At 43.5% G+C, this 72,089-nt stretch overlaps 1 protein-coding gene across 1 annotated transcript; it reads left to right on the forward strand.

The window, feature by feature from the left end:
• Positions 1 to 20,560: 20,560 nt before the first annotated feature.
• Positions 20,561 to 47,410, forward strand: LOC144683308 (protocadherin-20-like). Its single transcript, XM_078546247.1, has 2 exons — positions 20,561 to 20,676; positions 44,774 to 47,410. Exons 1-2 carry the CDS (start codon positions 20,626 to 20,628, stop codon positions 47,354 to 47,356), a joined length of 2,634 nt encoding a protein of 877 aa, XP_078402373.1. The 5' UTR covers positions 20,561 to 20,625; the 3' UTR covers positions 47,357 to 47,410.
• The last annotated feature ends 24,679 nt before the right edge of the window (positions 47,411 to 72,089 follow it).

A 72,089-nucleotide genomic window follows, 5' to 3' on the forward strand; every position in this document is an offset into this window, starting at 1 on the left:
TCCACTAGCATTGGACATGCACCATCAAACTTTGCTACCATTATTTCCTGTGCTGGGAATGCTCTATCTCAGCATGCAGCCTGTGACAGCAGCATGCTTTGAAAAATCTTCTAGATAAATGCTATTCTCTAATGCTGCAATAAATAAATAATGTCCGAAGTTTGTGCAATTCTAAAATCTTTTGGCTGTCTTCTAGTAAAGTAATCTAAACAGGCTGTGTTTCATCGACCAGCAGCCATTGTTCAGCCTATTAATTTGCTTCATGCCTAGGAGCTGTTTTCAAGTGTTCTTAGTTGTAACCCTAGTCAAGATACATCGGATCTATGACTGCACTTGATATATTAATTTTTAATGCGCTGATGGATTATTTGACTTTATATTAGAATTAATAGCTGCCAAAAAAAAAACTGCAACATGCACCAACCTCCGACTTCATTTCACCTAAGACCTTGCTGCCCTTTGGACATAACTTCCTGGCTTCTAGCCTTATATTCCATCTGGTTTTCCAACTACACTCACTCCCCTATCCAACACGCCAAATGTGATTTTTCTTTCTGGTCAGCGGGTTGCCTGACACATACAGATGCCCAACGCTGCTGTAATTATAATGAAGAAAAGGCAATGGGGGAATCTCAGCTGGAAATTCCCTTCAATCAATTAATCTTCCAACCACTCAACGCATTTTACATTGGTGGTATTAAGTATTCCATGTGAATATTCAAGTAATTGCCTGGAACTTTTCATACCAGAAATACAGTTGCCATAAATAGCAAAAGGAGGGATCAGTCTTTACATTTTTACTCTATATTTCCTGAGGTTCTGCATCACCAGTAATTGAAATAAGCTGACTTCAAGTTCCCGATGACTTAGAGTGCACACTTTCCTTCACATTATCTAGCTAAATAATCACATGACCCATAAGTCATGATGGACAATCTTTATTCTGTACACTGGCTATTGTTGTATATCACACACAAATTCTCTCTCTTCATGGATATCAGATAGGATTAACACTTGTTGGTGACTTGGCACATAGGCTACAAAGCAACAAATGATATTATTTACATGAAATAGATAAATGCACATTACACAGTTTGCACGATGGAATAGATTTTCCCCTTCACATTTTTACTTGCAATAACCTCATCCTAAACTAACTTTATTTATTAAGCTGGAACGTAATCTTAAAGCCACTTGACATTACAGCTGGTGACTGAATTATAAAGATGCTATCCTCTCCTCTTACAGAAACATAGAAAATAGGAGCAGCTGAAGGCCATTCAGCCCTTCGAGCCTCCTCCGTTATTGAATATGATCATGGCTGATGTGCTATCTCAATGCCATACTCACGCTCACTCCCCATGCCCCTTGACACCTTTAGAGTCTAGAAATCTATCTATTTCCTACTTAAATATATTCAGTGACTTGGCCTCCACAGCCTTCTGTGGAAGAGAATTGCACAGGCTCATCACCCTCTGAATGAAGAAATTTCACTTCACCTCTGTGCTAAATGGTCTACCCCGTATCCTCAGGCTGTGACCCTTTGTTCCAGACCTCCGAGCCAGAGGAAGCATCACCTCTGCATCTAGTCTGTCCAGTCCTGTCAGAATTTTATATGTTTTAATGATATCCCCTCTCATTCTTCTAAACCCCAGTGAGTATAGGCCAAGTCGAACCCGATCTCTCCTCATAAGACAATCCTGGCATTGTATTTCTATGTGAGAGCTACCACCTTAAATCTAAGAGATCAAGTTGCTACTCACTGAACATTTACTCAGAGGGGTTTCAAGGACCTTCCCACTTTTCAAAAAAATAGATTTCAATCAAGTTCACTCACCCTGGGGTGAGGACATAGCCTTTGATATGTGAACTTTGGAAGTCAGCCTGGCGACACCATCTCCTGACTGGACTTAATAGGATGGCCTTTGACAAATTGTGAATGGTGTTGAATGTACTGTATAAACATCAGCAAACTGTCCAATTTCTGACTTTGTGAGGAGGGAAGTTCATTAATAAAGCAGCTGAACATTATTGGGCCTAAGGTGCGGCACAGAGGAACTCCTGCAACCGTGTCCCGGGTCTCCAACAACCACAACTATATTCCTTTGTTCCACCTGTGAATTCAGCTACTGGGCAGTTTTTCTCTTGGTCCCTATTAGCTTCAGTTTAACCGGGGCTCATTGGTGCCACACTCAGTCGAATGCTACCTTGATGTCAAGCAATGTCATTCACTTTTGAAATTCTGCTCTTCTGTGCACAGTTTGAACAATGAGGTTTGTAAAAGGTTGAATCCAAAGCAGCCCTGGCAAAATCCAAATTGAGCTTTAGTGATAAGGACCAAAGGAAGACTTGCATTGATGCAGCACCTTTCATGAAAACAGGACATTCCCAAGCATTTTAGAGCCAATGAGCTATTTTGAATTGTAGTTGCTATTGTAATCTAGCTAACGTAGCAGCCAATTTGCACACTGCAAGTTCCCACAAACAGCAAGGTGATGGGAACCAAGTAATCTGCTTTTGTGATGTTGAGGACAAATATTGGCCAAGACAATGGGGATGACTTAACAACCCTTTAAAATAATGGAATCTTTTAGGTTCACCTGAGAAAGACGACAGGGCCTCTGTAGGAGGTCATTGACCAGGGGACAATTTAGCTGACCTCAGCAAACTGCAGAAGGAACTTTGACCCTAGAACAAAAAGGCATTACGAAACCATTTAGCACTATCAAATACTAATATTCATACTGTTTCACCCATGACTGTGCCCTATTATAATAAATAATCAACAAAGGCCAGGGCATAAGTTAATCACCGTGACTTGTGGCTACAATGGAAGGAGTCACCTACCAATTGAAATCCTTTCTACATGAAGAAAGGAACCCAGCAGCAAAGAGGGGTATAAAACCTGTCAGCTTTAAGCCAAAGAAGGGGAAAGACAGGAGAGAGAGAGAGAGAGAGAGAACGGGAGAAGAAAGGAAGGAGAAAGAAGACAGCTAATCTGCAGACAGGTGCAGGAAGAGGAGTTTGACTGGTCACCGGCTCCACAGAATCCACTTCACCAATGGAAGACTGACCGGGTGGGTGATGGTGAGCATACCTGAACACTGCCAGTAAATTTTGTCTGTTACAGTTTTACTCAATAAAGAACATTGAGAACGGGTTTTCAACCAAATTCTGATGTTGGCATCTCATTTTTTAATTCTAGTGCTTAAGAACTAAAAAGAGAGAATTGAACATCCACACATCAGTGACGTGTAACCCAGGGGATTTGGCCACATCAGGGGCGTGTTACCCATGGAGGGGTATGGGAATTCTCCCCACACCTTGGTTTAATGTTTCATCCAAAAGACAATACCTCCAACACTCACTCATGATATAGGACATTAAAATGCTACACACAGAATATATTCTGTCCCCTTATTACTCTCAGTTTCCTCCAACTGATATTCAACATGGAAGAGTTCATCTGCTTGAGGGAGAGTGGTAGGTGGCAATCAGCAGGAGGGTTGCACATGCTTAACCTTGAAGCAATGAGATGTCATGGTATTGAAAGTAAATAATAGGACTTCCAGAACAACTCCTTCCTGACTGTATATGATTCTGCACCCACACCCCACCCCAACAACACCTCCACCACTACTGGTGGTTCTGTCCTGCCAATGGGACCTATCTAGAGATGGAGTCTGGGGCATTGTCTGATAAATATGATTCAGTGAGTATAATTATTTCAGACTGCTTCACTAGTCTGTGGGGCAGCTCAGATCATTAGTAATTGGTCCCAGTTTAGTGAGGAGGACTTTGTAGGGTCAACTGCGATAGCTGTCTCTTTAAACACTAAGATAAAAGCAAAAAACTGAAGATGCTGGAAATCCAAAACAAAAATAAAAATACCTGGAAAAACTCCGCAGGTCTGGCAGCATCTACGGAGAGGAACACAGTTAACATTTCAAGTCCGTTTGACTCTTCAACAGAACTAAGTAAAAATAGAAAAGAGGTGAAATATAAGCTGGTTTAAGGAGGGTGTGGGACAGGTAGTGCTGGAGAGAGGGCCAGTGATAGGTGGAAATAGCCAAAAGATGTCATAGGCAAAAGGACAAAGAGGTGTTGAAGGTGGTGATATTATCTAAGGAATGTGCTAATTAAGGGTAGAAAGCAGGGCAAGCAAGGTACAGATGGCCCTCGTGGAGGTGGGGTGGGGTGAAGGGAAGGGATCGAAATAGGTTAAAAGGTAGAGATAAAACAATGGATGGAAATACATTTAAAAATAATGGAAATAGGTGGAAAAAGAAAAATCTATATAAATTATTGGAAAAAAAGGGGGGATCGGAAAGGGGGTGGGGATGGAGGAGAGAGTTCATGATCTAAAATTGTTGAACTCAATATTCAGTCTGGAAGGCCAAGCACTCCTTTCAAGTGAAGCAGTATTTCACTTGCACTTCCCTCAATTTAGTCTACTGCATTCGTTGCTCTCAATGCGGTTTCCTCCACATTGGAGAGACCAAATGCAGACTGGGTGACCGTTTTGCAGAACACCTTCGGTCTGTCCGCAAGCCTGACCCAGACCTCCCTGATGCTTGCCATTTCAACACTCCACCCTGCATGTCCGTCCTTGGCCTGCTGCATTGTTCCAGTGAAGCTCAACGCAAACTGGAGGAACAGCACCTCATCTTCCGGCTAGGCACTTTACAGCCTTCCGGACAGAATATTGAGTTCAACAATTTTAGATCATGAACTCTCTCCTCCATCCCCACCTCCTTTCCGATCCCCCTTTTTTTCCAATAATTTTTACTAATACCAGGCTTTGTATTTCTACATTAAAAAAAAGAATTCAAACTCTTAAATGGAATTGAAGTTCACAAACTGCCTTGTGCTCTGGAATATTAGTCCAGGCCTCTGGATTACTGGTGTAGTGGTAATCGGTGAGGAGGGGGCATTTAATCAGGTAGAAGGATTTTAAACATGGAGTACGTGAGGATGAGAAGGTTAATCTTGGGTTCAGGTATGGTTGTGTATTGCTTATGGCAGCTGGGGACCCTGCTGTCTTCCTACCTCTGCCTTGATTAAGCTCTGGGCGGGAAGGCCCATGGAGGGCCTTCCTGCCCCGCCACCAATTGAGGTGCTCATGGGCAATTAATGCCCACTTAAGGGCCTCACCCTGCCACCACTGGTATTTACCCAGCAGTGGGGCAGGGGGTCTTGCCATGCAGGCAGCCCAAAAAGCAAACCCTGTTGGGCTTCCAGGGATGGGCAGGAACAGCGGGCATACCTTGATGTCAGACGCGCAGTGCCTGACTGAAGCACCCAGCATTGGGAAGCGGCTGGGCCGCAGAGAGCCATCCCTGCCCTTGGTGATGATCGGCCAGCAGCTGATTGGCCAGCAGCTCTCAGGGGAAGGATTCCCGCCCCCGGGGTCCTTGATCCCGGGGAAGGCCCACCGCTGTCCATCTAAATTCCTGGTTGCCATTCAATTTCATGAGCCTTTCCAAAAGCAGGCGACGTGGGGCTCTCGCCAGCTCTCCAACCGACAGGTAAGAACCCTGCCACCTACATTAAATTCCGCCCATAACCCAAGATTAACCTTATCAACGTCACATACTCTATGTTTAAAATGCTGAGTTGAATGAATAATGCAGATGTATGTTATTTAACTTACACAATCGGCATTGAAGTAAATGATGATCAGTTGACTCTTGATTGACTTTTTCAAAATAAATGGCATGTTACTAGATTATAAAGACACAAGGGGGGGTAATCAAATAACTCACAGAACACAATAGATCTTCTCCTGCTGTGACCAGCAGGATCATCTGTTAAGATAGCCCCCAGGTTTGACTAATGAAAATATGTGGACAGATGATATTCTAGAGTTTTCCTTGATCACTTTTGGAAGCAAGGTGCTATTTTGGAGAATGCCTCTCTGAAGATTGATTAATGTAGGATAGCTGCTGAGTTGGGTAAATTGAGCATAGTCTGGGTAATACATGATGGGTTTAATGCCATTTTGTCGTTCCCATGATTCTTATGCTGTTTAGTTCCTAACTTTGCTCACCTTCAGTCAGAGCTGCTTCCCCATTTTTCAACACCAGCTGCTATTTCTTTCTTGCTCAGCCTGTTTTCAGACTAGTTAATTTACCATTCATTTCATGGACCTTAATCATCTTGAAAAGTCCTCGTATGCAGAATATTATGCAATGCCTGCCGAAAATTCAAGTAAATTATATCCACTGCATAGCTCTCATCTGCTGATTTAGTGCTCTGTTGGATAAACTGCAGTAGAGTTGTGAGGCAGAACCCATTCCTGTAAACCTATCCTCTAAAAGTGAACATTGATAGCATCCCATAAAATGTTATGAAGCATTTCTTCTGCTGCCTACGTTAGACTAACTGGTGTCTACAATTCGATTTTCATTCCTTTTGAATATCAGAATCATGCCAACTAATAGTTAGGTACATCTTCTGTATTTAAGAAGATCCTTAAAATGTGAGCCAGAGCCTCACTTTTCTCTTCACTCATTTCTTTGAAGGCTCTGTGATATATCCAATCTGGTTTAGAAGCCCTCTTTGCATCTGACTCTTCAAGAACTGCTGATCATTTAAGTATCTTCAGGAGCACTTATCTTCCATCAATTGGTTCACTGGCCAGTCAGGTTGCTGTGAGCTGTCAAATTTCAGCCCAATTATCATGTCATAATTTGATCTTATTGCTGCAATGGCACAACTGAGGCTGGAAGAGAGGTGGGCATGCAAAACATGGCACCAGGGCTGGGAGCAAGGGAGTTAGAAGTCTAATTTTAAATGTTGCAAAGATGGACCGACTCATTACTCTCTGAGCTAATCTCACATGAGACAATTTGTTTTATCCTACATCACAGAATGGCTTTTGAGTTGGCTTCAGAAAAGAGAACCTTATGATCTTGTGGAATTGGTATGGTGCACGGAAGGGATATTCGATCCCCACCTTCTTGGGAACCTCAACAGTGAGCCAGTAAGCTGGTTCTTGTGCTCGAAGGAGGAATCAGCATGAATCCAGCATTTCAGGATGATGCGGATCGGAGAGCAGCTACAGCTCCCATTGGTGCTGCCAGTACTGGAAAGCTGCTGGCCTTTGACTAGTCGGCAGCTCTTGGAGATGGGGCATATGCCCTGCAGGGGAAATTGCTGCGGGACACTCTCCCTGCAGAAGCTGAGAACACTGACGGCAAACTGCCTGATTGGGATTTAATCCTGATGAGCCTCCCAGAAATGGCTGCGATGGGGTTACCACTGCCTCTCCAGCTAGGGGGCAGGCCCACTGCTGTGGCCGTTAATTTCCACACCACTGGGTGTGAAATTCCTCTTTTGTTGGGTGGCGGGAGAAGCACAAATGGATGATAGTGAATCAGTAATCCCCATTTTACAGATTGACCAATGTTCTTTTCCTTTGGAGTGCAAAACAAGCTGCTGATTTTGCCTTGCCTGTTTTTCATTATCATCCAGAACAAATTTCACCATCTCTGTTTTTATCTCTGAATGTATCTGGTTTTTATCATTATACTTACTTAAAAATTATTTCTTAGCTATTGCTGTTATCAACAATCAAATTTTCTGTTTCCCCCCTGAGTGAATATATGTTTTGATTCCAGTCAGGAGACTTATGTACAACATCCAGCCCACATTACAATTCCTTGTGATTTTGTGCTTTTCTCTTGCCTAACATAACCTAAAGAAATGCACAGAAGAAACTGATTTACATTACCAGAATGGACAGGACAGTGGCAGATGGAATTTTTTACAGAGAAGTATGAGGTAATGCTGTAGTAATTATCACAGAATCACAGTGTAGAAGAGACCCTTCGGCCCATCGAGTCTGCACTGACACATGAGAAACACCTGACCTATCTACCTAATCCCATTTACCAGCACTTGGCCCATAGCCTTGAATGCTATGACATGCCAAGTGCTCATCCAGGTACTTTTTAAAGGATGTGAGGCAACCCACCTCCACCACCCTCCCAGTCAGTGCATTCCAGACTGTCACCACCCTCTGGGTATTATGGTTTTATTTCGTATGTAATGTACCTTTAAGAATAATACTTGTTCGGCAAGATCGCATGATCTATAGTAACCAATAGGAGAGTAGCATGGGCTACGTCAACAGTCAGTGTAGAGTTAGAGTTGGAGTTGAAAACAGACATGTAGTTGCTGCTGAGTATATTGTAAATAAACTTAATGTTTCCGCCCAGAACAAATCAAGTTAGAAAGAAATCGGCACTGTACCTCGCCCAGTAATTGTAAGTAGCAAGCTCCATTAGAATTGAAGAAGTTATCCCCTCTCAAAATGCCACAATTTGGGAGGACTGATCCTTTTAAACCAGACACAGACAATTGGTCTCAATACATAGAACACCTCAGGTTCTTTTTTCAAGCAAACAAGATTATGGGGGAAGAGAAGAGGCGAGCAATCCTCTTGAGTACTTGTGAGAGCAAAACCTACAGTCTGTTTCAAAGTTTGATGGCACCCAGTGCCCCAGATTCAAAGAATTTCAATGAATCGGTGGACCTCATGAGGGGTCACTTTCAACTCAAGCCATCGGTTCATATTTAAGTCGTGAAATAGAGCCCCGGGCGAGACAATTACATGCTGCATGGCACATTTGAAGCAGTTAATGGAACATTGTGAGCTCGGTATGACTCTGAATTACATGCTCTGAGATCATTTGCTGTGTAGTGTGAAAGAGAATTCTATTCAGAAAAGATTATTGTCTGAAGTGAATCTGGATTTCAAGAAGGTACTAGAGATAGCGCTGGACATTGAAAGCGCAGTAAGAGATTCAAAAGCAATACAGGGTGCGCAAAATGGCGTCATCCTCCACATCGAGGAGGAAATCTCAGCCGAAAGTGGCGCAAAAAAGTGAGACTCTGCCAAGAAACGGGAAACAGTCCCGCCGAAGGATAAAGAAAAATAACTCAGCAGCAAAATTGAAGAATAGTTTTAATAGAGATGGAAATAATCAGTCTTTTAGTGATCAGCAGTTTAAAAAAACAAATGCTACTATTGGCACAGAAATGGACATGTGATGAGGCAGTGCAAGGAAAGATTCAAGCAGGCTTGTAAACAAAAGAAGAAGCCCATTGAAATCTACAATGTTCAAGAGCCTAAAGCAACAAATTCAGACTTACTCGTTGTTTAATCTGAAAGTTGGAAAGACAGAGCCAATATTTGTCACAGGGAAAGTAATTGGCAAATCTGTTAGAATGGAAGTGGACACGGGAGCTTTCATTACAATTGGGGAACTTCAGATAGTTGAATAATGGTGAACATCAATTAAGTTTAAAAGAAACAGCCGCCAAGCTAAAAATATATATGGGTGAAGACATTCAAGTAAAAGACAAACAGAGTAACTGTCCCTTATGGAAGCCAATTGGCAAAGCTACCAGTGTTAGTATTGAGAGGCAGAGGACCAAGCCTTCTAAGGTGAAATTGGCTAAGGAAAATCAACTTTGATTGGCCACTGGGATTCCAAAAAGAAGCTGGAAGTGTTCCTGTCCTGAAAAAGGAGTGTGTAAGGACTCAACAACCTGAAGAAATGCCAAATGTCTTAAGCCAAACCCTGGAAGGACAGCAGAAAAAACTCGAAGAGACCCTGCTTGATGACAGAGTTCGAGATGAGGTGAGCAACCTTTGAAGGGAAAAAGAAAACCTGTTGAAAGACCTTCAGACACTGCAAGATTCCCTCACGTCAAAGTTTGTACCTCTGGAAAAGTATGAAGAAAAACAGAATTCAGAACAGAAAAGAATTCAGCGCTTCTCTGTACAAACTGAAGAATGAGTTGACAGAGAAGGAACAACAATGCTTAATTTTCCAGGAGGCAGCAAACGAATACAAAAAAGAGATGGAAGAGTTGAAGAATCAGCTAAATGAAGCCAAAAAGGCTTTGGAAGCAAAAGTCGCAGAATTTTCCAAGAAGCAGACAGATAATGAAATTTTGGGAGACTCACCGACTGAGCTCAGACAAGTTGAGCTTGTATCTGAGAGAATTCTGGCCAACAGTGAAGTCAAAAAGAAGACCGAGATTAAAGTCTATGCTAGAAAGAAGAAGGCACGTAGAAAGAAGATACAGAAATACTAATAGGGCTTTAATTCTGGCAGTATACGAATACAGTTTCGTCCATAGGTCTGGCAATCAAATCGCAAACGCCGATGCCCTTAGTCATTTGCCATTAAAAGAAAATGATGAGCATGTCCCAATTCCACAGGAACTTGTTTTACTGTTAAATTTCTTCGATTCCTCGCCAGTATGTGCTCAACAGGTCAGAGACTGGACAAGTCGAGCCCCAGTCCTATCTCAAGTACGAGAACAAGTGCTACATGGTTGGTCACAGGAGCCCATATCTGATTAAATGAAACCATACTTCAACGGAAGACATGAAATAACCAGCCAGGGTGGCATCTTACTTTGGGGAGCACAAAGTGATAGTTCCTCCAAAGGAAAGGGAATCACTTATAATTGAATCATACATTGCCCATCCAGGAATTTTCTGAATGAAGACCATAGCATGCACCTGTCTATGGTGGCCTGGGATGGATGGCAAAATAGAGAGTTTAGTAAAGCACTGTGCGTAATGTCAACAACTGCAAAAGTTGCCAGTGACACCTCCGTTACACCCATGGGAGATGCCAGGTAGACCCTGAGTGCAGTTACACATTGACTATGTTGGACCTTTCCTGGGAAAAATGTTTCTGCTCCCCAGGGAGTTAGCCTAGGCTTCTGGATTACTAGTCCAGGGACAGCACCACTACACCACCACCTCCTCCAGTCTCAGTGGTGCAATTCTAAAACGTGTGCAGGAACAGAGGGGCCTGGAGTTCATGTGCATTCATCTTTAAAGGTGGCAGAACATATTGTGAGATGGCTGACAAAGTATATGGGATCTTGAGATTCATAAATAGAGGTACTGAGTACAAAAGCAAGGACATTATGCTGAACCTTTATAAAGTTCTGGTTAGGCCCCAACTAGAGTACTATGTGCAGTTCTGATCACATTTTTCAGAAAAAATATGAAAGCCCTTGAGAGGGTACAGGGGAGATTTACCAGAACGGTTCCAGTGATGGGGGCTTTTAGCTACAAGTGGAAGAATTTAATCAGTGATGCACTGTTCTCAACGGTAGAACCGGAAAAGGGTGCCACTTCTGCTTTCGTGTTGGGAGTTAATGGCGCCCATGTTATTCATACGAAAATTTAAAGGGCCGGAAATGGGCATGTGTAATACGTGCAAGTGCATGGCATGGAAGGTATCCATTGGAGGATCCTGTCATCAGGTGACAGATCAGAGCTGCCTGTTCAAGAAGGAAGGCTCTGCGTCAAGGCATACGTTCCACATCCACCTCCGTTCATTCTGCAGTTTGGTCAGTTTGTTTCTGCAACTGTACATAACCCTCAGCCGCCCTCAAAGTTATTCACCCGTCACTATCCCCTCTCATTAAAATCTATTGTCCTGGGACCCCCAACTTCCAACCCCTGTTCCATCACAACCAAGCCCTCTATAATTCAAGATGGCAGAGCAAGGACATAGACTGGCCCCAAGGCTCAGCGACTCCTCCCTGCAGATTCTCCTCCAGGCCATCAGGGAATGGCGGGAGGTGATCTTCCTGAGTGATGGCAACTGAAGATCCTCCCACCTGATGAAGGCAGTCTGGATGGAGATCACCGAGGAAGTTGGCAACCATGGGGTTCACCCAAGATCATGGCTGCAGCAGGATCAATGACCTCCTTCAAACTGTCCGGTTATGCACCGTGGCATGGAACTGTCACTTATGTGGGCATCAGGCTACGAATTTGTGTGTGTGCAGTTAGGCAAGGTGGGTGAATGCGTGATCGGCCTCAGGACCATGTGGCACTTGGGGCCATAGCATGTGACAGTTTGGCTTGACTGACTAATTGGATACAAACTAACACATTTTATTTTTTAGTAATTCATTCACAGGATGTGGGCGCCGCTGACTAGACCAGCATTTATTGCCTATCCCTAATTGCCCTTGAGAAGGTGGTGGTGAGCCACCTTCTTGAACTGCTGCAGTCCGTGTGTTTTAAGAACACCCACAGTGTTGTTAGGAAGAGAGTTTCCAGATTTTTACCCAGCGACATTGAAAGAATGGCAATATAGTTTGAAGTAAGGATGGTGTGTGTCTTGGAGGGGAACATCCAGGTGATGACGGTGGTCCCATGTATCTGCTGCCATTGCCCTCCTAAAGGGTAGAGGTCACGGGTTTGGAAGGTACTGTAGAAGGAGCTTTGGGAAGTTGCTGGTCCATATACGTGATGGAGATGCATGCAGACAAGGGGGTCAGTTGGCATTTGACAAATCACTACATCTCCGCTTTCTTCTGCAGGACAAGTAGGCCTATAATTAAAAGGAAAAAATGAGGATGGGCTGAGGGTTGCCCAATCTCAAGGTCCTCACCCCTGCAGAGGAAGAAGCCCTCCAGGTTGCTGGGAAACAGGGAAGCCAACCCATTGTTGACGGCAAGGCAGCAGAGTGAGAATGCAAAAACCAGGTGCTGCCATAATGGGTGTTCAGGACCACAGGAGAAATTGTGCTGTGCTCATAGACTCTGGAACCTTAATGTGTTTCTTTTTGTTCTCCTTTACAGGTGCCCACAATCCAGACCCCAGGCCTCAGCCACTGGAGACCGATGTCTCTATGGCACGATGACACCTGTGACCTAGAGGATGCACCATTACCTGCCTCTCTCACATCTTTCACCAGCACAGACCGTTACACCCGGGTCATGAAGGGATTGAATTTAGAATCAGGAACACGTTGTGGTGACCACAGCACCGATACGTCCCAGCACCCGAGGGAGGCTGTAACATTCATGCCCCAGGCTCTCAGTGAACTGGTGATTAGGCCCCACACTGATGATAAGCCTCTGGTTGAGACCACAAAAAACCTGCTAAAAATGCTGCAGAAGTTAGGAGAATATTGGTGGAAATGCAAAGGGTTATGCACAGCTTTGTGCGGAGTCCATATGCATGCCATGACTCCTGCCATGTCTCAGGCATATGAGCTCATAGCTTCTTCCAAGGAGACGTTGGAGACTGCCATGGAGAGCTCGGTCAAGCAATTGATCCATCTGTGCTCTGACCTGCACTCCATCTCTCTAGCCATTGGCTCCGCACAGCATTGGTTAGGTGAGAGGGGGATGAGGCACCCTGACCTCCCTCCAGGTGCCCCTTCTCCTTAGAGAGACAGGGCAGCGCAATTGCGCACCCAGCTGGAGGAGGAACGCTGGCCAGCTGCTCCAGAGGCTTCCTCTCAGGACATTCGCAGGGTGAGCGGCCTCTCATCTTGCCCTTTGCCTTTCGACCCCATTGCCTCTAGCAGGTGTGGCCAAGGAGATTGTTTTTGTACATGTTCAGGGCACCCCCAGTTGGGACAGAGCTCCCGAGGCCCCAGACCTGCAAAGAACATCTGTCAAATTCAGCGCAGGCAACAGGGCATCACAGTCTGCCCCTGTCTCCACCTCAGCTGTTGATGTTGGGTTCACACCAAGATGTAGTGGTGGGAAACTGAAACTTAAGAGTTTATGAGAGCATAAACGTGGCGCAGGTATTTTTATAAAATTCACGTTATCACATGTAAATATTGCACAAGATATTGTTTCCACCTTATTCATGAATTCATTGTTATCCTTTTTAGCCAGGGACCTAACTATACTGGCATGCCTCATGGTTGGCATTCATTGATGGCTACAGGGGGATGTCAGGCATCTCCTTTATTGTGTAGGAGACCATGGTGTTGTATGTTTGCGATCAGTCCATATTTAATGTTCATGTGAGTGTCCATTTCGATGGGCACCAGTCTGTGGGACAGAGAGGAAGATGCAGGGTCAGCAGACATTCTATTATATGCAGTGTCAAGGACATTTTCTGAGGTTATGTTGCACAGGGCCAATTGGACTGCCTTATGTAAAGTCAATGACCTGTAACAATGCAGCAGGTTCTGGGATTTTGGTCATTATCGGCTGCTTGACGTATTCCCACTAATTCATCTGTTCTTTCGTAGTGAGTGTGTATGCCAGACATCTACTCCCCTTTCGATTCTAGGTGGTAGAGGGTTCAAAGATAGCTCCTGGGGTGGAGGCTGGCAGGGGTTGGTAGACACCCCGAGCAGGCAAATCTGTCCTGGCGATCAGATAATAAGTCCCTCAATCTTGGGTGAAACTCGTATATATGAAATTGCCGCTGGTATCCTTGGCAGGTCTCGCCACGGCCCTGGCATCCATTAGAGGCTCATTAACGTTCACGTCCTCTACCTGAGGCTCATACAATTTATCCTCATCTGAGGAGGAGTGTTGCTTCTCCCTGTCGTCCTGAAGCAAGTGTTCATCGCTTTGCAGGGCCACGATGTGCAGAGCACATGTACAATGACTATCCGTGAAACACTGTGCGTTGTATATTGCAGAGCCACTCTGGACCTGCCAAGGCAGTGGAAGAGCATTTTTAACATGTGTTCAGGAAACTCAAATACATACCTTCTTTAGTTTGTCGGTCGGGAACTTCGGTTCCTGATGAACCTTAGGCCTTTTGCGCATGCGCCGGCTGTGAAACAGCCGCACGTGCACAGTTAGGTTTTTTTTTTACATTCTTCAGGCTGGGGACTGGCCCAGTGTGCCTGCGCAGAAGGGAAAAAAGAAAACGGCGTGAAGAGGCAGGTCAGATGACCTTATTGGGAGTGCCATCATAGTGAGTGTGTCCCAGGGAGCAGGACATGGGAGGGGGCACAGGGAGAGATCCAAAAAGGAAGTCCTGGATAAGGAATGAAGACAGGGGACAGGAATAGGTCCCATTAAGTAAAGTTATAAGAAAGGAGCAGGACAATAGACTCTGAATTCAAGAAAGAACTGCAGAGAACAGGTTTTAAGCAAAGTGGGCCGTTGGGGCAAAGCTACCCTTTTGGAACAATGGTATTCTGCTTAGCACAACCAGAAATCTGAGATTGTGCGAGGAAGGTGAAGCTTGAGTTTACTCGGAGATCAGGAGGAAAGAATCTTGGAAGGTGAGATTGAAACTGCGAGGTGGGTCATTTTGAAGACATCCGAGTGGGAGCAACTTTTGAAGAGAATTGCAAGGCAAGATCTTCGGATGTGGAGATTGGAAACCCTCGTGAGAAAGGTAAAGTTTCAGTGAGATTGGACGACTCACAATGTGACAAACCTCTAGGTGGGTTGTTGGGAAATTCATGCCATCTGTTTTGGTCGCATCTGTCATCTATTGTGTAGTGTGGTATGTCCGACCATAATTTGCCTGTTAATTCACATATACCTCATATTTACCCTGAATGTTAGAGCATAAGACCTCGTACAGTAAATTTTTTTTTTGTTTGTTCCAAACTCATGGAATCTTGTGGCTTTATTCATTTAGTAAGCGTCATGACTCTCAAACATTATCTACTGTAAACAAAACATTATTGGTCCCTAACCAGGTCTCCACCCCATATCCCGGGATCTGGCCAAAGATCAGAACACAGGCCAATGGTCTAATCGATGATGGCTCTGGTGGAAGTGTGGGCTGCATTCTATTGCTCTTCCACTGTGCGGTGGGGATGTTGCACTGGAGTCATCAACCAGGTCTGGAGGGGCTAGCCCTTGAACCCATATCCAGCCGTCAGTCTAGGCAGTGGCCTTGAAAAGCTCAGGAAGCTGCGAGTTCCGCAAGATATTGGAGTCATAGGCGCTGCCTGGGAAACAAGCATAGACTTGCATGGTTCTTCACCTGTGCTCGCAAACGAATTGGATGCTTAGAGAGTTGAATCCCTTGCGGTTCATATATACCACTGGCTGTTCCCAGGGAGCTCTAATGGCAACAGGAGTGCAGTTAATTACCCCTTTCACCCTAGGGAAAAAAATGAGTGATGGCCGCGAGGTCCATTGTTCAGTCCGCCTGGCTGTCATCATCTGTGGTGAACCTGATGAACTCATTAGCATGATGGAAGAGGACCCTACACAGGGAGCCAGCATTCACCCAATGGACCAAATGGCCTCCTCCTGTGCCGTAAATGACTCTATGACTATGACTCTATGACTAATGTCCTGAAATTACAATGCGGGATGGTCATGTTTGAACACTTAACCCTTGAACTGAGCAAAATCTGTGACTGCCTCCATTAAAATAGCACTGAGATAAACTTCAGGGAAAGGCATTTCTGTATGCTGGTATTTCACAACATAGGGCAGAATTTTCTGGATGGTGGGGGGTGCGGAGCGGGAGCGGGCATGGACCCGATCGCCACTCGCGATTGGGTCCACGCCGCCATTTTATGCGGGCGGGCCAATTAAAGCCCACCCAGCGTACTTCACGACTCCCGTGCATAGCGGGAGTGGGCAGGCGGCAGCGGGCGCACTCAGCCCGTTGGGTCCTATGGCGACCTGGCGGCCTGTATAAAGGAAGGCCTGGCAGCCTTGGAAAGGCTGCTCACGATGGCTTGGGGAAGGGCTCTGCAGAGGAGCAATGGAGGTGACGCAAGTCCGGAGAGTAGGCCATTGGCGCAGGCCAGGCCGAAGGGGACGCCTGGGGAGCCAGTGTGACCCTCATTTTTCCAATTACTGCCTTGCTGCCCTCCTCGATGAGGTGGCAGCACGGCGGGAGGTGTTGGTTCCCTAGGACGGGAGGGGAAGGCCCCCCCACATGATGAACCGTGCCTGGGAGGAGGCGACGGAGGTGGTGAGCTCACGGGACAAAGGCCTAGCACCTTTGTGTGAGTGTTCAGCAGCAGCGGGGTGAGGAGACACGGGAGCCCTGGTATGTCCCACTCTGGTTGAGGTGGGCCGTGAGCGAAGAGAGTCCATGTACAATTTGCACAAATCAATGCTCTTCTCTCACTTTCAGGAGACGAATGCTCATAATGCTGCAGAGCTCGTGAGGACTGGCAGCGGCCAGGTGCAGTTAGCCATTCTCAGCCAGTTTGAGCAGGAGGCGCTGGATTTGGAGTGGTGCCATGCGCCCAGGTCCACTGATGTCGGTGAGGCTGGGGTGCCACGGGCAGGTATGTTTGCTCAGCAGTGAGGTCAGCATTGTTCTCGCAACAGCAGTGCTGAATGGTAAGTGATTTAATTTTGCAACTTGGCTTGACCATTGCTTATGGAAGGATGAGCACATAATGATCCAGGGGACAGGGATGCACATTTACATTGTCTCCACGTTAACTGATTCAATGTCCTCGTTCTTCCTTTCAGCATCTGCCAAGCAGGGCCGGGAGGAGGAGCAGCAGAGGACCCCTCTCACACCTGAGGGCCCTGAAGTCTCACCAGCATCACACCAACCCTGCCAGGCAGGCACCAGCGCAGACACTAGCACCTCAGTGGGAGTTAGAACATTGGCTAGTGTCCCAGGGCACAGCGGTGAGGGCACTTCACAGTCGCTGCAGGAGCTGGCAGAGACAGAGAGATCCCATGGCGCCAGCAGTCGGAGGACTGCAGGGGACCAGACACATGCTCAGTCGGTGGCTGATGATGTGCCTCTGGAGTTGTCCGTGATGCAGCAGGGGCAGGAAATGCGGCCGGGTGTGTGGGAGCATCTGGGGGAGATACATGAGGCTATGCTTGGTTTGGTCTCCGTGGAGGAGGAGTCTACGCGTACGATCACCGAAGCAATGATCCACATGTCCGAGCGCCATGCGTCCTCTATGGAGAGAGTGGCGACTCTCATGGAGAGGTTCCTCCTGGATACCCATCAGGGCTTCCTGGGGATGCGGTCTGAACAGCAAGCCCTCACACCGGCATTGACCTCAGCTGGTCAGTGCCAGTGTAAGAGATGGTGTGGGCACCAAGTTTCCCAGCTCAGTGCCCATCCATCCACGATGAGCAGCGAGGTCCAAAGTGACCTCACGTTGGCGCAGCAGCTGCCTGTCATCTCTACGGGAACCTCTCAGGACGCTCTGGATGAGGGCAGCAGCTCCTTCGCCCCTCTCCTAGTGACCATAGCATCCGGCAAGGCTGCGACAACTGGGGAGATGCCAGCTGTGGAACTGGCAGATCCCTCCCAGGTGGGGCCAGCACAGGCTCCATGGGCCAGAGGACGACAGCCAAGGTCATCGAGGCCAACAGGACAGCAGAGTCAGCAGGCGGTCTCAGATGCCTCAGATGGGGCAGCACCAAGACATAGCACCCAGAAACGAAAACATAAGGCACCTTAGGCATACCATTGGTTTATCACTGGTGCTTTTGTGTTGGCCTGAGGTGAGGTCTTTATGATTTGCTTTGAATTGGAACACCCTTGTCATTTTTTTTGTCTTAAGTTTCTTTGCTTGTGATATTAAATTCAGACATGTGACCATGGCTGAGGGTGCCTCTTTAGTTCTGTATGTGTCTGGTTTCCAAAAATGTTAGGAGTGCTTTGTGGGACATTCAGCTTTATTAACAAGGCCCTTAGTTACTGTTCCTAACCTGGCAGATTTGGCACTTAGGTATCGAGTATGGAGCCTACAGCCCAGGCTTGTCCTGGAGGTCCATCTGTGGTGTGCTAGCTGAAAGTTCATTGGATTAAAGCCTCCCGGGTGTCCCTGCCTCCCTGCAGTATGCCCAGGTCAGCATCTACCCCCTCATCATTTCCCTGTGCGTGCTGATCCTCGGACTCACTGCTGGACTCATCATGTGCAGCCACAGCCACTGCGTCGACATCTGCATCGTCCACTGTGTCCCCCCATTTCCAGTGCAAGATTGTGGAGAGAGCAGCATGCAACTACTATCAGCGACACATGATCTGGGGGGTACTGGAATGCGCCCCCTGAGCAGTCCAGGCATCGGAGGACCGATGGTTCTCTCCACCACAGCCCTTGTGGAGGCATGGCTCCTATTGTTGCTCAGCTTCTGTTCTTGGATGGCGGGGAGGTGTCATGAGCCACCTTCTGAGAGGACAGCCCTTGTCACACAGCAGCCATCCATCAAACCGGGCTGGAGCACTGAAGAGCCCCGGCACCTGGGAGTGTCTAAGGATGTAAGCATCGTGAGATCTGCCTGGGTACCTTGCACAGACTTGAAAAATCAGCATCTGGTGAACACACACTATCTGCACGTTCATGGAGTGGAAGCCCTTCCTGTTGACGAAGGCACCGGGCTCACCTGCTGGCGCCTTGATGGCCACATGTGTGCAGTCTATAGCACCCTGGACACAGGGGAAGCCAGCAATGTCCGCGAAGCCTCTGGCTCGCTGTGTCTGGCTTGCCTGGTTGCAGCAGAAGTGGATGCAGGTCAATGCCCGTCTGAACAAAGCGTCTGTAACCTGCTTGACACAAGTGTGCACAGCTGATTGGGAGACACCACAAAGAACACCCACCAACTCCTGGAAGGAGCCAGAGACAAATAAGTTGAGGGCAGCTGTGACCTTTAGAACCACTGGCATGGGGTATCCACCGACACAATTAGCGGGGATCACACAGGCCCAATCGTCTGACAGATATAGTTGACTGTCTCCTTTGACAGTCGGAGCCTCCTTTGGCACTGCACCTGAGACATATTGAGGTAGCTGCTTCACCGCCTGTATACCCTGGCAGCAGGATAGTGGCGTCTTCTGTGGCCCCTTCCTCCTTGGTCTCCCTCTTGGCCCTGCACCCCTTGTACCTGCGCCTGTCCTCCCAAAAGTGGCTCCCCTGGAGGCTGAATGTGTACTCCTGGCCTCCTCCCCCTTCTAGCCTTCCCTTCCTCCTCAGAGGAGGTGCCTCCAGTGGAGAATTCAGCTCCCATTCCCAGGCTATGGGAAGGCTTCCTGAAATCTGCAGGTCCGAAAAAGATTCCTCACTGCAGAGTGCTGACCTGAAGGTTAAGAGTCCAGACAAAGCAGCTGGTATGCATTTTGAAGTATTGCAGATCATACAGGCAAGTTTCAATAACTTTGAAAAATCAATACTTCACAGAGTGCACTCACGACCCCAGTGAGCCCTCTTATCCCGCCCGTGGATGAGGTTTATACAAATGTGCCCTACCCGCCTGCCCGTTGCGCCCATGTGCCGACCCGAAGATTGCATGGGCACCGAAAAATTGGTGTCGATTGGTGAGTCAAGGGCCTTAAGTGACCCATGAATTAATGGCAGGTGCGCAGTGGATATCATCATGCGCCCGCCCAGCGAAATATCACAATGGCGCACAGTGTCATCGGGACACTTGCCCGACGTCACCGTGCGACATTTTACGCGCGGACATGCGGGGCCCGCCCCCGCATGCCAACGGGAAAATTCTGCCGATAATTACAGGGCCCAAATTATTTTTAGACAAAAATTATTTGGTGAACTAAAACTTTTCTGAAATGTTGTAGTAATACCCAAAGGTTTAAGTGATTTGCTGCACCACATTGGTTTCCACACAAACCTCTCATGCTCAAATGATGTTCGACACATCAGTGAAGTTGACAAAGTTTGTGTATGAATAATAAAATTGCAGGCAAACTGGAAAAAGGAGCTATACCTGCTAGTTTCCTGGATTATGTGGCTTACATTAAAAACAAAAATGCTAAAAAGCTCGTAGCCCCACCTACAGCTGCTGGCATTAAAAGCATGAATTTCTGCTACACTGCAGCATTGACACTTTCAGGGACTGCTGAAGCAAGCACACTGTTCCTTATGTTCAGAGTAAATTCTATTACTTGAAACTATGGATCTTAAAAGTATCTTCTGTGTGGATTGCACAGGATCAGTGCTTCAGGTAATTGTTTCTGTTTTTCTTTTTATTTGTCTGCTGATATCTCTTTCTGTCCACTTTGAGAAGTGTGAGAACAGTGCGTTCAGAAAGCCTGTTACAAGGAGACACCAATTTTTTACTTAAGATTATCACTACTTAAGATGTTTGTTTCACTGTATTTCTTCCACAACATATTCAACATTATTTATTTCATTTATGTTTACACAATGTGTTTCACAATGAAAAATGGGCACTATAGATGTTGTGTAAAACTGAGCTATTGTCACCTTGCTATTTTACATCTCAAATGCCTGCAGGGGGTACTTTAGAAAAGCATTAAGAATAAATGTACGCATACTATATCTGTTATTTACAACATTAATGTCTGCAGTCTGCTTGTTACCCATCATAAAACTGTGAACCAATGTTGCTGAAGTACTTGTCTATGTAGAATTTGGTGAAGTCCAGAATGATTAGCCCTCTCATTGGATTAGTCAACTCAGAATGAAATAAAATCTGCATATATTTTGTGTAAAGTGGCTGTTAATTTTTCCTAACTGCATCACTAGTATGGAGTTCTAAGCTTTTGCAAAGGGCAGCATCCTTAATACAACAAAATGTGTGAGAATAAAAGAGGTACAAAATTGGTGACTGAATCAAAACAGTTAGCTAACACTATATAAACGAACACTCTTATCTGGCAACATAGGGTCCATACGACCAGCTGGCAGTCAGAGTAAGTGCTCAGTGTCTATAGACATTTCTCCACAGACTTATTATTTGTTTCCTGCCTCTTAACTGCTAGATTATATCCATTGTTAATTTTGTCCCATAAAGAATTTTCAATGTTTTATTTTATTTCACATTTTTTCATGTTGAATTGTTATTTGTTTCATTGAGAGTTCTATACTGTAAATATTTAATTCACATTATTAATATACAATGAAACCGGGTTATAAAACACTCCTTTGCCAAAAAAACATTTACCTGCAAGCTTTCCTGTGATGTAGCTTTGCTATTTATAATATATAAAGAAATTATATACAAGAAATACAGGAAACACTCAGCAGGTCAGGCATCAGCAGTATTTTGCTTTTGCTGCACCATATATAAAGTTAATTCACAGCTATTATGTCTTTGAAAATTATTTCCTACTGCCATTTAAAATAAACCACGATTAATCATGAAAATGAATTATGACCAAAGTTTCCCATCTTATCTCATGATAGCTGTAAAAAATGTGGTAGGAATAGGGATAAAGCCCATTTCTATCCAAAGCTTTTAATTTTCCCTGCCATCAGAGCATAGGCAATCAAGAGGATGATTTGTAGGTCACTTAAAACCACTCCTAAAACTTCCATGACAGCTCAGTTGTTTGGAGTGGAGCCAAACAGACCTGAACAGTCCCAACCTCAACTGCCAATCTTTCTTATATAGCTCTTCTCAGTCCTGGGTAATGACGAGCTGTGAACCGGTGCAATTGTCTCTCACACAACCCACCCCAATGGGCTAGGTAAGCAGATTATCCAATTCTTCTTATGGGCAGAATTTTGGGTGAAAATTAAACAGAATGGAAACTCAGCAGGATCGGATCCCACCAGATTACGGCTACCTAGGGTAATGCATGTCTCTCGGCACTGGCACCCAGAATGTCAAGGCTAAACACCTGTGCAATTAAAGCCCAGCATGATGTCACTCAGAAGAGAGATGCTGAAAAACGAAAACCAAATTGCTTCTAAATGGTTATTCATGCTCCAGTGTTTATTTTCTTCTCCATGACCCTTTGGTTGGTGAGTGAAATATATCCCCTGGTGAGGATGGTGATCTTTGTCTTAAATTAGGAAACAAGATTCCTAATGTGAAAACAGGAAATCCTATAAATACTCAACAGGTCAGACAGCATCTGTGTAGAAAGGAACATGGTTAGTGTCTCAGATCACTGAATTTTCATCAGACTTTGGGCGGGATTTTCCGCACCTGCCCACCGCCGCAATCTTCCGGTCCCGCCGCAAGTCAATGAATTTCTGGCTGGGGGCGCCGCCTCGCCCTTGGCAGGGCCAGAAAATCCCGGCCTTTATTCTGGTAGACTCCTGGGCCAGGATTTTACAGGACCCGCGAGGACGAGGTCAGAGGAAGGAAGGCTGGAAAAATAGCTTGGGAACCCAATGCCTTCCATGAACATGCCATTTTGCCAGTGGCGAGGAAGGTGGCAAATGGCCGGTGTCAAATTGAGTCACATACTTGGTTAATTGAGGGCCTCTCCCCTCCTTCACTGGTATTTTCACTGGTGGTCCCTCCGCCATGTGGGGTGACTGCTAAGTGAACCCTGGTGATCTCCCACTTCGCTCTAGGGCAGAGAGTGGTCCCTCCTTTTAGGGCACTCTTTTGCCCATCAAGCAGCCCCCCAACAACAATGCCCACAGTGGCAACGAGACCCCCACCCCTCACTGGAGCCTGCTTGGCCACAGCACTCCCAGATCCCACTTACCTGGCTGCGAGGGCGCACGACCAGTGCTGTGTGTTCTTCCTCCAGACATGGCCTCAGCAGTGGCCACTACTCACAGTGTGTGGAAAATTGTTGGTCACATTTTTTTGATAATCTTCTGTCGTTTATCAAGGCTTTGATAATGAGCTTTCAAAGAAAGTTGCACTAGCTTCCATTGGAGGAAAGAAAAATGACCAGGTAGGGCCGGCAGCTTCAGGGGGCAGGCTGCCATACTTATTTGGCTGCTGCCTGTAAAATAGATCCCCAGGTACTGGCACCCATGAAGGAGGGTTGCCCCCTCAATTTTAGCCCAAGTTGTAAGACCCCTGCCACCTCAGCATAATCCCGGCCCTGGTGTATGTGTTTGTTTTTTCCAATTTCAGAAAGCTGGGCATTAATCTGTCCATTTTTGTTTATTTAATCGTGACAAGTGGAAATGCTAATCCATTCAGTTTTCCACTGGATAATTTTATTCAATTGGATTTAGTTGGCCTTACCAAGCAGAAACCTAGCCAACCAGAAGCCCTGCAATATTTCATTTTACCTCTCTGAAGTACCTTAGCAACCCCTTAACTATTCACATCAGAGGATGGGAAATTGGCAGAAATTAAATGTAGTAAATTTTCACAGAATTTCTTAGCACGCTAACCAATCATTTGGCACCCCCAGCCCATAATGGTGTTTATGTTCCACATGAGCCTCCTTTCACCCCTCTTCATCTCTTCCTCACGGAGTTTGTACATTCTAATTCAGTGACATGGCTTTTAATAGATTGTAAGTTCAATCTATAGAGGCATTCTGTTGGAACGTGTATAATCAAAATGGATTTGAAATCAAAGAGCAACATTCAAATCAGTTTTAAACATTGTGCACATTATTTTTTCCTTTGCAAATTTGTATTAAAAATGACATTTCATTTACTGGTGATTTCTGACCTTCCTTGTACTTGCAAGGGACTTACTTTAATATCCAAAATGTTGTGATTTGTAATTTTCCAGAGGGAGAAAAGAAACACGGGCTCACGTGGATAATTTACTTCTTGCACAACAAAAATTAACCCAGCAGAAAACATAGTAAAGCAAGAATTTAGTGCTCAAAAAATTGAATGATCAGGTAATTCAAATGGACTGAATTGATTTAAGAGGAGTAGACTGTTTACTCATCAGTTCTTCAAAGTGCCCCAAACTGAGCAAACTATTTAATCATGCTAACGAGCAGAGTATAGGAGACTGTGGAAGAGCCAGATGATAGTTGGTTGTCTGAGCATTTATCATCTAATATAACCTACAGCTACCAATAGCTTTCTCCTGTCCCTAACATAATAGTTAGCCAGGTAGTGTCTAAGTTACAGAAAATTCCAGGTTAACAGATATTTTGCTCAAACGTTTAGTAACTAGATTAGTGAATTACCTTCAGTGATGATCTATATCCTACCTGGTCATTTTTCTTTCCTCCAATGGAAGCTAGTGCAACTTTCTTTGAAAGCTCATTATCAAAGCCTTGATAAACGACAGAAGATTATCAAAAAAATGTAACCAACAATTTTCCACCCTTTTTGTTGAGGCAGATGATGGTTAGGTTTATGATCTTTACCAGCTGGACATCAAGCATCACCTGGGTGGAAATTTGATGGAGCCACACACCCCCTGGAGAACACATTGATTTTTACTTCAATTCATTTAAATGAAAGGAAAATCAGAGAGGTTCTATTAATGACCAACCATCTTTGCCACCAGAGTTTCGCTTGTACTCAGCATCTGGGCAATTCTTAACATCCTGGGTTATGCTTAACATATGGTCAGTAAACTCATCTTCAGCATTAGTGAACAAAAGGACATAGAAAAGTTAAGTTTCCTGTTTCCCGTCAGTTTTAATGCCCTTCTCCATTGCTGTTGCCATTGAAAACTGCAAAAAGAAATACTGCCCAAAACTTCTGTTTGCCACAATGTGCCAGCGCTAAAACCAGCACAGATACACAAAAAATCTTAGGATGTTATGAATAGATTGACAACTGTCCAAGCAGGGGTACTGTTGATTACATTTTAAAATGTCCCATTCATAATGCTTTCTGTTAACAAATATACAAGTCTACAGCAAATTATTGTTGACTAATCTACAAGACACTTGCGGACTCTGGAAATTTTTGTGCAAGTCATGGGTTGTCTAGTTAATAATAAGCGTGAAGTTCAAAACAGAAAAAAACTGCATTGTGCCAAAAAAAGACAACAATATTCAACATTTTGAGTCCATAGGTGAATTGACTGTACTTGCGCTGACCTGAAAGCTGCCCACAAATATTTAGCGGTCTCTATGGCTTGGATTTCTCCCTCCCTGACTTTAGTTTAAATCTGGCGCCAAGTCAAGGGGATCTGCAGATAACCAACAACAGAGATGTCATCAAGCAGGAAAAGTAGCCAATCACACCAAAGTATTCTCACTGACAGCAAACAAGGAAGTATCTTCCATTTGCCCTGAATATCCTCCACTTTTTTAATATCATTTTACATAGAGTAAAATAAATGATTGGAACTGAAATATCATAAACAAACTTTTTAAAAAATCATTATTTTTAAAAAATTTTTTTATCATAATGGAGACAGTTTACATTCCACAAATATAAAATTAGTTTTCAAGGCCAGAGAGATTTATCAGCACTAATTATGAATTAATTATACCATTAAAAATCCAGTTACACCTCATTCGACAAGCCACAACATTTTCAAGACCTTTTACAATGACACTAATAGCATAAAAGGGCAAGCTCTTGTCAGATCAGTGATTTCTAATTGATTGTAGTCTGGGAGACATCAACAGCGCAGGAGAAGTTTAGAATCACTGACAGCAACTTCTGGGTTTCTGCATTTAACTGCATGTGTGCAGACTCCAGGGGCAGAACTTTTCATGCCTGCCAGTCACAGGCGTGCTCAGCAGCCTGAGCGGACAATTTGGTAGGGAGGCCAGAAATCGGTTTCACGATGTTGTGAAACTAGTTTGTGATCATCTGCTCAGGTCATCAATGGCGGGCCACATTTCTCATCTTTGGACATCGGGAACCTCATTGTCATATAAGGCCAGCCATAATCATTCCCCCCACCACCACCCCCCCACCACCCCTGAGCCCCACTGGATCGTCCACCCATGTCAGCATGATTGCACGCCGGTGCAGAACACATCTTAACAAGTGTGATGTGCAGAAATTGGGACTTACCACCAGGGCCGTGGATATTGAGAAGCAGAAGCTGTTGGAGCCTGGCAGCAATGTTCAGCTGTCATTCCTCCTCCCTTCAGGTACCCGATGGCATCCACCATCTTTCTCATGGAGACCGCCATATGCACATGTGGGCACCACTTCATCAGAGAGCAGGTGGACGCACTCCTCTGATTCTCAAGCCTCTCTGTTGAGGGCTTCCAACAGCTCTGCCTGAGGTTCCCACGCGTTCTGCTGACTCTCGAGGGTGAGTTGGAAGGCCAAATCCAGAGGTTTGTCATCTGACTCGGACCTCACCGATGCCTCTTCCCCAGCAATCCTCCGAGTGCCAGGGAGCTTGGCTGGACCTCCCTCCTCCTGTTGCAGACAGGTGTCCATGCAGTGACCGCCAGATTGTGAACCCGAGCCTGCTCTAGATCTAGGTCCCACTGGGATGTGTGTCTCTGCGCTGGTGCAAGGTATGGGTAAGCACTGTCACGGGTCTTCCAGGCTGCTTTGTTCCAGCTCTTCAATGGAGGAGATGTCCTCTTGTCTGGAGATGAGGACCTGGATGGAGTTGAGGGACTGGCTGGCTGAGAGTGTCAGTTGCTTGGCAGAGCTCCCTGTGAACCAAAGCGGAAATAATTAGTGCATGGCAGCAGAGTCAAAAGCAGGAGAGAGAGCACTCACAATTGCATTGAGAGAGGGATGATGTGGTGCAGGATCCTCACGAGGGTGTTCGCCGCTGACCTCATCTTCACTGCAGACACAGTCCATGTCCTCACCAGTCAGCACGATGGCACACTCTTCAAAGTGAGTGAGGGGCCTAACGTAGGGCACTCCACTCTTGGTCTGGGACCTCTTCCTGCTGCTGTGAGCCAGCTTCTCCGACATGAAAACAGATGGAGACAGTGTGAGCAGGACATGTGGCACTGCATGGAATGTTTGAGCAGAGACTGGACAGGATGAGGACGTGAGCACAAGAGGATATGAGCCTGATGGAGATGTGAGGGTGTGTATGGGAGTTAGTGGTGATGTCCCTTGAGGTATGAGATCCCTGTGGATGTGTGATGGGCTTGTGAGTGTGTGAGTTGAGAGTGATGAGAAGAGTGAGCTACCCTGGCGGAACGGATGAGACCTTTCACCCTGTGGTGGCACTGGGTGGCTGTCCTCGTTTGCAGGGCATTGGCACTGACCACCACCTCCCATGCTGAATTGGTGATGCCGCTGCCCCTCCTGCGGCCAGAAGCAGGGCAGAGGATATCATGGAGGGCCTCCAAGGCATTCAAAAGGGACTCGAGGGATGCGTCACTAAACCGAGGTGCTGCAGTCTTTTGCCTTTTGAGGCCATCATGTCTTCTGTGCAGCAGTCGTGGGCTGGCAGCACTGAGATGGATGCATGCAACTGCACTTTATATATCGCACTCGGTGTGATGACGTGGCGAGATGATGATGTGGCGGATGAATGAGAGCCCGCCCGCCATTGAAACAGCGTGTTTCCCAGGAATGCATAATTAATGCAGTGGGTTTGAGATGATACGGCGTGAGAAGCCGCCATTGCTGCCAGCGGGTAAAACATTGTTTTCCCCGCCTGCTACCGCACTTAGTGTGAATCTGGGATGATTCTGCCCCAGAAGTCACTGTTTGTTTCAGGGCAGTCATGATGACAAATGCTGATAGTTTCATCATCATTACTACCATAAAATCTGGGCTGGGGTGTTTTGAATGCAAGTTGCCAACACAGCTTTGTAATAATTGTATCTGATTGTTTAAAGGGGAACAATTCAAAGGGAAGAAGAATGACAGCTAACGTCTCTCTCTCTCTTTCTCTCCTCCTTCCATCCCTTGAATCATTCATAATACCAAAGCAATAAATCACTGGCCAAGTCACAAATATTGGCAAAGCTGTACATCCAATCATTTATGGGGTACTGTTTGGAAAAAGTTGGTTCGTGATCGTATTTTTTGGAGAAGAGCCAGAAATGACTTTCTGTGCTAACACTATACACAATTAAAGCAGTGATGGATTGTAGGAATCACTACATCCTGTGTCTTCAAACCATTTTTAAATGGTTCTCCAGCATTTTCGCTGTGAAGGCAGTATAGACACACCTGTTGGAATTTGGCCAAAAAAATCAAAGCTGAAACTGAATGAATAGATTAAGGTTGTTACTCATTTCACAATGTTCCTTTAAGTCTAATCCTGCAAATTCATTTGGACATCTATCAAACTTTTCAGAGCCCTTGAACTATTCATGGCACTGTGCAGATTCAATCCCCTGGCACAGTAAACAGAGGAAATTGAAATGACAACATTCGTGATGTGCTACTCACTTTCAGTCTGCTACATGTTTATTAGGGACTAAGATAAAAGTCCAGCAATTACATTTTGAACATTGGCACTGCAGATGATAGACAAGCAAAGTAACTTGCATTTATATAGACCCTTTTAAGTAGAAAATCATTCCAGGGCTTTTCACAGAGGCATTAATCGGACAAAAATGGAGGATGAACCAAAAGCAGATATAAGTAGAAATGTCCTGAAACATGGGGCTGCTGACCACCCACAGACAGGAAAGCAGGTGGAGTGACCAGTAAAATAGGGCATTATGCCAACAGTGGCATGCCCACCACCAGCCTGACGACTCCCACCCTGGCATGATTTTACGAGAAGTGGAGGACGCCTCAAGTGGGATATCCACCCACTCAGATTTAATGGGTGACAGGAGAGGTCTGTGCTTAATGTACAGCCTGGAGGTTTGATCCAGTGGACTGTTGGTCAGAGAAACGAACTGTCTCCCTTCTAGGTGCCTAGTGTCAATCAGAGGCCACCCTCTACAGTTTTTCCTCCCCGCGTCTACTCTTCCCCCCACCCTGTCCAAGATAACCCCCACCACCCATTTCCCTCACCACCACACCAGCCCATGGTCCTAAACTTGCCTGGCGATCTGGGTCCATCGCTGAATGCCTCCTCCTTGGCTTAGCTGCTGTACTGGCAGTGACCACTGCTCCTGGTGGTGCTACTGCTACTATAGTGGCTGACAGCTCTCTGAGCTGAATTAGACTTGAAGGAACATTATAAAATGAGTAAAAACCTTAACCCTGGAGAGAGACGGAAGTCACAATTCATAATAATTAAAAGCCCTTTGTCCCAAAACATAAAACAGGACGATCCAGCCAATCGGAGGTTCTCCACCCACATTTACACTGGGGTCTGGGGATCCCGCCTACAGTGTTTAATATGGCCCTTGGGTTTTAAGGGGTAGCTTAAATGAAAAGAGGGTGTTGGAGTGGTGGAGAGATTTAAGGAGAAAATTCCAGAATTTCATGGTTACCCATGGTAGAGTAAAGGGAGGTGGAATGCACAATTGACAATTCAGAGCAATCGCAGGTTGTTTCAAAATCGTGCTTTACCTAAAGGCTCCAGAGTAATTTTAATTTTATCTCAATTTGTAGATAGAGAAACTGCAGTCTCACATGACTTGTGACAAAACTGATGCAATAGCTGCTGGCTCTTTTTGCTCCTTAAACAAAAGGCAGTTTGCCACTTACAAAAATAAATGATTACCTGAGAAATGTTTATACCCTTAATGCTTCTCTTTGCAACACACAATAGGAGTTCTCCATCACTAGGGTCATGATTCCAAAGGCATCAAATCAGGGAGGTTCCTGGAAAATCAGGGTCATACTGACAGATTGAATGGAAGCATTCAGCAAACTGTGTGCATTGTAAGCAGTGTAGATGAAAGTGTAAAATTATGAAGGGATGCTGATAGATTAGGTAAATATGCAAAACTGTGATAAATGGATTTCAATTTAGGTAAATGTGAGATCAGCCACTTTGGATCTTTCTAAATGATGTAAAGCTAGAAACAGTGACGGTCTAAAGAGACCTGAGGATCATGAAAATGTCACGAACACATACAGCAAATAATCAAAAAGATTAATGAAATTCTGGCCTTTGTATCTAAGAGAATACAACTGGGTAGAAGTCATGCTTCAGCTATACAAAACTCAGGTTAGATTACGCCTGGAGTACTGTGAACAATTTTAGGTATCACACCTTAGGAAGGATATATTGGCCTTGAAGGGAGGGCGCTGTAGATTCACTCAAATGACACCTGGGCCCCAAGGATTAAATTATGAGGAGAGATTGCGCAAACAACGATTGGCCCCCAGAACTTAAAAGGTTAGGGGGTAATTTGATTGAAGTTTCCAAGGCATTTATGGGAACAAGGTAGAGTAACTAAAGAGAAAAGATTTCCGCTGGTTGGGGAACTTATTAAGTAGCATAGATGAAAAATTAGAACCAGAACTTTCAGGAATAATTAGGAAACTCTCCTATGCACAAAAGGTGGTAAAGGTTTGGAACTCTCTCCTGCAAAAGGCAATTGTTAATTTAAACCTGAGATTGACAGATTTTGTTCATCAAAAGTATTAAGGGCATAGGACAAAGGAAAGTAAATGGAGTTCAGTCACAGCTTAGCCATAACCTCATTAGATGGTGGACCAGACACAAGGGGCTAAATAACCTTTCCCTGTCCTTGTTCCAGCCCCTGTAGATGTTATGGTTCCCCGGTGGAGGGTTTGCAGGCAGGGGGACACATAAAATGCTATACGTGCGTGCTTGCCCCCAAACTTTCAATGGTCACTCGTGGGCCTCATCCTGTTGCTGCTGGGGTTTAACCAGTGGTGAGAGAGGTGCACACCAAATGTCAAGCACAGCAGTTCTCGCGACATGGGTTAGTGGCAGGCAAGGTGGATTGGGGGGTGGGGTGGGGGGGGCGTTGTCTCCTTAATGAGCTCCTGTTCCCATCAGGAGGCCTGCCCCCAGCTCATTTCTGTGCCCCCACCCAGTCCCTACCCAGTTCCTTTCCCCTTTGAGCCCCCTCCCCAAGCCTGTCTATCTCAGGTATCTGTGGAGAGACAAACAGAGTTAACATTTCGAGTCCGTATGACTTCTTCAGAGCTAAAGAGAAGTAGAAATGTGATGGATGGTATACTGTTTAAAAGGGGGTGGAGCTGGTGGAGCAAGATAGAAGTTCAGGCATAGGATGGAGCTAAGGAGAGATTGACAAAGATGTAATGGACACAAGACAAAGGGAGTGTTAATGATAGTGTTAAAGACTAAAGAATGTGTTGATAGTGGCATAAAGTTAAAAGCAGAATGTGTTAATGGCAGAACAAGGGTCAGCGCTCTGTGGAAGCACTACATAGAAATGAGTGACAGATGGCCCTGTGGGGACGGAGAGGATAAAAAAAATGAATAAATAAATGTAAATAAATAAATAAATGAAAATAAAACTTAAAAGTAAAATTTTAAAAACAATTTAAAAATGGATTAAAAGGGGTTAAAGGTGGAGGAGAGAGTTCATGGTCCGAAGTTGTTGAACTCAATGTTAAATCCAGAAGGCTGTAAAGTGCCTAATAGCCTGAGTAATGTTTTACACAATGGAAATCCATGTTAGGGCCATTGCTTTTCAAGTAACCAAACACACAGAGAGCGTGTTTTCCTTGTAAAGTGAGGTGTTCACGTCCAGAAATTGTTATTTTCTTCATGTATTTCCTCTAGACAGGGCTTGACCCCTTATAATGGATTCCTCTAATAGTTTCGCGTTCAGAGAAAATGTCACTCTCTGTCAGTCTAAATATATTAACATTTCAGATAAATGGTTGGAAAACAATTGTTGCTTCCTGAAGTCAGAGGTTCACAACTATCCCACAGTCAAACCATTTGCAGTTCTCTGTTCTGAATTTTGATGAGGCCAGACAGGTTCCATTTGAATTCTAGCTATTTTGATAAACTTTATCAAATACAGGTAGGATTTCCCTACCTGTTCATTCCTATGATTTAGAGATGTTAAAGTTCTCATGACACTATTCAAAGAAGAGCAAAATGTTCTTCTGATGCCTTGGTCAAAATTCCTCTCTTAGCTATCACCATCAAATAGGTTAAATAGTCATTCATCCCATTGCTGTTTGTGCAAAATGACTGCCATATTGATCAAAGTGACTGCTAGAAGCCCTGCTGGAAATACTTCAATGTAACTCACTGTAAGTTAAGCACTTATGGGCTTTAAAGAAAGATGATCAGATGCCATTAACTGAAAGTATTTTGACCTAGGATCTGTTAATTTGTATAGCCTGGGAGCACGACTCACAACTGGAATGGGCAGGTAGCTCAGATCAGGGAGGCAAAGGCCTGCAAAGTCTTAGCTGCTGCCAGCTTAAAGGCCTTTGTTGTAAGGTGCTGGGCATATTTTTGTAGGTCTTACTAAGGTATTCATAGTCTTAGGTAGTTCAACAGTAGGCATTAACTACTAGAAACTATATACATAGGCACAGTAAATGTCTAAGCTAGGAGCTGTCTCCATGCTTGCTTTTGCACAAGGCTCTGTGCAACAATACACTGACCCCAAGTGCAGGTCATATGTTCTCTTACATCACTGTATGAGTGGTACTGTATTCAGTCCTGCGTTAACCTTTTATGGGCTGGACCCTTATACTACACCTCCCTCCAAGTCTTTATCCAATGTATTTACAAGTTATCCCAATTTACCCCATGTATTACATCATTACTACCACCCCATCTCCCTCCCAACCCCCTCAGGTCTCTGAGTTCATAGATTCAGGTGGTCTGGAGGCCTTATAACCCTCCTATATCTTGTTCTCACTACTGTTGGAGAATTGGTAAGCTCTGTCGCTACAGGTAAACTTTGTTTAATCGGAGATTGTTCTGGCACCTGGGTGTCTTTTCATCCTCCTTTTACAATTTTTGGCATTGAATCATTCTTTGTTGAATCCCCAATTGTAGTGATAGATGGTGGTTGGTTTATCTCGTTCTTTACTGGGCAGACAAACTCTAGGCTCGTCTCTATAGTGTTTTTTTCTCTTCTTCCTTCATGCAGCTCGCCGTGATGCACGTTGGGATTGGAGATGACACTTCCTGTTGTGAAGGTGTGACTTGGTAGCAAGCTCACCTTTGCGTTTGACTGTGTGGTGTGCTGTTGTCAATGGATGGCTGCTATTTGGTTCCAGTATCAGTTGTGGCGCTGTCATGCTGGCTGGGAATTGCAGCGCCTGCTCTGTGGTCCAAGGGTTTATCCCTCCAACTGGCGTCGGAGCCAGAGGTTGAGGCCCTTTTCATTGCTGATTCTTTTCTTAACTGTCATCTACTCGAGATGTTGTGATAACCATCTGAGTGGTTGGCTGGTCTGTCCAGTGAGGAGTTTCTGGCCCCTGGAACAAAAGTAGACAAACCTGCTCTGCAAAGAGAGAAGGCACTTCAGAGCTAAAGTTCCAGCCAAGAAAATCTTTCTTGTTGAAGCTCTCAGGAACCTGCAGTTCTGTATAATTTATGAGAGTGCTGTCTTGACATGACATCTTCTGCCATTTTGAGGAGATTCAGGGCTATACAGGCATCTCTGCTCAAGAGAAAAAAAGACTGGTTATTGATGAGTTATGCCAGCTTGAAGATTTGTATGCCACTACATCTTAATGGTTCCAGCATCATACCTATGACCAGAAGTCAGATTCCTCGAGTCCCATAAGGTGGAGTGTCTTTTGGTCATGGCCAGTTCTTTATCCGATAGGACTGTAAATACTGGCTCCCGTGTCAAATTTAAAGTTTGTGAGATGGCCAAAATGAATTTCAAAATGAAAATCCAGGATCTTTGACCTCACCCAAGAAGCATGGTTGTATGTCCTCTTGGTGTGCTGTCTCAACCTCGTGAATCCTCTTGGGATCGTCCATGCATTTTAATGTTTTGTCTTTGCACAGCTTCCTAGTATCCTGTTCGGTTACATTGAAAGCACTGGGCTGAAATTGCTGGACATTGATCATGCCTGTGGGGGGGCGCTTTGCTCCACAGTGTTGGCACGGTCACTCTACTGGTTGGTTAGGGCATTGCTTCCCATAGCATGTACTGCACCTGTTTCTGTGCTGTTTCACTAACTGGACAGTGGGGTTTGCTTTGTATGATTGTTTGCTTTTTCCTCTTTATATGGATCAGCAAACGGATTTCGATTGCCTGACAATCTGGATAGCTTTCTCAAGGGTTAGATCCCCCTTCATTTGAAGCATGTCTGAGAGTGTGCCATCCGCCACACCTACAACTATTCTACCCCTGGTTAGCTCAAATTTCAGGTTTCCGTACTCACAGCCTTCAGCCATTCTGTACAGCTCAATAACAAAGGAGCTGACAAGTTCTTCTGGCTGCTGGACACATTTATTAAATTTAACTCTTTCAAGGATTTTGTTACTTCTGAGTTAAAATAAGTGTTGACTGATTTTAAAACTTTATCAAGTTTTGCAGATGATTTGTTGATTCCTTGTCTAGCTATTATATTGTTGGCTATCAGCCCTACTGAATGAAGCAGTGTGTTAACTTCTTCAGCTTCTGTCTTTTTATCCATACCTGAAGCATATCTAAGGAGTCTCTTTCACCAGAGTCCCCAGTTTTGTGATTGATCTGGGCTTTGGATAAATCCAAATTGATCTGGAATAGTGGATTTCTGATCTATGGTTAAAAATGTTAAATTGCAAGTTGAGCTTTAAGAGGCTTCGGAAAATCGTCGTATGCTTCTTCACAAATATTTTTTCTGCACTTGCCAGTTATTGTGGGCTCCTGCAGTAATAGTGTTTGCAATCTCAGCATTTAAATTTTTTCAACAATGGCTGCCTCAATTGACTGATTAGCACCTCCCCCGCTTTAGCGCAATGTTCTCAGTTCTTGGAAGCGTCGAATCCCAATTTTTGCTGGGTTTTTTAAACTGCCCACCCAGTCGCAATTACTTTTTAATTAATCATTGTTTTTTCTCTTTGTTAAGAGCGAGCTCGAGAATTGGGTTTCTCATGCTATGATTTAAAGGTCAATTTCTGGCCACAGCAGTATTTAACTTTTTTTGGCACTTATGTTGTTCAGGAATTTTAAATTTTTGGCTCACCCCTGATAGGTCTGCTGACTCTGCACACTCTGCATATTGAAGCTGGACTTCCACAGAACTCAGTAGTGCCTTCTGCTGCAGTGGAAACGTTAGTTTCTGCCTTCAGCTTCCAAGTCTTTCTTTGAAGCTTTTCTCTGTCGATTTCCTTGTGCGCCTTCACTTCTTGAGCTTTTCTTCAACTCAGAATGCTTCTTTGATTTTTCCTTCAGTTTTGCAGGATTTTAACTTTCTTCTATAGTCTCTGCGAGGTTCTGAGTTGTTCCATCCACTGCCAGCATGTTGTAAGGTGTTGGGTGTAGTTTGGTAGGTCTTATTAAGGTATGAGTAGTCTTAGGTAGTTCAATGGTATGCATTAACTACTAGCAATTATATACAATAGGTACAATAAAGGTCTAAGCTAGGAGCTGTCTCCATGCTTGCTTTTACACATGGCTCTGCTTAACACCACAATGACCCCTAGGTACAGGTCATGCATCCGCTTACATCACTGTGTCGGTGGTACTGTACTCAGTCCCACATTAACCCTTTCTGTGTCAGACCCTTATATTACAACATTCTGATTACTCTCAAAAAGAGAAGACAGGTAGTTTCCCTCTTTATGTACTTCTTGCTGGCCCATTAATATTTGTCTAGATGTAATGGTAGCTCTTTTTCAGATCCTTCAATCTTAAATGGCTGGTCGCAAACTCTGACTCCCGGTTGTTTGTTGTCTTCTCTTTGGCTGTCTATCAGTCAGAAAATCAGGAAAATGGAGCTTTTTCAAACAAATTCCAATGAATTATCATATTGTTTAAACACTCTTGCCTAGCTTAGATGGGAACGCCCTATCCATGAATTCCGTGTCAAATGCAAAATGGTCAGAGGTCCAGCAGGACAAGTCTCCAATCTATATTCCTCTGCCTGACACACTAGAACAAGCATTCACAGGGCATCAAGCAGAGGAAAATCAGTCCCACTATAATAATTCATCACACAAATATTTTATCCTGGGGGATTCTTTCAAACAAGGAGGAGCCTGACATGTACAGTTTAGTAAACAACCCAATTTCAGAATGTGTCCTATGAAATGTTAAAACCAGCCCATGAATTAGATGTCAAATTTTTACGTTCAATATGAAATTGAAACCATTGAGAACTGGGTGATTTTGCTCCAAATATATCAGTGACTACACGTTATATGGTTTTAAAGCCTGTTTGATTCCAATGTGTAAAAATGATAGAAGCACTGTGCTGTTGAAAAATAAAGCAAGCATGAGCTTTCAATATGTCACAAAGACATTGATAATATTATCTCTATATACTGGAGTGCTTCTACAGGCACGCGTCTTAGTTGATGTAAATTAAAATTTCCATGTACCACATATCATAGTAAATGTTGTGGTCTGATAAACACACACTGACAAGTGGCGTACCCTGTCACTTGAGATTGATCAGTTTAGACACCATAATCGTTCATTGTTTTAGTTGATATTACATCCGCCAAAATGAATGATTGCGTTTGGAGTTCAGATATTTTAACCCTTTCAGTACTGTTGTGTATCAATCGTGGATGTAGTGCAGGTCAATATATTCTTGTTTATTCCAAGAATACACTGAATTAGTAAATGTGCTTTAGGGATTTTTAAAGCATTATTTTAATTATTCCTTGCAATGGTGAACATCTAATATTCGTGTGAATGTTTGCAAACCTTAGTGTAGTATTCAATTGTTCAATTGTTTTGTGTTTGATTGTGTGTGTATGTTGGCTCTTCACTGTGTTGTGTGGTATTAGTCAAGCTTGGGTTACTGTAAAACAGAAACTAAGCTGAAAGCTGGAAGCATGAGAATGCAGACATTTAAAGGCATGATAAATAAAACTCCTGTTTAGACAAAGAAACTGGTGTGTCATGTGTGTGAATATCTCTGGGGCATTAAATACAAAATTTAGAGTAAAGATTCCAGAGGATAGCAGAACTTCTACAGTTGTCAACAGGGCAAGCAGAGTCCAGAATTCGGGAGGCAAGTGAAGTCACTTTGGTCCCTGCACCAATAACACACTGTCCAAAATTGCTGACTCAGTTATATGCCAGCGTATTTTGTTCTCCCACTGAACATTAGACTTTCTGAAATAATGCAACTGAATAGCAAGTTGGTCCAACATTCAATAGACACCCAGTGAAACTAGGTGTTAATGATTAGTTACAACAGGGAGAGGGAGGGGATTTTGTCAACAGTGTGCCATTCTCAATGGTGTAACCAAAAGTGTGCGCCGTTGCCGCTCTCTTGTTTTTTCCCATTTTCCATGTGATTACAATTGAAATGTAAAGTGCCAGTGGCGTGCATGGGAGACATGTGTGATTCTGCGGTGGGGAAAGCTTTTCAGTGGTGAAACCCACCATCAACTGACAGTGCAATGGCTACGGATGGACTATAAAAGAGCCTCCTGGTCAAACAGGGAGGCTCTGCATGATGGTCAAAACTTTCCTGCCCAACGCCATTTCCATTAACATAAGACTTTGGAAAATTTTTCAAAATTAAATTTCACTTGTAAATATATCACATTACAGTGGTTTCACTTTATTCATGTGTGCATCATCGTTATTTGGTAAGACTGGCTTAGTCAGAGAGCTAAATGTACTGGCATGCCTCATGGTTGGCGCACATTGGTGGTTACAAGGGAGTTAGGAACATTTCCTTTATAATGGAAGAAATAATGTTGTGTTTTTTTGTTCACTCTTTATGGAATGTTCACATTTAATGCCCAGTGTTGTACTCACCACTCTGTGGGACATGGCTGAACTTGCAGGCTCAGCTGACCCTCCCTATTATACATTGTAAAGGACATTGTCTGAGATCACTCTCAGCAGGGATAATTGAAATATTGTAATGAACTCAAAGCCCTGCAAGGTCTCTGCCAGCCAACAGCCTGAGATGGACCCACATGTGGGCAGTACTGACACTGCCCTTTAGGCCCCTCATTTTCTTACCTTGACTGACTGTTCCCAACACCCACTCAACACCCAGGACAGCAGACCCTTCCCATTTCACTCCTCTGTGCCCCTCAGTCCATTCTCTGTTCACCCCTGTCCTCTTCTGCTCCTCAATGCCCCTACCCCACTCCAAAGACCACCCCCTCGCCACCAACTCACTCATGCTGGTCCCAAGCCTTTGTGCAAACTGCCATTCTCCTGCTTCCCTCCCTTGTGCTATAGAGTTAGACAAGGAAAACTGCTGACCTTAGACACAACTGTACAATGCCAACTGGAATATGTCACCTTTAAACAAGCGTGAACCGGGTGCAACGAGATTCTCGTGCTCCGCTGCTTTTATCTTGAAGGTAAACAGAAAAAAGTTTTACACTAATGAGTAATCATGGCATGCAAATGTATTACAAGTATGAACCCACTACTGACCAGCGTAAGGCTCAACACCCCCAAACACACCACTGACTTTATCTCTGCCTCTCAACTCATCAACAGGAAATCGGGATTTCGCATCCCGCCTAAGGAAGTCACCCTGCACACCATGTTTCCCGCTCTTGTGGGCTCCATAAAATGCACTCAACGTGTCCTGGAGACACTGCTCCAAACAGTTCAATTGCAATTGAGTTCAAGTTTTGAGGATTTGATTCAGTGGCCTCCTCTTACTAGATGTAATGGAAGATACCGAAGAACAAAGAAGAAATGCTGGTGCAATCAGATTGTGTCAGAGGTGCAGCGCTCCAAATCTGCCATTAACCAAGTAATCATGTCTGTTGCTCAGAGAAGCAGTTACTTTGCAATGTTGGGGGGGAACTGATTGGCATGCTCCAATTCAAAATGGAAGCAATACCAGAACTGTGTCAAACAGCAACTTGCATTGATACAGCAATTTCAACACAGCAAAAATGCCCCAAGGCACTTCACAGAGAAATTAGGAAAATGCATGCCAAGCCAAAGAAAGAAATATTTGAAGGGTTGACTAAAAGCCTGGTAAAAGATTTATATTTTAGGAAAGTCTTAAAGGAGAAGAGAGAGATGGCAAGGAAAGGAATTCCAGAGCTCAGATGGCTGAAGGTACAACGATGGAATGCAGGGAGTCGGGGATGTACAAGAGCAGAGTTGGGAAATTAATGCAGGGTTCTTGGAGGGTTGCAGGACTAGAGAAGGTGACAGAGATGGGGAAAGGCAAGGCCATGAATAGATTTGAACACAAGTTTGAGAATAACTCTAGAGGGTTGTTGATGGTTATCCTGGTCCCCAGACCTACAGGAGCTGGAACGGTCTGTGGAGAGAGAAACAGAGCTAATGGGTTGTATTTTTCCAGCCCATCAGTGATGGACAGGGAGATGGGAGGGCTGTCAACATAGTGGGAGGAGACATTGGGACGGGAGTCTCTGACATTGCCAGCACTGGGGACCTTGGGGTCATGGCCACCCATCGGGCAGCAAATTGGGCCATTAAAAGTGGCGAATTAAGGTCCATTTCCCAACAGTGTGGGCATTTTGCCTGCTTTGGGAGAGTGATGGCGTTCCAGCAGATTCTGGTGGGGTGACCCTCCTTGATGGGCACTCTATAGCCCTTGGAAAGACCCCCTGGCAATGATAGCCACTCACATGTCAATACACTACTAGCGTGCCATGACAACCACCCACCCCCCATCCCCCCACCCCCACCCCCCTGCAGTCATGGGGGCCTTCTTCGCCCTGGCTTCCAACCAAACATACTTCCCTTCAAGGGTGTAACTCTGTTAAGGCTCCCTTTCCCTGGTGATGCAATATTAGCAATGCTACCACCAGCAGTGATACTGCTGTGGCTGCTGAGCTGTCGGCCCTCTGATTGGGCACCACTGGCAAAATGCCACCCCAGGGTCCCACCGCCAGCTGGAAAAATGTGACACCAACTTTTGGCCCCAATGGCAGGATTTCAAGGTCCCCTTGAAAAATTTAGCCCAATTTTTTTAGGTCATCAGTGCTAGAAAAAAAATACACATGGAACAGATTTTAAGCGGGCACATAGTAAGAGAAAGGGAAGTCAGGGAGTGTGGGAAGAACCAGATGGAAGGCATTTTAATTCTTCACTCCGCTCCCACTCTGGCCTCTCTGCCTTGACCTCTACACTGTTCCAAATGTAAGCTTGAGGAACAGCATTTCATCCTTTGATTAGGCACTTTACAGGCTTTCAGCATTGAGATCAACAAATACAAATCACAGACTCTGTCCACATTTTTTTTTAGATGGCAGGTATTGATGATGCCTTGCCTCCTCACTCCCTTTGTATTTAATCTTTACTGCCTTCCACTCTATCACAAATCTTCCCTTTGGTTCTTTTCTGTTCCCACCCCCCCCCCCACCCCCACCCCTTCCCTGACTCTATATTTGGTTCAAGGGAGTGTCTTTGATAACAGGGATCTTCATCAGAGGAAAAAGGCTATAGTCTGCAATACTGTTGTCTTCTTCATTCTTCTATACAGCAGTAAGACTTGAGTAACCTAACAAAGACACCTGCGGGCGCTGGAGAATTTCCACCAGCAATGTCTCTGCAGGACATTCAAAGTTAAGTGGGAAGACGGGCGAACAAACTCCAGCATCCACACTGAAGCCACTTCCTCCAGCATTGCTACCCTGATCGTGTGAAATCAGCTTCGCTGGTCTGGACACTATCTGTGTGCCAAATAATTGGCTTTTGAAGAAAATCCTCTCTTCACAATTAAGGATAGCACCCAATCGCAAAGAGGACAAATAAAATGTTTTAAGGACACTGAAGGCCTCATTGAAAAGGGGGCAAATTAACATCAGTGCATGGGAGGAACTTGCCACTAATCGTGCCACGTGGCTGTGTCACATCCAACAAGCTGCGACATAGTCGGAAACTGGCTACATAAACGCTGCTGCAGAGAAGTAACAAAAGTGGAAGGAGAGAGAGCTCAACCCTGGCTGTAGAAACCACACCCACTTCCTCAAGGCAACTCTTACCCTCTCTGTCCAAAGACTTGTGACTCCAGGATTGGCCTACTGTGTCACCTGAGGACACACAGATGTCATTCTCGTTTCAATGTACTAACAACGACATTTTGTTTTATACCTCTCCAACTTTTTCCTGTTCTGATGAAAGGTCACCAAACTGAAACATTCGTGCTTGATTTAGTGGTGGTGACAGGGTCCCACCATCCGGTCCAAAAGTGGTGGATGAACTTGCTTCAGCTATCACTACGGCCCAGGGCCACATATTCTCAGTGGCAACCACTTAAAGACTGCCAACCAATCAGAAGACTGGCAGCTTAGCAGCCTCAGTAGCACCACCGGGAACAGTGGCTGCTGCTGGATCTGTACCTGGAAGAAGAGGGTGCATCAGTGGATGTGTGAGAGGTGGCGGTCGGTCAGGGCAGGCATCACCATTGCTGTGGGGGCAGCCATTGCAGGCAGGGGTCCCTTCTGTGGACCAAAGTATGCCCAAAATGTTGGGTCATCCCTCAGAGCCTCGCTGGAAGGCCACCAGGGTTTATCCCCCTATCTCCCTGTGTGGTGGAGAGCCTCCCTGCGGGAAAAGGCCCCACTTAAGTGGTTCAATTGGACTCTGGGCAGGAAAGCCATATGCTATCTTCCCCCTCTCTGGCAAGGTGGCATGGCAGAAAGAAGATGCTAGACACTCCACCCACCAACTTCCCTTTCGGAAGCATTTGATCTCTATTAGATTTGATCTCTTTTAGATTCTGCACATTTAAGGTAGAGCCAAGTCCTAGAGCTTTACTGTATGGAATAGTTGACATGAACTAGCATAAAACCCTCAAACCTATTAGATAATAATTTAAATAATATAGGGTAGCTGGTGTCTTAACTTAGACCAGTCCCATTCACCTATCACCCCTGTGCTCACTGACCTACATTAGCTCCTGATTTTTAAATTCCTATCCTTGTTTTCAAATCCGTCCATTGCCTCCCTATATCTGTAATCTCTTCCAGTTCTACAGCTGAGATATCTGCATTCACCTAATTCTGGCTTCTTGAGCTTCCTCTATTTTAATCATTCCATCACTGTTGCCTAGGCCCTAAGCTCTGGAATCCCCTCCCTGAAATCACTTCATCTCTCTACTACACTTTCCTCCATACACTCCTTAAAACCACCTTTTTGACCAAGTTTTTGGTTCCCTGACCGAAGATCTCCTTATGTGGCTTAATGTCATATTTTATAACGCTCCTGTGAAGCATCTAAGAGCACTATATAAGTATAAGTTGTTGTTGATGGCAGTGGTTTTACCTCCATGGTCATTGCCATTATTATATGCAGAATAAATAGAAAGGAGCCAATACTGGAGGGGACAAGTATTCAAACTGACAATTTTTAAGTGCAATTGTAGGGAAATAATTACAAATATCATTGGCTTGGTTCCTGTTTCCATTCACAAAGTTCATTCTTAGCATGATGACAGTTTTTGATTTTGGACAACTTTTGTTTGAGGAAATATGGGTTACATAGGGTTACATAGAAAATACAGCACACAAGCAGGCCATTAGGTCCAACCTGTCCATGCCAGCATTTGTGCCACACTCAAGCCTTCTCCCATCCTTCCTCATTTAACTCCATCAGCATTACCCTCTATCCCCTTCTCCCTCATGTGCTGATCTAGTTTCCCTTTAAACGCATCTATATTACTCACCCTAACTTGCTGCTCTTGTAGCAAGTTCCATATTCTCTTTACTCTCTGGATAAAGAAGGCTGTGTTGAATTTCCTATTTGATTTCTTCATTACTATATTATATTCATGGCCTTTAGTTTTGCTCTTTGCCACAAGTGGCCTTTAAGTGGGTCAATTGGCTACCCACTGATTGCTGGGGGGTATCCCTGGCAAACAATCCTGTCTTCGAGAAAATTGCCCAGGGTTAGGATGGAGTTGGGGAACCAGCACATGGGCTGGCAGTGTGAGATTCTGTACCCGCCCACCTCTGTATCTACCCCTAACAGTGGCTAAAAATCCAGCTTTTTATCTGCCTCTTTCCTACCCTTGATTTTTCCCTTATGTTGTTATTCTCTCTCATTTGTGTTGCTTGTTCTTGTTTTGTAGCAGAATGTGCTTTTCTTGGACTCAGTTGAGCACTGTTTTAAATGTTTCCCATTGCTATTCTACATCATTGTTTGCTAATAGTGTCATTCATTTTTATTCTCCTGAAAGTTCCATTCTCAGTTCCTCAAAATCGTCTTTCTCCAATCTGTTATCCTGGTCTTTGTCATGCTTGTGTCATTCTCCTAAACCATATGATATTATGGTTTATACTAAGCCTAGGTTTTCCCTTGCTTTGACTTCTCTTATCTGCTCAGTTTCATTTCACATTGCCAAATCCAGCAGTGAATCCTCCCTTTTTAGACATGGGGTTAGAAAGGAATCCTGTACACTTTGTAGGAACTCCATTCCCTTATCCCCGTTACAGACCTCTGCTGGCCAAACGACGTCAGGCTGGTGAAATCCCCTATGATTATTTTCTTATGCTTTTTACTCATTTCCCTAATTTGATTACCAGATTTCTTCCCCCCGCTCCCTTCATCATTGGACACTCTGCAGACCATCCCTATTAGTGTGATTAGTTCTTTTTGTTATCTCTTATTTCTATCTACATGAATTCTATTTCTGTCTTACTGGTAGCTGTATCACTTTTCTCCACTATCATTATTTTATCTCCAGTAGTTAGAGCAGCATCACCTCCCTTTTTTTTCCTCTCCATCTTTCTAAATATGTTATATCCTGCAATGTTTAATTTCACAGCACAGATTTTTTTGTATCCATGTCTTAGCGTCTTAATAATCACTACTATATCTGGTTCCTCATGATGAATTGTTGCTCCAGTTCTCCTTTTTCACTATGGACACAGTACACATTTCTGTATGGACAAACTAATACATTCTTAATCACAGTTGCTCTCATTTTTTTTTAACTATCTTTTTACACTCCTATCCAATAACTCTATTTGTTCCCTGGCCATTTATGTCCTTCGTTGGTAAAGTATGCCCCATTCTCTCCTTTCCTGTTTTGTTTCTATTTAAGCTGTCTTAATTTATGTCGATCCCTTGCCATGTCTTGCTAGTTTAAAGCATCTGGCACCTCCCTATTTATTCTTTCCACTAGGACACCAGTCCTATTATTGCTGAGATAGAGCTTGTTCTTGTTAGAGGTTAAGCATCTTCTTCACACCAATGCAGCCATTGTCTGATCAATGGACATCTTTTTATATTTTCAGGGTACCAAGTGTTTTAGAAGGTGTTGCAAGAGGGCGTGCTCTTTGAAGGTTGCAGCTTAGGTCCAACCTTGCTAGGGAAACCTTATTCTTCATTTAACCATTCTATATCACATCTTGGAGTGTTGATTGCTGATACTGGGTGTTTTAAATAATAGTGTTTCAATTCCTTACCCTTAAACGGTATAAAATTTACAACCAGAAAAAGCTGTATAAACTTAAGAGCAGAATGTTTTTGTTTCTTTTGAAATCCATAGTGGCTGATTCAAGTGAAACATTTATTATTATCACATTAATTAACAAATATTTTGTTCCACAGAAACTTGTCTACATACTTCTAATGATGTTCTGCCACAAGATACATAGTCACCTGGTCTCAGAACTGGAATATAAAGTGCAAGAGAATGAAGATGAAGGAGTTTTTATTGGGAATATAGCCAGTGATATATCTTTGCCATCAGAAACTGATTGTGACTCACTGGCTTACAAATTCATGAAAGAAATGGACTATGTGATCCTCAAGAGTGAGAGTGGGGAGCTGTATACAACTAAGCAGAGAATTGACAGGGAAACTTTATGCCCAGTTGAATTCCGTGATGGTCCTTGTATCCAGGAAGTCAATGTGATTATTCTATGTGCTGATCAGTATCTGCAAATGGTGAAGATTAAGATAGTCATCCTCGATGTCAATGATAATGCACCGTATTTTGCAGAACAAGTGATGAAACTTTCTATTCCAGAGGATGCAACTGCAGGCATGTCGTTTGGAATTGACTATTTTGCTACCGACAATGATACTGGGATTAACAGCATTCAGAATTACTATCTTGAAAATAGCCAAAATGTTTTCAGTTTGAAAAATGGTGAAACACCCTCCATTGTTATCCAGCAGTCACTAGATAGGGAGGTAAAGGATTCGTATGAGATGAAAATTGTGGCTGTGGATGGTGGCGTACCATCTTTATCTGGAACGGCCACACTTCTGATTGACATTCAAGACATTAATGATAACTGCCCTGTTTTTAACGCATCAGAGTTTAATGTTCAGATCCCCGAAAATATGTCCTCCAACAGTGTGGTTGCACAGCTTCATGCTGTAGATGCAGATCTAGGACCTAATGCTGAGATCACCTATTCTTATGGCAATCGTGTGCAAGATGTATCCAAGAAGTTATTTACCTTAGATAGTGCCACTGGGCTTATCACATTTTCTGGAAATAAAAGTCCAGAGACACCTCCTGAACATAAACTCACAATCTTAGCTAATGGTCCAGGCTGTGTTCCAGCAATAGTTCAACTTACAGTGTCTATCGTTCACAGCAGCAAATATAGTCCAAAGTTGGAGATCAGCTATATCGCTAACCAGGCAGATGGTGTGATTTATCTGAAGGAGACTTCACCTGAAAATACCCCAATTGCCCTCTTAGAGGTAACTGACCCAGATCATTATCTAAAAGGGGCACTCTACATCAGTGGCAATGTGCCTTTCTATTTAAAGCCCTATGAAAGGTCAAGAAATAAACATTTGGTTGTCACATCACAGCTTTTAGACCATGAGTTTGAAAACCAATATGAGATTGTCATTAAGGCAGAAGATCCTCATACTCTTCATGAACTAACAATACATGTCAAGATTACTGATGAAAATGACAACACTCCACAATTTTACCAAAGCTCTTTTGAAGCTTCCATTGAAGAAAACAATGTACCTGGAGCTTTTTTACTGAAGATTTCTGCAACAGATGCAGACAGCGGTCAGAATGGGGAAGTGGTCTACCACTTGGGACCTGATGCTCTACCCATCTTTTCAGTTGAACGGTTTACAGGAAATTTAACAGTGTCTACTACATTGGACAGAGAAAAAGAGAAGCTGTACAGGTTCACTGTTTCTGCTGTTGATCATGGAGTTCCTCCTAGAAAGAGGAGTACTATTGTAACCATTCATGTCTTGGACCAGAATGATAATGTACCCTCCTTCCTCACCGATGACTATACATTCTTTATTCCAGAAAACTTCCCGAGACGTGGTGAAATTGGAGTTATCAATGTAACGGATTTAGATGCGGGGCCTAATGGAAATGTTACTGTGTCTATCCTAAATGGTAGTGGTAATTTTTTAATGGACAACATAAGAGGAACCTTACGCTGCAATTCTGTGGTAGACAGAGAGAAAAATACCATGCATGTATTCTGGGTTGAGGCTGTAGATGGCGGGAAACCATCCCTCTCTGCAACAGCAAAAATAACTGTGTTTGTTCTAGATATAAATGATAATCCTCCAACAGTATTACTTCCTCAATCAAATATATCGTGGCTTCTTGTGCCCCCAACCACACCTCAAGGAGCCACAGTGGCTGAGATTTATGCTATCGACCACGATGCTGGTATAAATGCCGTCATGACTTATAATATTATTGGAAGAAATGGCCCTGCCCCTCATGTGTTTGCAATCAATACAGCAATGGGAAATATTACATTGCAGGAGAAACTGTTGCACAAAGACTATGGTTTGTATCAACTACTAGTAAAAGTCAGCGATCTTGGGCAACCACAACCACTTCACTCCATCGTAATGGTCAATTTGTTTGTCAACGAGACTGTGAGTAATAGAAGTTACTTAGAAGAGTTGGTACACAGGCAAACTCTTTTCACAGAAGTGGAGCAAACTGAACCAAATCCATGCCCATTATTACAGACATTAGACATTCCTTGTTCACCTCCAATCATTCCCATTGCAATCACAATGATCATTGTCTCTGCTATTTTCTTTACCATTGCTCTTTGTATGCTGCTAAGCATGAAAAAGAAAAGCAAAAGAAAAGAACTTTATATAGATGCCCAGATACCATTAAAGATAAATCTTGACTATTATACAAAAGACTGGAATGATGAACAGTTGTAAAGCTTAAACGCGTTGAAGAAAGCACAGAAGAGACTGCAATAAGCATATGAAGAATGGCTGTGTAGATTTCTTAAAAATAAACTGCATTTCAAGAACTTTTTTTTTATCTTTCATAGATATATATATTTATAACATTATAACATTATGTAACAAAATCTCCACCAATGTTGAAAAAAATACTACTGAGAAATCTGACGCAAAATAGGAACATATGGAGGCAGCCAGCATACTTTCATCTGTATAGTTTCACTTATAAAATATTACAAAGGAATTAAGCACAAGAACCAACTATTAACTTGGTTTACTGAAATATTGGAACTAATTTGCTTCACCATGGACTGAAAACAGCCTGAGAAAGATAAACTTCTCACAGTGCTCATTTATTTTCTTTATATCTTACCAGCATACGAAAACAAAGTTTATTTTTCAAAGCTTCTGTTAGATTATGTTTAGATATTTGTTTTTGCATCATGAAGGTGGTTTCAGATGATCTAACTCCGTAGTTCACCACATCAAAAAGAGTTGCATTTGAGATTTCAGATCTTAGTTCAAATTTAGTGGTGACAATATAATTCTACTTTCCAAAAGTTTGGACTCTCTCTTCTGCATTCCCACCAAAAATGTTGACTTACTGATGGCAAATAAAGTTAAAATTGGGTGCTGAGGCCTTGCACAACCTCACCAACTTTTCCTCAATTTCCCCTACCTCCCACAGGGACGGCTGCATATTGCCCCTTTCCAACTCACTGAAAGTATCAGCAAACAGAGGGCACCAGGATCGTCGGTTCATTTTCCTCCTCTCTCCCTAATTACTGCCATTTGCTAGGGTTAACATGTGGTAGATGGTGACAGCCCTGGCCATAGTGGACCTGAGTTCAGGAAATCAAGGGAAAAGACCTAGTAGAGTCTTAATCAGAAACCCTTGCTGGGTGGGCTTAGGATGTTAAAATATCAAACCTGAACCCAAAGCCCCTCAAATCTGACCATTTCCAGTTTTAATGAATTCAATTTTATCAGCCACATGGAGGCAGCTTTGGAGATGCCAGGCAGTGGCAGGTAACTGATTATCATTAAACTGTGTCCCTCTCCGCAGATGCTGCTAGACCTGCTGAGTTTTTCCAGGTATTTTTGTTTTTGTTTTGGATTTCCAGCATCCGCAGTTTTTTGCTTTTATCATTAATTAAGTGCCCACTTTGGAGCAGATAGATGACAGACAGGCCCCCCACTGAGGCCAAAGCCTGGCAGATGGCTGAAGGTGACTTCCTGGTGACAGACCGGGAGACCAGCGAGACCGCCTTTAATTACCCCTCACACCCTGCTCCAGAGTTGCGGGTGTCAGAGGGCTACAGGAATGGCCAGAGGTCATCCTGTGGAGGGGCTTTCCCCCCGCAATGATTGCCTGGCAGCTGTGGCCACCGCATTCTTAAACATCCAAAAGGCTTCAGAGGTTGCCTCCAGGAGGGACACTGCTGGCTGTCCAAAGCCTTGGGTGCTCAAATTGACCTTCCTGCCTGCACAGTCCGCCCACTGTTCCTAATTGGATGGGGCTCCAGCCGCTTTCAGGAAGACTGTGTATACAGGCGGACTTCATAAACCATCGGGATCAGAACCCAGAAATGGTTCCAGCCCGTGTTTAAAAATGGAACGTAATAAGATTCCACCTGTTATAGACTGGACAGGAGGAGAATGACCAATCTGCTCTCAGGTAGTGAGTTGGTCATTGAAATCTTTTAAGGAGCCCATGTGCCTCCCTTTTAACATGCTGTCTAATGTTAATTCGAATCGGCTGTGTTTCCTGGGCGTCTGGAAATCCAACAGCTAAAATGGAGGAAAGAGGGGCTTATCCATAAGCGAGTGTCATTACAGTCCTGTTTTGTGGGCCAGGAAGAGCAAAGTGTTTCCTCCCAACCCAGCAAGCTATGCTGTAAAGCCCACACTTTCACAATCTGTCCGTCACTATGTCCAACCCTGCCCCCCCACTTCACAATCTCCCATTGCCTGATCTCTTCCCCATTGCCCCACAAGCTGTCCATGCCTCCACCTCCACAATTATCATCTCCACAATCATCAAACACTCTGCCCACCGCAGTGGTGTCACCTCTCCCCACCCCATTCTCCCTGCATATATGTTCCTATATATTCAACTGCGCTGACAGCTTCCTTTATAAAGGTCCTTACACATTCACTTATGTCGACCTCTCCCTATATATAGAATCCTATACACACCTTTATCCACTGCTTACCACATATAAATCTCTATGCACTGACCTACATTGGCTAGTTCCTAAATGTAAGTCCTTAGCTCCTCACCTGTGCCCTACATATAGATCTCGACACACTTCTATTGATATCTATACAGCTGCAGCTCCCTCGCTCTTTGAGAATCTTCGAGTGCTGCAATGACAGCCCCACTGCAGTCCCACTGGGATTTTGCAGTTGGGCACTGGTAGCTTGACTCTCGGCAATGGGAATCTGCCTGGAGGCTGGCATGCATATTCATAAACCCCAATGCAGCCACATGGGTTGGGATAAGGCTGTGGGACAAATGTCTACCATTACTCTGTACTGAAGGGAAAAATTTGCTTCATAACATTAATGCAAAACACACCATGGGGGGAACTTTATAGCCCCCCTCAAGGTGTATTGCAGGCAGCAGGTACACATAACAGAATGGGCGGCCAGCCTGCGGCCTTCCTGGCCACCCCTGAGCTGTCCCCCATATTATGGGGGGGGAGTAATATGGTAAGGCTCAGCCAGCCCACCCAGTCTTAGGCCTATTGAGGCCCTTAAGTCACCATTTAATAGACAGTTAAGGGCCTCATTCTGCCTCCACCACAATAATACGTGTAGCTTAAGAAGGCAGAACAAAGGAGGTCAGCCTGCTACTTTTGCAACTTGGGCTAAGAGGTGGGAAGGAGAGGAGTACCTCCTTTGGGGGGGGGTCCTCTGTCCCCCAAGAGTGCACCCCAATTTTGTGTCTTCCCCTTTGACTTCCAAAAACCAACTGCCCTTGTCCCCCACTTTGGGTCCCCAAACCCTCCCAAACCAAAACCATGGATTTGCCTAAATCCAGTCAGTGTGTTGTTTTCATCACAGGCCTCCCTTGTCATTCCAGCGGTGGCCTCTACTGTGTTCTTGGTTGGCCAGCAGCTCTCGATGGCGGGACGACCTTTCCCTGAGAGGTGAGTGTGCCACACTCACCATGTTAAGGCTACCCACAGTATTATCACTGCGGGGCAGCCCTTTTTAAAGTCAGCAGGGTCAAGGATGACTTTTCTACCGGGGGGGGCGGGGGGGAGCAAGAAATACATCCCCGTCCCCATAAAATTCAACCTCATATCTTCAAAAAATGTTTCCTTGCTTGTTGAGCTTATGTTTGTAGCTTCAGGATTTACTTTAATTGTAATTGGGTGCATTGGTCCTTGTGTACACATACAAGAATTGATGAGAATCCTTCATTACACCGTCACTCACACTATGCTCATGTGTGTAGACTTAGGAACCTGCTTCAAGCAACATTGTAACCCATGAGGTCCTCAACATTTAAAAATAACTTTTGAATCGTAACATGTATGACAACTGTGTTTCTACACATACGACAAACTTTAGAGCAAAACTCGTGAGCCTGTAGGAGTGAGTTACAATCACTGGCAAAAATAAAACATTTTTTGTTTTTATTAAGATAGTTTTTGGATTCTGTACAGATGGCCAAAGTCCAAAATCAAGAATAAGGTGATTGCTTGCTGCTGATTGCTGTTTTCTACAAGGCAGAGGGTATTGGCATTACAGTCTGGCTAAGAGTCGCATTTTGGACAATACAGAGGTATGAGTAATTCTGGAAGTCCATGGTGTGCACAGTCCGACTTCTGTCATCGTATATAGTAGTGAACCCAGGTAGTGTGCTGGACTGCGTATTAATGGGGAATGTTTGTGTGTTAGCAAAGACTAGCTCATGTTGAGACAAAAAGCAATTTGAAGATGTTAATGTAAATTGACTGTCGAAGCATTGGGTTTTCCTTGCTTTATAGAATCTTTGATGGCTGTCGGATGAACCATTAAGTTCTTTCACAGATATCTTGAGCTACATATTGATGAAGAATGGCAATTATAATAAAAGTACCCATTTCTTTATGTATTTTACACTGAAATGTCTTTGCAGGTTCTGGAGCCAGTTGACACAGATCAAAGAAGAAAGGCAATAGTGGTAGCAATTCTTGATAGCTGTGTAAACACATGCATTGTGTCTGTCAATAGGACAGGCCCAATAGTTTGTTGTAGTCATTTTGATGTAGAACTCTGTGGCCAAGGGTTTCCAAGTATGGGTTTATAATGTGCTGCCTGTACTTACTAACCTGCTATTCTGCAGCTGTCAGAGAAATGGAACTAGTTTGACTCTATGGTAGTGGTGCACCATGTAAGAACTGAACATGAATTTTCAAGATTAGATGTATGATGAGAGATAGCCCAGGGAGAGATGTTATTGTTTTTGGATATGTATTGTAAAGTTTTCAAATTACCATAAATATTGTTTTGTACTGAATACTCTTTATTTACCAGTTTCGTGTTGAATAAATTCTCTATTAGTTTATTGCCCAAGTCTCAATCTGATAATAATGTATATTCAATCTGCCGAGTAAAATAAGGAGAATTGCTTGTTGGCTTTACTCCATGCTAATAAGATAACATACAGACGCAAGTCTTTTCTGTTCAATACTTAGGTCTCTCTTTGTTTACCTTGATCCTGGGCTATTAAAGACATATTCCAGAATACAGAAGATGAAGGATTGAACCTAAAATGTACAGTATTAAGTTTAGTGAGCTAATTAGATGCAAATGTGGCAAAATCTTTCAAATAGGCCATTTTAATGCACAGTACAAGCTACAAGCAATGGCAGACAGGAAGAGACTGTCCTGCCCCGCACAATTTGTGACACATTGAGCATCACAATATATACGTTTCTTACGCTACCCAAAGGGATCTGATCTCTTGGGATCGGCGCACAAATGGACAAAAAGCCCGGGCCAATTTGGGGGGAAGCAAAATCCTGGAAATTCCACTCTGACATCTTTTAGATGATTGAAAATAGTCCAGGAGATCACTCTGGCCATGATTAATGTTATGCTGTATTTAACTTTCGTATGAGGTGAACATCAACCCAGCCAGATACTTGAACAAATGCAAGATTTTTACAACAAAAGGTAAAAGCTGCTTTGTGATATTAAAGAAACAAATTACTGGGGTTAATCCCCATGGGGTTTATTGTGCTCGTTCGCCATAACCATGATGGAAAAGATGTGGAAAACACTTGAGAAATGGTCATTATGTTACTTTTTGGAGATTTCTATGGCTCTTCCACTGACATTACAGCAGAGAAGCAGAAAAACCTCCATGGAAATTCAACCCCACTGATTTTTAACTTTAAGGAACTAGCAGCAGCTTGGTTCATCTGAGTGCGACAGCCATAACAGCCTTCACAATTTACTTAACAGCCCTGGTTTTCTCTTTTACGGTTGAAAATAGCATCCTAGATTAACATGATCACGTGTTGAAGCAGTCTGCATTCATTTGCAGCAAGACTTGGACAACATTCAGACTTGAACTGATAAGTGGCAAGCTACGTTTGCGCTACAAAAGTGCCAGGCAATGGCCATCTCCAACAAGAGAGAAGCCAACCATCTCCCCTTGACATTCAATGGCATTAACATCGCTGAATCCCCCACTACCAGCATCTTGGGGGTTACCATTGACCAGAAACTGAACTGGACTAGCCATATAAATACTGCATCTAGAAGAGCAGGTCAGAGGCTGGGAATCCTGCAGGGAGTAACTTACCTCCTGACTCCCCAAAGCCTTCCACCATCAATAAGGAACAAGTCAGGAGTGTGATGGAATACGCTTCACTTGCCTGGATGAGTGCAGCTCCAACAACACTCAAGAAGCTCAATACCATCTAAGACAAAGCAGCCCGCTTCATTGGCACCCCATCCACCACCTTCAACATTCACTCCCCCTAACACTGACATACAGTGGCAACAGTGTGTACAATCTACAAGATGCACTGCAGTGACTCACCAAGGCTCCTTCGATAGCACGTTCCAAATCTGCAACCTCTACGACCAAGAAGGACAAGGGCAGCAGATGCATGGGAACACCACCAACTGCATATTCCCCTCCAAACCACATGCCATCTTGAAATGAAGCTATTTCCCTGTTCCTTCACTGTGACTGGGTCAAATTCATGGAACTCCCTTCCTAACAGCACTGTGGGTGTACCTACATCACCTGGACTGCAGCGAAAAAGAAGTTGGCTCACCGTCACCTTCTCAAGGGCAATTAGGGATGGGCAATAAATGCCGGCCTAGCCAGCAACACCCACATCCCATGAAAGAATTTTTAAAAATGAGACTTCAATATGGTGCCACCTGATTGAGTAAAAAATTGATCTTAAATTCATTTTACAAGCCAATCAAAAACTTTCCACTCTTTTGAGTATGGCCTTGGTATTATTTTAGAAGAAATAATAAACTGAAAAGTTTTTCTATTTCATTAAGTGCAGTCAGTAGTTTGCTAAATCATAGGACATTTGATTAGTATGACACACAAGTGCAATTGGTTTACTTACACTTTTATTTCCTTTAAACTATAAGTAAAATTTTATAATGTTTCAGGCACGTAAAAAGTGTTCCATGCTCAAGAAAGTGTTACAATTCATTGATACTGTTCCTACAATGACATTTTAATAAAACATGTTCAAGCATTGTTTTATTGCCCATTGGACAGTGTATCAAATTCTAGGTTATTTTTCAACATTCTGTACCGTACTGAAAATTCAAAACATGCCTTTAAATCATTTAACTATGTCATAGGTCTGAGTATGAATTTAACATTCACTTTTATATTGTCTCTGCGCAATTCAGCACAGGATTTTTTCAGAGCAGCCTTTTATAAGGATCATAAGTGTCCCCTCCAAGCAATTTTACTGCCCATCCATCCAATTTAAGATTGGCCTGCGAGTATCAGTAATTATTGTGACAGATTCCATTTTGCACCTGATCACTCATTTATGCAAGAGGGAAAAGACCTTCAGTTAACCTGAGGAGTTGACTAAGAGAAACAACTTTGAATTGGCCAGAATAATTAAAGCATGTTGCCTTAAAGGAACCAATTAAATTACAGACAGCTGCACTTCAGCCAGTGTAATCGTGCACCACAAAATTACCGTATCCTCCAGCCTACTTGCTGAGCAATGCCATGGGAGATCCACTCTTATATATCAACCAATGCTCAATCTGACAGTGTCAGGTTGTGCAGTAATCAGGGAGGTGAGGAGATGGTCAAGGAGGGAAAACTTTATTGGTATTCAATGTTAAAATGTTCTAAAATTGGGTTTGGACAGTCAAATATGAAGCCACTTATACATTTTATAAGTCCAAATCTAATTTGCCTGTACATGACCAAGATGACTCCCCATGTAGTTAGATGTTGATTTGTGGCACCTCAACAGAAAACCTGATTAGCTGGAAAATGCTGAAAAACTTACAAAGCATAGTGAATACTTTGAAGAACATTGCTCAATCTCCCATTGTTTATTTCATCAGGCATATTCCAGTGAAAGTAATTTATTTTCTATGGAATGTTGCAGCAGTGACAAATAAATTAGCTTATATTTGATGAATTCAAAGAAAAACGCTCTGCCTCATTGAACCTGCAGCATCCCTTTTACTTCCAGTCTGACACAAAATTAACATTTGAAGAGTCACTTGCAGCATAGAACATATTTTAATTATCTGTTTAAAAATACCAGAACTTCTCTATTTTAATTTTCCATTGTTTTTATTTTTAAAATATGCTTTTTAAACCGAGCGGTATAGCATATTGGGAAGAACTAAGCAAAAGGGTCCATTGAACCTGTCAAGTTTGTCATTATCAAGCTGAATACCTAAAAGTCAACAGAAAGACAAAATTAGCACTAAAGTGAAAAGTTTCAAACTTGATTGTAGTATAAAGGGTTAAGAGATGGAATATGCTAATGTATGACATAAATGATGATAATGTACCACTAACACTTGTCAGTCATGTGATGGACTCTTGAAAGAGAGGCATGATTCCAACCACTCTCTCTTAAGAGCTACATGCCGATACTGTAACCTGTCTAGAAGTAGTACTAATAAACAAGTGTTAAGCAGATACCAGAGTATGTCTACAGTTTGTCTAAGAACCAATTCCCACACCTAGAGTCCAAGACAGAAGGACTCAATCTCAGAACCGATCAAGAAAACGTTTTTTGTTAATTATTCATTCAAGGAATGGGAGTGTCGATTTCACGGCCAGCATTTATTGCCCAACCCTAATGGTAATCGAGAAGATGCTGGTGGTGAGCAGCTTTCTTGAAATGCTGCAGTTTGTATGGCAAAGATAATTCTCACGGTGCTGCTAGGTAGGAAATTACAGGATTTTGAACCAGCTACGATGAAGGAATGACAATATCTTTCCAAATCAGGATGGTGTATTATTTGGAGGGGAACTTGCAAGTGGTCATGTTCCCGTGCATCTATTGCTTTTGTTCTTCTAAGCTTTAGAGATCTATGCATATAAATATATTAAATTAAAAGGTTTCATTTCGGGCAATTCAGTGAAAAAAGCAAGTGAAGTGCAAATGATGTGATTATTAGGCAAGCTAAATATTCCTTTTCATAAACATTTTTAATCATTTTTAAAATTTGAACATACATTTTGTTGCACAGGTCTGTTAATATCACTGATAATTAGAGCAGTTATTTTGAAGTCACCTATATTAATAAAATATTACAGTGTTTGAAACAAAGGTAAAGAATTTTCTGATGTTAGCATGTCATGTCCCAAGTTTGAAGAGTAACTTTAACCAGAAAGAATAAGAAATTGTTTTTCTGGAACAGAGTACCATTATAAACATTTATCAAATATATTAATTTGGAAAGGCTGAATTTTTAAAAACTGAGTGATTCACTTTGTGTGAATTTACATGATATATTTTCACTTTGGTGCAGTAGTTTCTTTGATACACCTGTAAGAGGTACATTATGTGAAATAAGTGCCTGTACACCTTTTGTTTTTGGGTAGGGAGTAGAGCCACAAGAGCTTTGTGCCATTTTAATCATCAGAGATGTCACCATATGAATAACACAAGGAAACATTTTGATGTGATTTATATCGCTGTTTCATGTGCGTGCAAATATATGTTGCTCTGAGATTGACTTAAATTACAAGGACTTGGTACTAGTTTTCAGTATCAAACAAATAATTCAAAGTCTTTTTTTGCAGAAAATAATTGAATTATTCAGTAATTTATACAGAATTCTGTACAACTTATAACACAGTCACAGGGCATTCAGTTCTTCTGGTCTATGCCAGTGAATATGCTCCACACGCGCCTCCTCCCACTCTATTTCATTTGACCTTATCAGCATACCCTTCTAGGTTATTTGAATAAGCCATTTTACCACGTTTAAAGCACTATATAAATTGTTGTTGAATCAAACAATGGAAGCACATGCTAAAATGGGAATTTAGTGCTAAAAAATTAGAATGATCAAATCATTTGAATGAGGTGACTTTTGAATTAAAAGGGGTATACTGTTTATATCAATGCTTGATTGGGATCCCATCCACCACCTTAAACTTTCACTCTCTCCAACACCGATACAACATGGCTGCAGCATGTACCATCTATGGATGCACTGCAGCAACTTACCAAGGTTTCATTGAAAGCACCTTCCAAACCCACAACAAAAATGGGCCATAGTATAATTTTCTTCATATGTTCCTTTACAACATCCTGTGGTCTAGCTAGCCTGTGTGGTCTGATGGATAAGTACCCAACACTTTGTATAAAGTAAAAATTTTGCATTGAGAAATTCTGTGGTGAGGTTCATATATTATTCATTTCAATAAAGTTCTCGTAACTGGTGGATTCAAATTTGGCTTAGCTGTAGGAGACAGAGGGTGATGACAGAAGGCTGCTATAGTGACTGGAAGCCAGTGTCCAGTGGCATACCACAGGGATCTGTGCTGGGTCCCCTATTATTCGCCATTTATATAAACAACATAAATGACTATGTGGGGAGTAGGATTAGTAAGTTTACGGATGACACAAAGATTGGCCGGGTGGTTAACAGTGAGGTTGAGTGTCTTGGGCTACAGGAAGATATAGACGGGATAGTAAATGAGCAGGTAAGTGGCAGATGGAATTTAACCCTGAAAAGTGTGAGGTGATACACTTTGGAAGGAGTAATTTGACAAGGAAGTATTAAATGAACAGCATGACATTAGGAAGTTCTGAGGAACAAAGGGACCCTGGCGTGTGTGTCCATAGATCTCTGAAGGCAGAGGGACATGTTAGTGGGGTGGTGAAAAAGGTGTATGGGACACTTGCCTTTATCAGTCGAGGCAAAGATTACAAAAGTAGGGAGGTTATGTTGGAGTTGTATAGAACATTGGAGAGGCCACAGCTGGAGTACTGTGTGCAGTTCTGGTCGCCACATTATAGGAAGAATGTGACTGCACTGGAGGGGGTGCAGAGGAGATTCACCAGGATGTTGCCTGGGATGAAACATTTAAGTAATGAAGAGAGGTTGGATAGACTTGGGTTGTTTTCATTGGAGCAGAGAAGACTGAGGGGCAACTTGATCAAGGTATACAAGATTATGAGGGTGTTGGACAAGGTGGATAGGAAGTAGCTGTTCCCCTTAGTTGAAGGGTCAGTTATGAGGGGACACAAGTTCAAGTTGAGAGGCAGGAGGTTTAGGGGGGATGTGAGGAAAAACTTTTTTACCCAGAGGGTGGTGACGGTCTGGAATGCACTGCCTGGGAGGGTGGTGGAGGCGGGTTGCCTTACATCCTTTAAAAAGTACCTGGATGAGCACTTGGCACATCATAACGTTCAAGGCTATGGGCCAAATGCTGGTAAATGAGATTAGGTAGGTAGGTAGGTCAGGTGTTTCTCACATGTCGGTGCAGACTCGATGGGCCAAAGGGACTCTTCTGCACTGTGTGATTCTGTGATCCTGTGAACTGCATAAGAATATGGAGTCTCGATATTATGCAATTAAATATTATGCTCCTAATTGTAAATGTCAGCTTTATGTATGGTGTCAGCTGTGACTCATTTGGTAACTCTCTTGCCTCTTTAAGCCAGAAGGTTGTGGCTTTAAATCCCAATCCATGATTTGAGCACAAAAATTTAGGTTGGCACTCCAGTGCAGCACTGAAAGAGTGCTGCACTGTCAGAGATGCTGTCGTTTGGAGGAGACGTTAAACTGAGGGCCCATCTGCCCTCTCAGATGGATGTAAAAGATCCCATGGCACTTTTTTGAAGAAGGCCAGGGGAGTTAACCCGGTGTCCTGAAAAATATTTATGCCTCATTCAACATCAGAAAAATGGATTATCTCATTATGATCACATTGTTGTTTGTGGGATCTTACTGTGCAAATATTGGCTGCTGCATTGCCTACATTACAATTATGGATGCACATTGTTAACTGTAAAGTGCTTTAACATCCTGGGGTCATGAAAGGTGCTATATAAATGCAAGTCTTTCTTCACTTATACGCTCTTGTGTTCCTAACACTCATAATTGTATACTCAATTTAATGATTTTACACTAAAGAGTCAACACATGCAATTATTGGGAAATGGAAGTAAGAAAGAAAGCAAAATTATCTTTCTCACTCTTCACTTTTGGTGAAGTTAGAGTTAAAGAAAGGTGTAGAACCAATAATGTGTCCATGAAATTGTGAGTATTGAGGAACATTTATCCTGCTTTGATGTGCAAGTTCATGGACAGTAAATGCAATGAATTTATGTACTTAATATTAGAGACATTTTTTGAAGGACAGGATAACAAAATTTAGTCTTGAACATAGAGGAGTCACATTTCCTAGAGGTGGGAGTGGATATGACTGGGATGTGGAGTTTTAAAAATATTTGGTGCTGACTTTTATCGGAGGGAGGGCGTACTGCCGCCAGGAGGAAATGCCTGTCCCAGACCAAATAATGTTAAACAAAGTTGCCCCATAGCAATAACATGCTCTGGGTGGGCTGAAGGAAGTGAAGGAAGGACTTCTGCCTCTCAGTGGGGGGAAGACCTGCCTTCAAGAGCTGCCAGCCAATCAGATTGGCTGGCAATTCCAGCAGTCCCTGCAGCGCTAGAACTTGGTGGTGGGCACTGTTGGAACTGCATGTAGGCCCTGAGAAGTAGAGGACATGGTGGGGTAAATTGGGGGTTTTGGACAGGGGGGGATCAGGGAGCCTAGGGAGGGGGCTAAGAGGGGTGCCAGGTGGGTTTTGATGGCCAGGCAGGATGTAACAAAGTGGGGTGGGTAACATCTTGGAGGGGAGTTCCCCCGATGCCCAAAGAGAACCTTCTAAGGGATATCCCTTCCACCCCGCCTTTTAATCAGTTGGGTTAATAAAATGGCTTACCAACTCATGCAGCCCTTGAACATACAGGAGCCACATTTCCTCCAGGTGGGAGAGGGTACAACTGAGTTGTGACGTGTCAAAAATATTTAAGGCTGACACTTTTTCCCACCCCCCCCCCCTACCCCCCGACCCCCACCCCCACCAACCCACACCTCAAAAGAAATAAAAACAAAAAGCTAAAAGCTACTGCAGATGCTGGAAATCCAAAACAAAAACAGAATTACCTGGGAAAATTCAGCAGGTCTGGCAGCATCGGTGGAGAAGAAAACAGTTGACGTTTCGAGTCCTCACGACCCTTCGGCAGAACATTTCAAAAGAAATGTTTGTCCCAGACCGCCCACATTCAACAAGGCCACCCTGCAGCAATAACATGCTCTACACAGCCTTCCGGAAGTGAGGGTGGGACTTCCACCCCTCAGTGGGAGAAAGTCCCACCCTCAAGAGCTGATAGCCAGCAGCTCTAACAGTCCCAGCAGCACCACAACTCAGTAGTATGTTATTGGGGGTATAGTATTTGGGTCAATTGCCTTGTTAACAAGTTCAATTGCCTGTTAATTATTTATTTAAATTGGTAGGAAGGCTGCCGCTTTCAGCACCGAGCCACCTACCTCTCTATAGGGACCGGTTCAGGGTGGGCGGGACAGTGGTAGGCTAGCCACCCATCACATCTTACATGCTCCCCTGCACCAAAACCATGCCAGGCAGGAGGGCCATACAATCTAAATCCCTGGAGTAGAGCTCAAGTTCACTGAGATCCATCCCACGTATGATCCACCTCAAACTTCAATGGAGGGAAATGGATGGGTAATCTATCCTCTCTGCCATGACTATCAGCTTTTTGTACGCATCTGGGATGCCTCAGGCTACCCGAAGATTCTGCCCAATGTGACAGTCGATAGTTCCCATGATGGGTCTTAGGAAGGCAGTTAATAGTGGTATTGTCACTGGACTAGTATTCCAGAAGACCCAGGGTTGAGGACCTGCATTCAAAACCCACCACAGCAGGTGGTGAAATTTTAATTCAATAGAAGTCTCGAATAAAAAGTCTGATGATGTTCACAAAATCATTGCCAATTGTCATAAAAACCCATGCGGTTCACTAATGTCCTTTAGGGAAGGAAATCAGCCATCCTTACTTGGTCTGGCCTACGTGTGACTCCAGACCTACAGCAATGTGGTTGATTCTTAATGCTCTCTGAACAAGGGCAGTTAGGGATGAAAGCTGGCCTAGCCAGTGATGTCCACATCCCATGAACAAATAGAAAGCTAATCCATCCCAGATTTATTATCTTTAGAAGAATAACCCTTTACAACTGCAGAAGCAATCAAAAATATTCTTCTGTTCTCATTTCTTCAGCCATTCCTGGATCTCAGGGTTTCCAATTGATATTGTAGGACGCTGGTCGAAAAACTATCATTGTATCACGTCATCTCTATTTTGCCTCTACAGACACGGGTCACCTCCCTGACGATGAAAATGACCCCATCCTATTATTTTGGATGGGGTCAAAGTACACTTACACTGTGGAAAAATGTCACAGCAAAATCTCTCCTCTTATCTAGTGGCTGTGCACCAAGTGGGTTTTCCAGAATGCCCAACATCTGTCCTCAAATATCCTCACCGGAAATTTCTGGACTATGTTATATTGTAAAATGCCACTTGTTAGAGAAAATCTCTTTATGGTAAAGGATTAAAATAAATCTTGAATGCATACAAGGCTTTATGAAAACAGTTTGCTTTCACTAAGAATATTGGAATTTCTCAAATATCAAAATTATAATCATTATAATGCTGGGTTCCAGACCAATGCAAGTGCTAATCATCTATAATGTGCAAGTCATGATCATTAAACCCAATGGTTTTCAAGTTCTTCTGCATAGATGAAACCGTGCCTCCCACGGAACTCTGTAATTACTGACATTTGCCCACTGACCACATGAAGAGATCACTAAAGAGAATTTACTGAAAGTATTTCAATTAAAAGGGCTTAGGCAACAGGGGGATGAATCAGGGATATTTAATTTGCTACAGAATAACAGAACAAGGGACACAATTTAGAAATAGCTAGGTTCAAATAGCTTGGTTCAAGTAGGACCCAAGAACGCGCTGGCCTGTAGATGCCGAGCTCCAGTACGCCGTATCTGGGGTGGGTACCCCACATCCCCCCAACCCCTGGAAGTTCCTAGGTAAGGTTTGCATGGTAATTGCCACGACTGGACCACCCCACCCCAAGACACAACCTGACCTGACCGGATCCACCCGCAAGGCCTGACCCGACCTCCTCCTTCCTTCACAAGGCTCAAGCTGACCCCCCAACCCCCAAGACCCCACCCGACCCCCCCACATCCCAAGGCCCAACCTGACCCCTGACTCCCCCACCCCACCCTCCCCATCCCCTGCAAATCCTACCCACTTACCTTATACACTTACCTTGTCAAAGGCCTTTAAAGCTGGCTGGACCTTTAAACCTACCTGGTTTTTGGCAGCTGATGCCTTAAAAATGGGGGTGTGGCTTACTTACCTTTGATTCTACAACCCTTGACGTTAGACCCCAGGGCAGTGATGCACTGCCCAGATCTTGCCCGGCCTGAGTGGAAAGGTCAGGTGAGATAGGATCAGCTGGATTACAAGGTAAGAACTTCGGAGCGGAGTAGCAATCCGACTCAATAAGTTACAGCCCATTATTCCTCTGAGATGGCATTAGTTTTTGAAATAGTTTACCAAGGGAGCTCATAGGGCCAGCAGCTTTGGTCTCTTCAAGGTCAAACTGGACAATTATCTTTATGTTTAAAAAATCATCAGTTTAAACTGCTAGGACACCAGGAAGGGGGGGCCACACACTTTTGATTATATCCATCCTTCAGATTTTCTATATCTACTGATCAACTCTCAAAGATACCCTTTCACCGACTCCCAGAAATCTGCAAGGTCAACACCTTCCTAGATAGGATGACCAGATGTTCAAAAGTCAAAGCAAGGACACATTGAAAAATCTTGGGAAGATGGGGCTCTATCATGATTGACATGTTTGCTGACCAATGGCAGGAGTCTGGGGCAGGGGCAGTTGAAGGTGGGAGGTCACATGATGACAGCCTGGAATATGTCCAGCCGGACTTGGCAGCCATATTCCATTGATCATTTAGGGATGTCATGGGCAATGGAGCTGTCAACCCCAAAAAGGGACAACTCCTTGGGGATGTCAAGGAGGTGGTGGGGTAAGGGATACAAGTCTGCTGCATGCAATGCAATGCAATGTCATAGATATTTACAGGAAGAAGGACAAAATTTCACACAGATTTCTCTCCCCAGGCCCAAGGTTATATTTGACAAAAAGGGAAAAGGTGAAAACCGGGACATTTGAACCATTTCTGGGAAATTGTCGGGACACAGACAATTTCAGTTTAATGAAAAACAGGAACTGTCCTGGCAAAAACCAGGATGTCTGGTCACCCTACTTCTAGAACCTCCAATAAATATCACCATGCTCACAAAGATCACAGAAAATATAGACACCTTCAACACAGAATGAAGCCATTTGGTCCATCAGGCTCATACCAGTTCAAACTTCTAAAACAAATTTTCAGCTGCTCATGAGAAAACATTGTTATTGCAAGGTAATTGTTTCAAATTAGTATACTCTGCAGAATAATATGGTAATAAGTCAACAAATGCAAACATTTGATGACAGATGGACAGAAATCTTATAACCTACCTGAGATCCCCTCATGGCTTCTCTAGAGTCCAGGAATCTGGTTTGAAAATTTATTGTTTAATCTGTCAGATAAATCTCAGCTCTGCCCTAAAACAAGAGCTTAACTTGAACCCTGAAGTGGCATAAACACAGCAGTTGTTCAATTCAAATTTGTGAACAGATAGATCTTAATGCAACAGAAGACCTGTTTATCATTTTATCATCATATTTGCTTTGAAATTACAATATTCTGTTCTCGATAATATTTTTAGCTCCGAATGAATTATTGCTCACAGACCTCTGTAATCTCAGCCCTGTATTATAGAGGGGCAGCTTTTATGCAATGAAAATATAATGATCTTTGTGTAGCCCTGAGGTAAGGATTAAAGTGCTTTGCAACAAATATTGTTGAAGCCTTGAGAGTTACCATGTTACAACAAATAACACTCTCTGCCATATTGCTCATTTATATTTGACATGAATGGCATTAATAGAGCTACAATATTTTGAGATCTAGTTTAGGTATTAGAGATAATAATAGAAAATGGCTTACTTGCATTACATAAACTGCCTGTTATAATATGCATTATGGCAAAGTAGAATTAGCCTGAGTTAGAACTCAAACAAGCACTTCATTACAGGCAGATCACCAAGGCAACACTGATAAGACATTCTTCATAATCAGCTTGTTGGAGCCTTCAGTGACAAAGGAGGATCTATTTAAATTAATTGAATGCTGGGAAGAACAAAGGTTTTCTCTTCAGGCCCCACCAACTCCATTTGTAGCCACCAAATCTATTCTTTTTCTTGAGCACTGTACAAGGCTAAATCAGGCAGTTTGCAAAATTGGGGAATTCTATTTGACCCTGAGCAGAACTTCCAATTCCATATCCTCTTCATCACCAAGACGGCCTAGTTCCACCTCCCTAACATCCGTCTCCGACCCTGAATCAGCCTCTCTGCTCATAAAATCTTCATCCGTGCTTTTGTTACCTCTCAACTCAACTATTCTAATGCTCTCCTGGCTATCCCCCCACCTTGAACCTTGAGCTCATCCAAAGTTCTGTGCCCTTATCCTAACCCATACCATGTCCCACTTACCCATCTCCTATGTTCTTGCTGACTTGCATTGGGTCGCAGCCTGGCAAAGCCTTGAATCTAAAAGTCTCATCTTTTGAGTTCAAACCCCGCCATTGCCTTACCCCTTCATATCTCTGAACCTTCTCCGGCCCTGCAACCCTGTGACATCTCTGCACTCCTCCAATTCTAGCCTCTTGTACATCCCAGATCTCCTTTGCTCCACTTCTGGCAACCATTCGATAAGTTTCATTCTCCCTAACCTCTGGAATTCCCTCCCCAAACCTCTATACCTCTCTGGAGCTGTCTCTGACTTTAAGTGCTCATTAAAGCCCACGTCTTTGACCAAGCTTTTGGTCACGTGCCTAAATATCTGCTTATCAGAACCAATGACAAATATTGTCAGATGATGCTCCTCTGAAGTGCTCTGGGATGTTTTACTAGATTGTATAAAGACACTATATAAATGAAAGTTGTTGTTGAAGAACATGGGGCTGAATAATACGGGCGGGCCCTCAGAAACCACATCATCGTGCAGATGATATGCTCTACGCCGACCCGCCTCACAGCCATAAAGCACTGCAAGGTGGGCCAATGAGGGCCAAGTGGGGCTTCCGTCCTTCATTGAGGAGGAAGTCCCATCCTCTGGAGCTGCCAGCCAGTCCAACTGGCCAGCAGCTTCATCAGTTCCGGCAGCGGAAGCTGATGGGACTGCAGGAGAAGAAGATGGGTGGGTGGATGCTCATGGATCCCTGGAGCAGGTAACTCCAGGGTCTTGGGCCAGATGAGTTTGGGTAGGTTAGGGAGAAGGGCAAGGGGGGAGAGTGTGGGTTTAAGGGAGGGAGCGGGAGGCAAGGAAGGGTGGGTTCAAACTAAGAGGGTGACACCCCAGAATCGTCAAAGGGCAGCCCCCAAAGAGTGACAACCTCTTTTCTTCCCACCCTTTAAGCATCCGATATTAAAAAAAATCGGGCTTCTCACTCCCGCCCAACTGCCCACATTAAACGTTTTATGGCGTGGACAGTGTATTATCATGGGCAATTTGCTTGATAACAAGCCTAATTCAGCCTTGATTATTATTTGAATATGGCAGGCAGGCTGCCGATTTTGGTGCCCGCACAATACCTATATTATGGCAGAGAGCTTGGGGATGGGCAGGAAGTTGGTGGGATGGGTGCCTGCCCTATTTTATATGCCCCCTCCCCCGTGGGAAACATGCCTACCGAGGCCATGTAAAATTCAGCCTGTGGACTTGTCTGTCATTAACCACAGTATAAACTTAAGCCAGAGAAAACAACTGACTAGATTAAGGGCAGAATCTTCGGCTCGTCAAGCGCATCGGGGCCTGCTTGCCGAGGCGCAAGATGACACACAGTGGCATTGGACGTCAAACTTGTTAGCAATGCTGTCCGCCCAACCTTCAGGTTGGCAGGCAGGCGAAGAGCCCAGGCAGCCTTCACATTTTTCATGGAACCTCATCCACAGGCAGGCAGAGGTTTCATGAACATTTTTAAAGTGTTTTAAAAGTTTTTAATAAAATTAATGGACACGTCCCAGCTCATGTGACAGTTTCACATGAGGGGACATGTCCTTAATTTTTTTTTTACCTTTAATCAATGTTTTATAAGTGAAAGGAATCTTCTTTTGTGCCTCAGGGAGATTTCTGAGTTCTTCCGCGCGCATACGCCATAAAGTGCACTCCCCGACTCGGGCAACACCCCCGCCCGCACGGGAGCACTCAGCACTTCCAGGTGCACATCACGCTGGGCAGGCCAACATAAAATGGCGGCACCCAGCCAATCGGGGGCGGAGAATGGCTGCGCACCTGTCCGTTCCCGCTCTCGCACAACCCCCCTCCCCACCCCACCCCCGACGGGGAGAAAATTCTCCCCCAAGTGATAATGTGTGATGTTCATACCTTTGATTATGAATCTATAAGAAATAACAAAATTAGTAATAGCAGTAGGGAATTAGTGAATAAAACCATTTGAATGCTGCTAGGCACAATGGGCTGTGTCCTTGTGAATTGCAGATTAGAAAAGTTCCAGCTGCTATTGCTAGCTTTTTACCAAAACCAGCAGAGAAAACAGTCAAGTGTGATAGATCACTACAAGGTATAAAAATGCAATTATTCTGCTGTAAGGGTGCAGCTTAGAATTAAGACATTAAAGATCAACCACAGGGCAGTTGAGGTTCCATCAGGCATACTGACCTAATGCAAACAACCTGGAGACAGGGAGTTGAAGCTTACTATGATTTATACATCAATATAAGAGAAAACAGAAACAAAATCCTGTATTTCTTAATGAAGTATTAATGTTGCTACACTTTTGGGTCCATATATCAAGTGTGGCCCAAATCTTGCAGGTATAACAACAAAAAGGATGTGTTTAATTGAAAATCTTACATAGCACACAGTGTGTTGGACATACTAATACAGTCAAATCTTACCTTCACTAAGAAACAGCTAATTAAGACTAATTTCACTATGTCTCAAAAAAATGTTACCAATGAAATAAGAAGCCATACCCCTGAGAAAGTTAAATATTTTATGTTATAATCATACATAAATTTATCCTTCCCATCTGCCAATAATTCTAACATCTTTCTCCCACAGAGCCTTCCGTCTGATAGATCTTTAGTTTAACTATTTATGCAATTCCAAATTTTCAATAATTTTTCTGTTTCCTTCCAGTTTTCCCATGGTCACATATGTTTCCATGCATGTGTGACTCATGATATGAATATTTAATCTATGCCCAGCTCGCAACTGACACTCAGCCTCTGACCCAGTGCAATCTCAATGACCTCTTTCTTGATTGCACTTCAAAGCCTTAGCTATTCTCTGTGTCTCACTTGCCAGCCTTCCATGGCCAAGACCCTTTTCCTAGTACTCCCAATAGCAGATTTCCATGCCCTCAGCTTGTCAGTCCAAGCTTGCAAAATTCTCCAAAGCGCTATGAGAACCCAGCACTACCCAAAGTATTCTCAGGAGCAGCAGTCATATGTTTTCCCAAGTTATAAACTCTAACTCTCCCCAATCTCTTTGCTTACAAATATGCCCAAACCCAAGATCAACCTCCCAAACTCCTTACCAGCCAGAACAGGAACTGTTAATTAGAGAAAAAAAAATCCCTGCCTCATTTGTTAAATATAGTTCAACCTTCTTATGCAAAATAGGCTGTTATACAAAATGTAAATCACTGGACACCTACTTGTAAGAGTTTAGTAGCATGTATTTATATAGTAAAGGGTCACTTTTAACTCAGGATGTGTTTTGGGGAGGCTGGATGTGGGGTCAGAAGACAAACTGCAGTGTTAAGTTTAGACCGAGGCCCTTTTAAATTCCAGGGCTCAGTTTAAATGCTGCATCGCTGTCTCTCCCAAAACACAGGGGAGTGACATCAGTGCTGGCGGATGAGAGCAGAAATTGGATCAAGAGCCCAAGGAGGACTGGGAACTGAAGGTGTATTAGGGGATTGCAAGTTGGGAAGGAGAGCAAAAGCCAGTAAGGCCCATGAACTCTTTGTGGGGCAGTGAGAATAGGGCTAAAGGAATCCTTCAGAAAAGTGGCATTGACCTCTTCTAGCCACCCTGCTGTCTCACGCTATCAGGTTTGGTGTTAATTAGGCTTCCCCAGATTTTTGGTTAAAATGGTATTGCAGCACCAATGACATTATTGGGGAATGACCTTTGCAGATAAAGTAGCCCTAACTGTCTTGGGTTGGTGGCTATTCCATGTCCAACCTGAAGTAAATTAAGATGGTGGAGAGCAGAAACACATCGGAAACATGTCACAGATACACTCCCTCCCTGAGCCATTCCCACTGGGCACCAAGGGTTGCAATTGAGCCTTACATTTCCTCAATTCAGAGATTACACTGTCCTATGACAGATTAACTATTTCATTCAAACTGAAAATGATCAAATAACATCAACAATGACCAATACTTATTACTCGCAAAAAAAAAATTCTCATTCACTATGCTGCAGCTCAGCTTCTCTGTATCATTCTGTGCTGGGTTTCTATTGGCTATTCTCTTTGGAAAATGTAATGTTTTCAGAAACAAAATTCTATTTAACATGGTAAAACTATAATCTATAAGCTAGTATGCCACAGAAAAATTAATTGCTGAACGCTTTTATATTCTGCCTCATTAACAAGCCCAGCCTCACAACACTCGGTGAAGAAAGGTTTATTTTGGTTCTGTTATACATCTCTTACAGTTAATCTTGTACCAATGGCCCCTCTTTTTGGCTCTTTGACCATTGGAAACAGTCTTTTATTCATCCTATTCCATTCTGCCACAATTTTAAAAAATCTATTACATCGCCTAATAACCTGTGTTGTGTCAGTGAAAAGCTTTTTTTCCATTTTTGTATTCGCTCATATCAAACATCATCCTAATGAATCTATTTGTGCCCTTTCAAAAATCTCAATATCCTTCCCATAGTGTGGAGCCCAATACTGCACTCAATATTCTAAATAAGATCTTATTAAAGTTTTATATAGCCTCATCATTCCCTCTTCGATTTTATATTCTATACAGCTTGTAATAAAAGCTGGAATTCAATTAGTTTTTTTTATGGCCTTATCAACTTATGGGAACTTATCTCACCATCCTGACCTCAGCAGTGTGATGCCTGGAGGAGATTTTAATCAACAATAGCTCACATATTATATATATAAATTGACAACAGAAAAACAGATATCATGCACTTTATACATCCGCATCATACTATAAATCTCTGCAGGGGAGTCAACCCAATTCTTTTTAATCTTAGGAACAGTGATGTTGATTAAATTGAGGACATATTAATTAAACCTTTCGATCAAAATTTCAATCTTTTTTATGCAAATAAAACAAACAATTTGAAGTTTATCCAAGTTTCTTAGGAATGAACTTGAGTCCACCTATTTGCAATCTGAACATATCCCTCAATTTGCTTCTTGCTTCAAAATCAACTTCTATCCTGACAGTTTTAATTCACCCGGTTTCTCATAGGCTTTACAAATCTGTCATTGGTGTAAGGGAGCTGTATTTCATAGCATAAGTACCAGGAAGCAGCTCATGGTGGCTTGTTTTCCAGAATCCAAATAAAAAAATGTAAAGCAACTTAAAAGGAAGAATTCCTCTGATTTCTGCATTTTGGTAATGTTGAAAACAAGGGAAGCTTTCCCTCGGTTTTAAAGAACGTTTAACTTACTCCACAAATCTATTATTGTCTGTGGAACAAAAATTCAGCAACCTTTCATTCGTAGTTGTAAATTTTAATATATGCTTAAAACCTTTTACATAATGAACTATTTGCCAACACTAATTTTATAGCTGCCAAATTGGTGGAAAGGGGAGAAATCAGGAAACAAGATAAACTTGAATGGGACACTTTGAGATATGAAGGCCCAACTTTAGAAGCCTAATTTAATCATCAAATGGAGTGTACTCAAATTAAAAATACAATGAGCATTCTTTACCAACCCATCTGTTAGGGACTATTCGACTTCCAAGGATTTAAACTCTACTGTATTAGATAATTCACTGGACTCCAACAAATCATAATTTGGAGTAAATATTATACCATTTTATAAGATCCAATTAACACCCAAACTTAATTGTATGTAACGAGATTTGTGACACAGTTTCACACATCATGTCTAAAGGCAATCACAATGCCAGCTTCTGATTAGATCTCAGCAATAACAAATCATGTGCTGCAATGAACAACTTTTTCCATTCATATTAAATGGACATCTTGGAAATTTTTGGATTGAAGGGGTTTAGGTGTCATTGCCATAAAATTTGGATGCTTAGGGCCCATGCTGTTAGTGCTACAGGTACCATTTTGGTTCCAAAGTGGTGTCCACGTGCACGCACATACATCTGGAATGGGCCATGCTGGATGCCATTGTGGTAAGTTCATTGGTACGAACATCAGGAGCATGTGCTAGAAGTATGCGGAGTAGGCGCATTGTGAAGTCAGTCAGTGTGTAATGCTGATTTGATGCCAGTGATGCCATTTTCTACCTCAACACTCCAGATAAATATGCATTCAGCAGCAATAAGGACCCCTAACAGTGCTATTTAAAGGGATCGTCAAATACCATCAGGTTAGTTGCTGATTGATTTTTACAGCTTGTTGCTGAGTTAGTAGAAGTTGATTTATTCCATTACTTAATGTTGGTGAAGTCTACAGAGAGTCATGTTGCACAAGTTGAAGGCCTTGGTTCTCTCTTAAAGGCTTCTGCTCACACCACTTGTTCCCAGACATGGATACAATAGTTTCTATCCCCCTTGACCTGCAAATGACAGGGAAAATGAGTAGAGATGACACAGAGATCTAATTGCATAAAGAGGAGAGGAGAAGGGTGAAGGAGACCATATCCATGCAGGGTCTTCATGGAATGATTCTCTTACCTCAACCACAACCAGAAACAGTGTATGCAACATCTTTGATTAACTAAGGAAATGCTCACTGAAATCTGTCACTCTTGCAAGCAGACTTGCAGTATAATCAGGGTGAGGACAGCATTGCCAGTGGCTGTGAAGGTGACCATGGCCATGCATTTCTTTGTGTTGGGCTCCTTCCAGGCTGGAGCACAGGACATCTGCAACATCTCACAGTTCACCATCCACTGCTGCAGAAAAGATGAGAAAACATCCCCTTTTGTCTTTCCAGGGAGAAGCAGGAGGAGTGTGCATGTGAGTTCAGCAGGACAGTGGGTTTCCCCATGACACAGGGTGCCATTTACTGCTTTGTGGGTGTTGCATCTAAATTCAAAGCTGTTTGCAATCATAATGTGCAACTGGTTTGTAACCACAATCAAAGCATCATGCAGGTCTATACTCAGTATCTGGCAGCATTCATGGTACCTTTAATCTGCACCAATCCACTATACACTCCATATCTGAACCACAACAAGAAACCAAAAGTTGGCTGCTGGGTAACAAGGGCTAACCGCTTGTCCCCTTGGCTCATGATTACATGTGCAACCCATGCATACGTGGGCAACATGCATGTAACAAAAACCATGTTGCCACATAAAAAAATGTCATCAAGCAGACCAGTCGAGTGTTTGAGTAACATTTCCACTCCATGCACTGCTGTTGAGGAGCTCCATGGTAATCTCCAGAGAATGTGTCACAATTGTTTGTGGTCTCCTGCATCCTGCACTATCATAATGGTGCAGCCCTTACCACCAGGTATACCTTCAGCAGCTGAGGAAGAGGAAGAGAAGGAGGATCAAAGGGGGAGGAAATCAACACAATCCCTTTCTGGCCAGGCTGTCCATGATTAGCTCATCCGACTGCAGTACCAATGAGCACAACCCCAATTCTCCATTCAACAACAAGCCCACATCTTACCTTCTCTCTGTTACTGACTATTGCAACATCCTATTGGTCACAATAAATAATTGCCATCAGAAAACAAACATTCCAAACCAACATTATGGGCCAAATCATCCAATATTCCATGCAAAAGTTCACCATATAGCCTTGTACA

Source organism: Cetorhinus maximus, chromosome 8, assembly GCF_964194155.1.
Source record: "Cetorhinus maximus chromosome 8, sCetMax3.hap1.1, whole genome shotgun sequence".
Lineage (NCBI taxonomy): Eukaryota > Metazoa > Chordata > Chondrichthyes > Lamniformes > Cetorhinidae > Cetorhinus > Cetorhinus maximus.

What these genes read in the sequence shown, in the direction of transcription:
- LOC144683308 (XM_078546247.1), top strand. Translation starts at nt 20,626, where the DNA reads ATGGATCTTAAAAGTATCTTCTGTGTGGATTGCACAGGATCAGTGCTT. An exon ending in GCACAGGATCAGTGCTTCAG is followed by an intron (nt 20,677 to 44,773) that starts GTAATTGTTTCT and finishes TTTGTTCCACAG; the next exon opens with AAACTTGTCTACATACTTCT.